The sequence below is a fragment of the Eschscholzia californica genome, unplaced genomic scaffold, assembly GCF_041429995.1.
Source record: "Eschscholzia californica isolate CP2 unplaced genomic scaffold, dmEscCali1.0.p SCAF_1, whole genome shotgun sequence".
Lineage (NCBI taxonomy): Eukaryota > Viridiplantae > Streptophyta > Magnoliopsida > Ranunculales > Papaveraceae > Eschscholzia > Eschscholzia californica.
In genome coordinates this window covers 20959335-21029530 of record NW_028238198.1, presented here as the reverse complement: position 1 = coordinate 21029530, position 70196 = coordinate 20959335, and the positions used below count along the sequence as shown (strand labels likewise).

The 70196-nt window shown below is 36.9% G+C and overlaps 8 protein-coding genes and 1 pseudogene across 10 annotated transcripts; 5 read left to right on the top strand and 4 right to left on the bottom strand.

The window, feature by feature from the left end:
* The first annotated feature begins 13416 nt into the window (after positions 1-13416).
* Positions 13417-14922, top strand: LOC147565065 (uncharacterized). Its single transcript, XM_086666427.1, has 3 exons — positions 13417-13621; positions 13848-13988; positions 14173-14922. The coding sequence occupies exons 1-3, from the start codon at positions 13424-13426 to the stop codon at positions 14761-14763; spliced, it is 930 nt and encodes a 309-aa protein (XP_086522553.1). The 5' UTR covers positions 13417-13423; the 3' UTR covers positions 14764-14922.
* A 13313-nt stretch (positions 14923-28235) lies between these two features.
* LOC147565064 (pentatricopeptide (PPR) repeat-containing protein) lies at positions 28236-31474 on the top strand. The gene has a single exon (XM_086651518.1). The coding sequence runs from the start codon at positions 28515-28517 to the stop codon at positions 30864-30866; it is 2352 nt and encodes a 783-aa protein (XP_086507644.1). The 5' UTR covers positions 28236-28514; the 3' UTR covers positions 30867-31474.
* A 124-nt stretch (positions 31475-31598) lies between these two features.
* On the bottom strand, positions 31599-33788 carry LOC147565063 (pentatricopeptide repeat-containing protein At4g18520, chloroplastic-like). Its single transcript, XM_086651519.1, has one exon. The coding sequence runs from the start codon at positions 33786-33788 to the stop codon at positions 31914-31916; it is 1875 nt and encodes a 624-aa protein (XP_086507645.1). The 3' UTR covers positions 31599-31913.
* A 493-nt stretch (positions 33789-34281) lies between these two features.
* LOC147565062 (short-chain dehydrogenase PC-15-like) lies at positions 34282-36086 on the top strand. Its single transcript, XM_086651520.1, has 3 exons — positions 34282-35035; positions 35132-35291; positions 35628-36086. The coding sequence occupies exons 1-3, from the start codon at positions 34693-34695 to the stop codon at positions 35974-35976; spliced, it is 852 nt and encodes a 283-aa protein (XP_086507646.1). The 5' UTR covers positions 34282-34692; the 3' UTR covers positions 35977-36086.
* Positions 36087-37877: 1791 nt separating this feature from the next.
* Positions 37878-39586, top strand: LOC147565061 (short-chain dehydrogenase PC-15-like; annotated as a pseudogene). The gene is made up of 3 exons (XR_015230103.1): positions 37878-38515; positions 38598-38757; positions 39054-39586. The product of XR_015230103.1 is annotated as a short-chain dehydrogenase PC-15-like (transcript).
* On the bottom strand, positions 39587-42138 carry LOC147565060 (uncharacterized). 2 transcript variants are annotated; one of them, XM_086651517.1, is made up of 7 exons: positions 41836-42138; positions 41498-41583; positions 41209-41355; positions 40992-41100; positions 40691-40814; positions 40100-40367; positions 39587-39964 (listed from the first exon to the last, which is right to left on the bottom strand). In XM_086651517.1, exons 1-7 carry the CDS (start codon positions 41957-41959, stop codon positions 39857-39859), a joined length of 966 nt encoding a protein of 321 aa, XP_086507643.1. In that variant the 5' UTR covers positions 41960-42138; the 3' UTR covers positions 39587-39856. The 2 variants fall into 2 exon arrangements, with proteins under 2 accessions (XP_086507643.1, XP_086507642.1); XM_086651516.1 differs by having other exon boundaries at positions 40100-40370; positions 41836-42094.
* A 2011-nt stretch (positions 42139-44149) lies between these two features.
* Positions 44150-48102, top strand: LOC147565059 (UBP1-associated protein 2B-like). The gene is made up of 2 exons (XM_086651514.1): positions 44150-45543; positions 47856-48102. The coding sequence occupies exons 1-2, from the start codon at positions 44300-44302 to the stop codon at positions 47857-47859; spliced, it is 1248 nt and encodes a 415-aa protein (XP_086507640.1). The 5' UTR covers positions 44150-44299; the 3' UTR covers positions 47860-48102.
* Positions 48103-48341: 239 nt separating this feature from the next.
* LOC147565058 (cytosolic sulfotransferase 14-like) lies at positions 48342-50272 on the bottom strand. The gene has a single exon (XM_086651515.1). It carries the CDS (start codon positions 50041-50043, stop codon positions 48967-48969), a length of 1077 nt encoding a protein of 358 aa, XP_086507641.1. The 5' UTR covers positions 50044-50272; the 3' UTR covers positions 48342-48966.
* A 7887-nt stretch (positions 50273-58159) lies between these two features.
* On the bottom strand, positions 58160-63558 carry LOC147565057 (putative inactive receptor kinase At5g10020). The gene is made up of 3 exons (XM_086651513.1): positions 61662-63558; positions 59766-61433; positions 58160-58939 (listed from the first exon to the last, which is right to left on the bottom strand). Exons 1-3 carry the CDS (start codon positions 62590-62592, stop codon positions 58362-58364), a joined length of 3177 nt encoding a protein of 1058 aa, XP_086507639.1. The 5' UTR covers positions 62593-63558; the 3' UTR covers positions 58160-58361.
* Between the last annotated feature and the right edge of the window lie 6638 nt (positions 63559-70196).

The following is a 70196-nucleotide window of genomic DNA, read 5'->3' as shown; positions in this document are numbered from 1 at the left end:
TAAATGGGTAAATTACTTTATGCTATCTGACCTTACTTTCATTGCATATATCCATGCATATTTGTTGTAGTCATCTAGAAACAAAATGTAGTATCTTACTCCATTGGGTGTTTGAATAGGAGCTGGTCCCCATACATCACAATGTATCATATATAATGGATGACTTGTTGTGCTAGAAGATGATGTGAAAGGTAAGCATTTGCTTTTTTCCAATTCACAAGATTTGCAAAAGGGTTTATCATTTATATTAGACACTATGATCTTATTTTCTTGATGTAATTGCTTGATAGCTCCACTATGTGAGTGCCCAAGTCTAGCATGCCATATATCATAACTTGTAGTTATCTTGGTGACATGTGCTGCTGTGATGTTTTATTGTGATCTCAGACACTACGCCTCTATAGGGTACAAGTTGTTTTTCATTGGACCTTCTGCTAAGGTTTGTTTAGACTAGATGTCCTTTATTTTGTAAGCCCAAGGCATAAACTCCACTGAGCATGAGTTATCTTTAGTAAACTTAGATATAGACAGCAGATTTCTTTTCAGATTTGGGACACATAAGACATTTCCCAAGTCAAAAACATGTGTGGATGTCAGAAGGGTGGATGTGCCTGTGCTGGCAATGGGTAGGAAATTACCACAGCCAACCATTACTGCTTCTGTCCCACTATATGGCTGAGGACCCTTCAAATTTTCTGCAGAATGTGTCATGTGGCTGCTAGCTCCAGTGTCTGCTAGCCATGATGAGTCTTTTCCTTGTATAGGACTGACAATTGCATGACATTCTTCATTATTTAGTTCTTGTTCCTTTTCTGTCATGATTGCAGTGTAGCATTCCTGAAAGTTGTCTTCATCACATTCATTTCTCTCATAAATTTCAGCATTATTGCATTCTAGTAATGGTTCTTCATCATAAAGATAAGTTCTAGTATTTGGATCTTCAACTACTTGATTCTCCTTTTGACTTTGTGATTCAGTGTGATATCCAGCAGGGTTCATGGGTCTGTTTGGTTTATACCTAAAGAAGCAAACTCCTGCTGAATGCCCCCATCTCTTGCATATACCACAAGGAACTGTGGTAAAGTCAAAATCTTCTGCCTTTTGATTCTTGGGTTGTGAATTGTTTACTGGCATATTGGAGTATGACCCTTATTTTTTGGGAAGGGCTTGAGTTCTATAGTACGTGGGTGATGGTCTTCCATTTCCTCTCTCATATAGCTTTTGAGTTGTTCTTCTTGTATAATATGCCTCTGCATCTTGTTCTTTGGTATGGAGCCACACTGCTCATGCTGAATTAGCCTAGACTTGAGTTGTGCTAATGTCAGCTGTTCATTGTTAGCACGAATTGCTATTATAAACTGATCAAAGTTTGAGTCCAGACCTTGTAAAGGCATCCTGACCAACTCTGAGTCACTGACTCTATCATTCACTGACATCAAGGAATCTGATGTCTGTTTCAACTCCCTCAGGTATTCTGCCACAGAATTGTTTCCTTTCTTGATATTTTGCAGTTTCTTTCTTAATTGATCTTTTCTTGATTCAAGACCCTCATTGTTGGTAATCTCAAGGTAATCCCAAATCTCTTTTGCAGTCTTTAATCCATATGTATCATAGTAAATGGATTTAGATAATGTGCTTTTGAGGTAAGACCTAACAAAACTCTCTTTTGATCTCCATGTTTGAAATTCTGGATTTACTTGTTCTACTCCTTGAATGAATTTCAATTGTGATGGTTCTTCAATAGAACCAGTAACAAAACCTAGTAACTCATAAGTACTTAACATATTCTCTATTTGGTCTCTCCACATGAGATAATTGGTGTCATCTAATTTCTCAGTGATGAAATTTGTGACTGAAGAGATGGGTGGAAGAGTACCTGAGTTTGTATTTGCGGAAGCCATGAATGATGATGATGATTGTTGGTGTTAAGTCTGAAAAAAAAAACAGTAAGTGTTCTTGTTCTTTTCCTTTTCTTGAATTATTCCTTTATAATCTTGATGATTCTTTCCTCAGATATTGATATGATCCTACTTTGTGTTAATCTTGATCTTCTTTGTTTGTATTTTTTATTTTGTGACATGTTGATGTTAATTTTGGAGGTTGCTTTTCAAGTTCCAAGAAGAGAAACCCTAATGATCTAACACAGGCTCTGGTACCATGTAAGATTTCTCAAATGAAACTTCAATTTTATTCAATCTTAATCTTGTCTTAGCAATACACTTTATTTATACTAAGTACAATTAGAGAGAAAGAGGAGAAACAGAAATTAGGTATAAGAGTAACCAACTAGTTCAACTAACTAATTTTGTTATTCATACAGGTACTGTTGGGAGGTGCCTATAGACACAAGTGCAGTGTACTCAACCTTGACTTATTCAATGTTTGACTCTCTGAAAACAATTAGTTGAAACCCTAATTGTTAGCTTTATTCCTCTTTCCTCTTTTGCTTCTTCTCTGCCGAGAAACCCTAGCCGAGTGTTGCTAACACATCCGTATTTGTGATCCAACTCCACAATGTGTACCTTCATCTCGTCCATGAATATCACCTAAGATCGTCTCCAATGCAAAATTAAGAAAAAAGTCTCTATTATTCATATGTAACAACTATCAAGTCTCAATTAAGATTCTCATTCGTAGTTCTCGTAAATAAAGATCTTGAACTTGTATCTTCAATTCAAATTTCTAAATTTAGTTTATTTACTTATGTGACATGGTTATTTTGAAACAAAAAAAGTGATTAATTATTTTAAAGATATATGAACACATGACTTTTATTCGTTGAAGTAATAACTAGAAATTTTAACTAAATTTAATACTCCCCTCAAAGGAGTAGAGCTTGGCTGATTTTTATTATAGAGGATAAATCTAAGGCCCAAAAAAGGAGCCCAAATACCAAATCCAACCCAATAGGGAATATTATCTAAAAAAAACCCAAAAAAGTGATTTTACCTCTCTATCCCTCCAAAAGAAATGCTTACCACTTATATCCCTCACTCATTTCCCGCCAACAACAGGCTTTCTCTTTCTCTCCCTGACTTTGATTAGACCCGACCCACATGCAGCCTCTCCTCTCTCTCGGCTTCCGCGCTCTCTCTCTCTCTCTCTCTGATTGAAAAACTCTCCACTATCTCCCTCCATCAAAACGATTCATCTCTATCTCTCTCTCTATTTCGATCAAACTCTCTCTCTTCATTCATACCGGTCCAACTCTATCTCTCTCTCTATCTTTTTTTCAAGCGAAACAACCACAACCATTAACGCCTCTTTCATCTGAAACGTTACCGGCGAATCTCTCTCAAGCAAACCTATTTAAGCAACCGGATCTACCCATTTCTCTCTCTATTTCGCTCTCTTTCAACATATCTGGTGCTTCTCTTTCGATTTCTCTCTCTTTCAAACACAGGTACGTCCCTGTTCTTCCTCTAACTCTTGATCGTCTCTCTGTTGTTGGTAAATTATTTGGATTGTTAGAAAAATTTTGGGGTTTGTTGTTTCAGATCTGTGTTTGTTGGTAATATTTTAGGGTTGTTGGTTCAGTTTTAGGGGTGTTCGAAAATTTGGGGGTGTTTTCAAAGAATTAGGATTTATTATTTCAAGTTCAGTAGTCTGATCTTGAGTTTGTGAGAAAATATTTTTGGTTGTTTTTCAAAAAAGTTATAGGGTTAAGTTGTTCTACAGTTTGTGATAAAACATTTTGGTATTTGTTTTTTTTTATTTCAGAAGCATTTGGGTGTTTATGGTTCTTCATCAAGCTTGTAGGTTAGGTTTGTTTTAACATTTAGGGTTGTGATCCGAAAGTTAGGTTTCTGTGGGGACATTTAGTACTTTGTCTTTGATTTTTGAGAATCTGTCTTTGTTGATGAAGTGAATGATTTGTTTTATCATTCTGGGTTGTGTTGAAGAAATGTTAGATTATGTTTATACATTTTGATAGTTGTTTGTAATTTCGGAAGCATGCATCCTCACAGAAAGGTCATTTGGGTGTTTATGAATCTTCATAAATTTTCAAGTTAGGGTTGTTTTAACATTTAGGATTCTGTGGTGACATTTATGGGTGTTTGTTTTAACATTCATGGTTGTGTAAAAGAAATTAGTGTAGGGATTTATACCCTTCTACTAGTGTTTATAGCGGAAATATGACATCTAATGTCTACACTAGTATTCCCAGGATCACATGCAAAACTAGTAATTAATCTAATGGAGATAGTAGATTACCTTAATCGCTTCTCCCTCGAACTAGTTGAATTGATTGAAGAAGACCAAGAGCTTCAAGTGTAGCTCCTCTACTTGGGACACGAGCAATCAATTTGATCTCCCACCTTGTTGTATAGCTAGCACACCAATGGTGGTTGGAAAAGAAGAACACCTTCTTTTTGACTAGATTGATAGTAATGGGAATTAGCTCACTTTCTCCTCTCTACTTGATGTGGTAGAGTAAGAAAGCTTAGAGAGAAATTCCACACCTTATTCTCTGCCCTAAGAGTGTTTATATAGAACCCTAATAAGAATCCACCTCCTTTTAGGTTTCCTAAAACACCCTTTAGAATAAGATTTAGGGAAATAGTCGAAAATAGCAACTATTGGTATTTTCTCAATTCCCTAAGGAGGAGGTGCCCAAACACCACGAAAATTGGCAGATATAATGTTTATTATATCAGCAACTAACCCTCCAAAATTCAGCCCAATCCGAGTCCTAGAAGTACCCGAACCGGTCTAGGCCCAAAAACCCTGTTTTTGGCCCTTTTGTACTATCTTTGCCTAATTCCTTTTTAGGCCTATGAGATATGTTTATGGGACACTCCCATGATTATATCTCACTCCCACTAGTCATATCCTAGATCAATTTGTCACTCTTATGTGTAACCCGTTGTAGGATCCGATCGAAGTTAGCCGCGAATTACTTCGTAATTCGACGATCGTAGTTGGTCTCTAGCTACAACTCTACGATCCCTAAATCAATCGGACTTGATGATCTTCCACATCAATTATCCTATCCGACAAATTGTTCGCATTGTCACCTTGGTCGAAGGACATCTCCTTCAACTCCTTCAGACTCCCACTTGGACTTAGAACAAGTGCAATGCCTCGATTCCCGTGTCAATTTAGTATCCCATCTGATACGTCACGTCATTCAGACTTTCTTGATATCCGAGTACAACTGTAAAAGACAAACGATTAACTTTGATCCGTTTGAGCGCGGCCACGCATTTTCAGTTGCTACTCATCAAGTGGCCTTGAGACACTTTGTACCTAATGTGATTAGGGTGACACAATCCATTCTTGCGCTCCCACTTAACTTCATGTCTATCCTGTCCTTCCCAGTATCCGTCTTTATAACCTCCTTTTACGGCGCGGCGTTTAACGGAACCAAAGTCGGGCATTCCTTACATAAGATGAGTGGAGCACTCATGTTTTGAGGAATCTTTCCAATTGTCTTTATGAGAAGTATTGACGTTCATCACGAGTGATGTACTTCTCATTTGAGGGTTATCCAGTGTATAAACCTTTTACACACCCACGTAGTCGAATAGAATATACTATTCATATAGCCCATGAAACTGCGCTATCCCATCGACTCCCGTGCTAGTCTTCGTGAGTCATTGTTGTCCATGCAATGACCTTGACCAGGGATTTTTGATAATAATTATTCCAAGTTCACTTAATAGGGTTTCATTCATCAGATCACGTATCTGACAAACCTATTCGGAACGTTTTATTATCGATGGACTGTCGTTTAAACACTAAACCAAGTTTAGACGACTGGTGAAATAATTCTTATTATTTCTGATAACGAGAGTTGTAAATCTGAGCCTCTTCCGTAAAACTCCTTTTACCCACTCAGTTTTACTTGTCGAGGTTTAAAATTATACCTCATGCCTTAGACTGTGTATGAATCTCATACTATGTCTAAGGTGACAGTTTAGTTTGACTACCGTGGTAGTCGGTTTTAAACTTTGCTTATTATCAATTAATTTGAAGATTACTATCTTCAACCTTGATAATATCTAGTAATCTTTACTAGAGTTAAGGCCTTTAATTCTTTGTGTAGTATTTGCAACAGTTCCCGGCTTAAAACACTTTTAGCCTACTTTCCTTCCATGTCTGGAAGTTTGCTACGATGACATGTTCAACTTTGTACTACTTCATCCTTTAGCCTTCTAGGATGTACTAAGTAGTGTTTCGGTTTTCCAATCCGAATTCGGATGTTTAAATGCTAATCATGTCCAACATGATTGACTTTATGTTTTCGAACATAAATGTCTCTCTCATGCGTGCTAGCTCATCGGTGTCTTTTAGACTCCGAGTTTTGCAACGCCCTCTGTCATGAGTTTTTGGGTCGAAATTCTTTTAGACTTTCCGAGTCTTAGATTTTCTGTTTCGGATCTCAAGCATCTCAGCGTACTGAGTCTCTCTAATCCTATCATCCTTTTGATCTATGCTTATAGATCTTCAGATGCCCAAAAATGGCATTTTATCCTTTTGTGTGTGGTCCTTTATTGAGTCAGTTCGTTACTGTTATACAACACCTTATGTCGTACTCAATCTTTTGTATGTACTCTGCATACGGACCCGGAAGGTTTGTTTACTCCCACTTACCTTCTTGAAACTCGTGATTCAAGATTTTCTTCATTCTCCAGGAATCAAATTTCTCTGATTGCCTTTTGAATCGAAGATTCTAACTCTTGCGTGCTTTTAATCCGTCGATAGATTTCTGAAGCATGCTTGTGGACATAACTTGATTGGAAGAATCTTTATTCTTCTTGTCTCGTTTCGGGAAACACGAATGTTTCCATCCTTCTCAGTTTTCTATTTTGGAAAACCAATTTAGGTCTTTTGTTGACTTAAATTATCAAGCTTCATGTCTTGACGAGATATGGATTCCACGATGATTTTGGCTTCTAGCCAAAATCTAGAGTCAGTTTCCGTTTCTGCGCAGGTCTTTTATCTCTTCAGAAATAACCTTTATTTTCTGTGTCTTTGAGATTTGACCTTTTAGGGCTTTTGAACAACAATTTGGAATTTTCTCAACTACTTTGAGATATTCCTTTAGAGATACTTTCACTTGTTTTGAGAGTTCTCCGGCGAATGACATTCGCTTTTGTGCGGTGGGTTTATAAGATCATATCTTTAACCTTTCCTTTTCCAAGGAGTCGCAGTTTGTTGCTCTTGGTCGATTTTAATCGACTTGTACAAGTTTCATGATTGTTCTTCATGACCCTCCATGATTTTTCTCATGATCGAATTAAATCGACTTGTACTTTTCTCCCACTTATTCTTTTAATAATTAGTGTTTTCTCCCAGACTACTAGGTGTGCTAATTATTAGAAGAATACTATCATGAGCAACAAACACTTTGTTCTCTTGATTAGTTATGGAAGAAGCCCAAATTTCTTTTTAAAAGAAATTGCGTCAGATATTAGCTAGTTTTGTAATGCTTTTACAAGCTTAGCTGTTAGACGGAATTTTGGTAGTTTTGTGAGAAGCTATGTCTAGACTAAATGGATTTTGGAGGATAGATTGATTCGTGTTCTTCATCTTAATCCTTTTGGACACTCCAAATATGGATAGGTTAGAAGTACGTTTGAAGATCAATCTCTGTTTTTGACTCAAGGCTTTCTTTCTTGTCAGTTTGATTCATGTTTTGGTTATAGTGGACTTGTTGTCCTCATCCCTTTCGATTGGGATGAACCTATCTTATAGGTTTTTGACCAAGTTTAGAATCTTTTGGTATAGTTTGTTAAACTTAGCACTTATTAACATCTCAATTTAGAAATAAAATTCTTTATTGATTCTCCATAATACTTAGTACAGAGATGATGTTAAAAAACTAGAAAACGATTAATCTAGAATAGTGCCTAAAGTAGACTTCGATCCCTTTCAGCATCCTTAGCAGTCGAGGCTTCTGCTCCCTCTTGGATCTTGTCTTCCTTAGCCAAATACTCAGTTCCCAGCTGCGCCTGTACATTCACAATGAAAGGGAAATTTTAGGTATCATATACCAAGGTTTGGGAATTTTCAGTATTTGATAAGTTAACTGTTTATACCTGAATTGGAAGCTACTGTTCCATTCTTTTTGTCCTCCAAGAACTTAGGGCAGTTTCTTTTCCAGTGGCCCTTGCCATCACAGTAAAAACATTTGGTGTCAGGAGGAGGACCTTTGTCTTTAGGTTTGGCAATTCGGTGTCAGGAGGAGGACCTTTTGACGGTGTCAGGAGGAGGACATTTGGTGTCGGTGTCAGGAGGAGGACCTTTTGACGCGGTTTTCTTCTTCTGTTTTCCACCTTTCTTGAACCCTTTGTCCTTTTGTACCATAAGAACGTCCTTCTTAGTCTCCACTATAGCGACGTCCTTTTCGGCTGTTAGAAGCATAGAATGAAGTTCCTCCAACGTTTTATCCCATCCATTCATGTTGTAGTTCATCTTAAACTGATTAAAACCACTATGGAGGGAGTGAAGGATAGTGTCGGTAGCCGTTTGTTGGCTATATGGGAAACCTAGTTTAGCCAGCTTGCCTATGAGCCTGATCATTTGGCGAACATGAGGCCCAACTGGTTTTCCCTTTTCAAGGCGCATGTCCATAATTGCTTTAGAGGTTTCAAACCTCTCCAATCTCGACTGTTTCTGGAACATTTCCCGAATTTGTCGCATCATGGAGTAAGCATCCATGTCTATGAACTGCTCTTGCAGAGTCGGTTCCATGGTTGCTAGCATTAAGCAAGTTACGGGCTCTGCCTTTTTCCGCACACTCCTTTCTTCATCTATCTCTTCTTTAGTCGAATTATCATCCAATACAGGAATTGGAGTTTCTAGTACATGTTGCTTTCCTTCCATCCTGAGAACTATTCCTAGGTTCCTTTCCCAGTCAAGGAAGTTGTGCTCATTCAGCTTCTCCTTGTCGAGAAGTGAGCGGAAGTTGAAAATATCTTTTGTCATCTTTGAACTACATAAAAGAAATGGCAAAGTTTTAAAACTCGTTATCGTTTTTGAAAAACATTAGTTTTCCCACATTATTCAATAAAAATCGTCCCCGATTGAATAAGTGATTCCAAGACCCCAGTTCTTCGAAGTAAAGCGGACGAAGGCCCTACCCTTTGACTCCGTCGTTTCGGGTGAGTGAACTACTTCACTGATCATACCTTATGACTCTTGGTTGATAGATTTCATTAATGAATGACTAATCTATCCTTTTGCCTCGAGTATCCAAGACTCTCTTGCTGATCTCGTTGAGTAGAACCATTTAGACGTGTAGGCCTCTTCTATAGGCCTACCCGCATTGTCCCAAGGTAAAGGAGGTACTCTGCGAAGGCCGACCCACCTTCCTCGAACAAGGGCGCAACGAGTGTCTTAATCTGGATAGGCGATTACTCAAGATTTCTTTTGGGGACTTTTACGCTAGTCTGGCGTTTGTTATAGTGAACTATTTAGCCTAACTAACATCCACGACATAAAGCGTAAATAAGTAAGTAAATGCGCGCGAGAAAGTAAATCAAGCAGACATGGATCCTAGTATGGCCCCTAACCTAGAAGATCTAATCTCCCTTGGTTTTCTTCTTGTTTCGCCTTTTGGTTCGTCTTGGATCGCCATCTTTGAACCTCCATTGATTTCTCCCACTCGCCTTTGGATTTCATCCTCGAGTTTCTTCAATGGACTCATAGACCCTAAACTCTAATTACAAGACTCTAACGATTCGCAGATCGTATAAACTTGAAATTAAAATTAATTACAAAGCATGCACCCATCCGTGCTTAAAACAAGAATAAGGAAATAAATCTATGGCCATACTAGTTTCCCGCATTCACATCACATGCAATCATATAATATATCAAGGCTAAGAATTATATATGCATGATTATCTTGGGAGATACTTTTGTTGACATCACATGTCACATTGCGGACCTTAAGTCTAAATTCGAAGAATTCAACTAATGGTGCTTTCCGGTTTTATGTTTTATGATTAAAATCATCTTTTAGAAAAACTCCGTTTTGGGCTCGAGAAAGCCCGGGTCAATTTCGGAAAAAATATTGGTTCGATTCTTAATGATTTCATAAATCAATTTAAAGAGAAATCCGTTTTGGGCTCTTGGATGGCCCGGATTGATTTTGGAATTATTTGGTTGGAATCGGAAAATAATTTTTGGCAAAAACTCCCACTCGAATGATGGTCCCTTTTCGTGGTCCGAAAAGCCTCGAAAAAGCCCGGGACAAGTCCTAGACAAGTCCCGGCCCAAGCCCAAAAAGGGCTCGGACAAGGTCCGGACATAGCACGGCCCATAGGGCCGGCATGTCCTGGCCGAGGCCTATCAAGGCCTGGTCTCGTCCTGGCCGGAGCCAGGACGCTAGTCCATGTACCAGACGCGTTCTAGACGTGTCTGGTACTGGACCGGACCAGCACTAGGTGTCTCGGACTAGTCCGAGACACCCAGAACCTCCCAGACGCGTCTTCAAGACGCGTCTGGTCGAGTGCTCTGGACGCGTCCTAGACGCGTCCAGGAAGCTCCTTCGCAGCTGCTGGTCGCGTCTTAGACGCGACCTGGACGCGTCTTCAAGACGCGTCCTTAGTAGCTGCTCTGGACGCGTCTTCAAGACGCGTCCAGAAGCTTCTGTCGCAGCTGCTGGTCGCGTCTTCAAGACGCGTCTCAGCAGCTGCTCTGGACGCGTCCAGAGGACGCATCCAGGAGCTTCTGGTCCGGCCAGGAAGCTTCCTGGCCGGACACTAGGGTTTTTCAAAACCCTAGTTTCCAAAAAAAAAAAATTTTCTTATGCAACTTTAAGTTGCTATTTTCCAATTTTAAAACTTTTCTTAAATTTTTGAAATTCCTTTTAGAACACTTCTAAAATTTTTCAAAACTTTTAGAAACTTTTTAAATTTTTCCAAATTTGTTTTGAGAGTTTCCCAAACTCAAAACTACTCTTTTTAGAACACTTCTAAAATTCCAAATCTTTGTTTTTCAAAAGTTTCCAAAATTTAAAAAACAACTCTTAATCAAACCAATTTTGGATCAAAATCTAGGTTTTTGAAATTTTTCAAAGAACAATTTTGAAATCAATTTGAAAAATCTTTGAATCCAATTCATAATTAAACAAATTTTATGTTTAAAACCTTTTTAAATATAACTATCAACATAATCAAGCATGGATTAGTTTGAAATTCAATGAAATTGAGTCTTTTAAAACACTTTTAATCATCAATTTGATTCTCAATTTGAAAATTTATTGAATCCTATCAAATTATGAGTTTAAAATACTTTTAAAAACATCTTTTAAAATACTTTTATAAACTCAATTTTCAAACTATTAAGCATATTAATTAGTTCGATTCTTAGCAAAAACTAGTTAATGGCAAGAGGCTCTGACGCCACTGTAGGGATTTATACCCTTCTACTAGTGTTTATAGCGGAAATATGACATCTAATGTCTACACTAGTATTCCCAGGATCACATGCAAAACTAGTAATTAATCTAATGGAGATAGTAGATTACCTTAATCGCTTCTCCCTCGAACTAGTTGAATTGATTGAAGAAGACCAAGAGCTTCAAGTGTAGCTCCTCTACTTGGGACACGAGCAATCAATTTGATCTCCCACCTTGTTGTATAGCTAGCACACCAATGGTGGTTGGAAAAGAAGAACACCTTCTTTTTTACTAGATTGATAGTAATGGGAATTAGCTCACTTTCTCCTCTCTACTTGATGTGGTAGAGTAAGAAAGCTTAGAGAGAAATTCCACACCTTATTCTCTGCCCTAGAGTGTTTATATAGAACCCTAATAAGAATCCACCTCCTTTTAGGTTTCCTAAAACACCCTTTAGAATAAGATTTAGGGAAATAGTCGAAAATAGCAACTATTGGTATTTTCTCAATTCCCTAAGGAGGAGGTGCCCAAACACCACGAAAATTTGCAGATATAATGTTTATTATATCAGAAACTAACCCTCCAAAATTCAGCCCAATCCGAGTCCTAGAAGTACCCGAACCGGTCTAGGCCCAAAAACCCTGTTTTTGGCCCTTTTGTACTATCTTTGCCTAATTCCTTTTTAGGCCTATGAGATATGTTTATGGGACACTCCCATGATTATATCTCACTCCCACTAGTCATATCCTAGATCAATTTGTCACTCTTATGTGTAACCCGTTGTAGGATCCGATCGAAGTTAGCCGCGAATTACTTCGTAATTCGACGATCGTAGTTGGTCTCTAGCTACAACTCTACGATCCCTAAATCAATCGGACTTGATGATCTTCCACATCAATTATCCTATCCGACAAATTGTTCGCATTGTCACCTTGGTCGAAGGGCATCTCCTTCAACTCCTTCAATTAGTATATGTTAAGACATTTTGGTTGTGTACATACATTCTGTGTTTGTTTGAAACATGTGGGTGTCTAATACAAAACATAACAAATTTTGCAGATTACAAAGATGGTGAAAACAAACACAAAGAAAGGAGATGGTCCTAAAAAAAGACAACAGACGCCAGTGAGGGCTAGCCCTAGGAAGAGGGCTGCTGAAGAGCCATCCTCTGCTGGGCCTAGCAAAAAAGGCAAAAAAGTTGCTAGTCCTCAACAAGCAAAGGTATGTTATTGTATACACATCTTTGACAATGTCCTGTAATTAATGTTTGTGCTCTGACATTCCATATAATGGTTTCGCATATTTGTTCGTGTGTTGTCATTCTGTAAAATGTTGCTTCAATTAGTGATCTTTCATTATTGTGTATACCATCATTGGCCTAGTCTTATTGTGTACACACATTCCAAAATGATCTGCCATTATTTATAGTGATGTAGCATTCAGTGTAGTGTTGGACATTTTGTTGAATGCCCTGACATATCTGTTACTGATTGTGTGTAGCATCGAGGGTATACTTCGAAGACGAGAGAGCCCAAGGTGGAGCCTCAACCAAAACCAACAGAGGCTAGGGAGCAGAAAAAGAAAGCTGCTTTTAATTACAAATGTAATTTAAAAGCAGTTTTTAAGGTGGCCCGGGAATCAATGATGGATATTAGGGACGAGCAATAGAAGATGTTGCTTGCTTCACCCTTCGGGGCCTTCTTTAAAGCAGTGACCAGTAATACTTTCCGAAAAGAGAATGTGATGGAGAAGCCTAACAAAGCCATCTATGATCTGCTCTACTGCTACGACAAACAGAGGCAAGCCTTCAACATCGGAGGGAAGATGATTGAGTTCACTCCCGGAGATGTTGCTTTGTTGTTGGGAGTCCCCATGGAAGGACAGGTTTACGAAGCATTCCCCACAAATGTCACCATAGATGTGGCTAAGGACCAGTTTCTTAGCAAGTATTTCAAAGATTGTATTGTAGAGGGGAAGTCTGCATCGTTTGGGGGCCCGAGCATCGAAAGGGCATTGAGTGTGGCTGCCAGAACAAAGGCTCCTGTCATTGAGTTCTTGAAACTCTGGATCATGTACATGGCAGCAACCTTCCTCTTTGCTTCAGCGGCCGGCTCCTCGGTGGTCGGGACTTTTTATCACAATCTCCAAACGGAGAGAATGATAAATAGAGTTTCATGGCCGAGAGCTATTCACTCCTACATGATGGAGAGAATCAACAAGCACTCGGAAGACCCGACCAAAGCTTTAGGCTGCCTGACTCTGCTGCCCGTAAGTTTTCCTGATCATGCACTTAAATGCTTCATAAATTCTTATAATGATAAAAGTCATAGTAGTTTGCTATGACATTCTCTAATATGTTTCATCATTAACTTGGGGTACTTATCTAATGCTGAAACATTTTGCAGAATGTTTGGGAATTTTATAAAATGTTATTCCATCCTAGTGATGATACAAAAAAACACTTCTGACTTAAGATTGTTTAATTTATTTGCAGTACTGGTATTGCATGCACACCAGGATCCATGAGGACCTGGTAGGAGAAGTAGGGGTAAGTCCTAGAATAGCTCGATGGATGATCGAGCCATTCTTCCTTAAGGGACTGGAAGAAGAGCTGAAAAGCATTTCAGAGGAGCAGGTAATTTGTTTTAACATTTCTTATAATGTCTCTGTGATTTGATGAAATGTTCCAACATAACTGAATTCTGAGTGACATTGTGTGAAATGTTGGAGCATTTTCATGCATTTTTACACATTTAATTAAATGTATGCATTTTTTTGGGAGGTGTTGAGATAATAACCATATGTATCCCTCCTTGTAGGTGAAGGTGGAGTTGGTGCCCGAGTCTGTTGAAGAGGAAGAGTTGTTAAAGTTCACTGAGAGGGTGGTGGTGGAGATGAATGATGAGGAAGTAGAAAAGTTGAAGGAGGAAGTTGAGAGGTTGAGAGAAGAGAATGTGTTGGTTAAGAGAGAGAATGAGATGGTTAAGAGAGAGAGAGAAGTATTAAGAGAGGAATTGGAGAGGATGAAGAGAGAGAGAGGAGAGAAGAATGATGTTTTGGAATTTGATTTTGGTGTCGGATGGGAGGTGGATGTTCGAGACGAGGTGATTGGTCGAGATGAGGTGATTGGTGGAGAGGAGGTGGAGGGTGGGGAGGTTAGACAAAAGGTGGAAAGTGGAGATGGTGGAGAGAAGATAGTGGAGCAGGAAGTAGCCCCAAAAAAACCGGAACAAGTAAACGTAGAAGCCCGCAACGAAAAAGAAAGTGATGTCGAAGCCCTAACTGGACAAGCAGAAATAGACAATAAGGGTAAGAAGGCAATTTCTGATGAGTTGGTAAAGGGTCAAACTTCAGGGGAGGGGCAAAACCAGGAGCAGACAGAGAGCCAAGTTGCTGGGTCAAGTGAGTAAATGCTCACGCTATTCTTTACTTCTGTTGACATTCTTGTCTTTGATTGAAGAGAAGTTCGAAATGTTGAAACAAATACCAGAATGCTTCAACATTTAACATTATGTTTTTAAATCAGGCTACATTTATAAAAGAAATGAATATTGCTTTTTTAGATTTAATTTGGTTTTATTTCTAGTTTATTTTATTTTTAACCAACGTATTAACTTGTGTGGAATCATTCTATCTTCTCTGAAATTCTTACTTACTTGTCAGATGATTGGTATGAACATAAATTGTTCCGCCATCGTTACAAGTTTTTTGATAAACGGTAAGTAAAAGAGTTCTATCGTACTCCCACGATGTCTTTTACTACGACAATTGAAGACTGTCTTTTACCACGAACGACAGTAGAGTGGTCGGCTAAGTAATAAATAAGAAACAAACAAGTAAGTGTTCTTCTCCGCATAAATACGTAAAATGTTAGAACATCCGTGATAACGTTTATATATATTGATCAAGAATTGGAGAATGATTTTTGTTAAGATTTGGTTTTCTATCGAATGTTGACTAGTTAAACGTGTGGTGGTGGGAACAGGTGAAAAGCAATTTGCAAGTTTTTTGAATGTAAGTGAAAAAGAGACGGAAGAACTTGACTTTCAGCTGACTTGGCCTTCAGCTTTCTTTTCAGAGGTTTGTGAGGTGGCCAAAGAATATGAAAACTACGAGATCGTGGAGAATGAAAGTTCTTCGGAAGACGATTTTGTAGATAAGCCAAAGGTTGAAATGGCTGAAGTTGTTGAAACGAAAGAGAAAAACAAACAAAACTCTTTGGTTAAGAGGGTTAAAACTCAGCCACGAACCCGAACTATGACCGAGAAAGCAAAGCAACTCGAGAAAAAAAAACAATTAATGTAGAAGACATTGTAGAGTTGGGAGCCGGAAGGTCGGAAGAGGAGAAAGGTGAGAAGCTTGGAAACTGGAGAAGAAGCCCAGTCTGGAAGAATGTGAAGGAACAAGAAAAGGGTCTGTTGGAAGAATTCCTCAGGAAAAGTGACAAAAGGTACGAGTAGGTTACTGTAATGTTCATGCAGTCACAATAATGTTTGAGCATTACTGTAGGTGTTGCATCATTTATATTCGCTTACTGTAATGCCATAGCATTCCATGAAATTTCCTAACATTAGATAAGGTGACATTGTTTATTCCAAATATTGCAGTACGAAGGTCTGGTTTAGTGACGGCATTAACGACATATGTGGGAAGCAGCTCGATATGTTGATGATGAATCTCGAATGCGATTCACAAATAATTAACTGGGCGAGTTCCTTCGTCACTAATCACAAGGAATTGAAAGAAAAGTGTGTGCTATGCCTCACATCCGAGATCTATGTAAGTTAAGTGATTAGAATGTTTTCCTATCGTCATCTTTTATATGAGTGAACATTTTGATAACTTTGTGTTTGTTCTACAGACAATGATAAAGTCCGAGGTCAACCAAGCTTCCATCGAACAAATGCTCAACCGTACGTTTAGTAATAATGTTGGGAAACCGGAAATATTATTTGTGTGTGCACCAATCTGCCAACCAACAACGGGAGACGCAGCAAGGGGGGGCACTGGACACTCTTGATATATAATGTATTTCTCCATCGGTGGACCCATTATGATTCGATGTCATTCGATAAGAAGATGGCCAAGGAGTGTTTCGAAAATGCCAGGGAGTACGCGGCATATCTGGAGGATGTAATGGAAGAGGTGGGATTCACAATGTTTGGAACCCAACAAAAATATGCAGATGTTCTTGGGGAGCTAGAATTCCCTACTCAGGGAGAAAAGTAAGTGTTTTCACTCTTTATTTGTTCAAACATTATGATGCATGGTTGGATTTGTTTGAAATTGTTCCAACATTCCGCGAAATGTTGGCGCAATAACTTTTTATGTAGTATCATTTAACATTATGTTTCAGTATTGTCTGCGACTGTGGAAACATTATTGGTTATGCTTTAACATTTCATTTGTGTCTTGAACAGCCCGGATTGCGGTATGTTCGTAATTCTGAAAATTGAAGAGCTCGTGGAAGACTGCATGACAAAAGGACCCAAACAGCGTACACAAAACCCAGATTGGGTTTCCCTGGCACAAAGGAAGAGGGCTAAGCTCACCCACAACATTTTGAAGGAGAATACGATATCTTGGAGGATGGCCCGAGCTTGAAAGTGTGGTTGCCCCGACATATGTTTTTTTTGTAAAGGATCTTTTAATCAAAAATGAAGTAGTTGTTCAGGTAACGGGTTATGTTCATATCACTAAACCCGAAACGACTTCATTCTTGATTATATTACAAACAAATATGGTTTGTAAATTATTTTGGGATGTTAACAACATACAATGATTTTGGATGGGATATTTATGTTAAAACAATATCAAGTAAATTTGAATATATTATTATTTTTCTTCAACAACATGTGTGACATGCATTGTCCCCTTAGAGTTTATTTCAGGGAAGAACATACACAGACATGTTAGAACATTCCTTTTATTGCTGGGACATATTGACAAATGTCTTGAGAAATATGTAATTATGTTCCTTCATTAATGAGAATGTATTCAAAAAACTTCATAATGTTGACACATTGTAAATAATAGCTAGACATGTAAGGATTCATTCACTGAACATTTTGTAGAATGTTATAACATATTCACAAGAGAAAAAAATATGTACTAAATACCAAAAGATTTTACTAAAACATTCAACACAATGTACAGACAGTCTGTTACATGTTGAGACATACCGTTGAATGTTAAAGCATTTAGAAAAATGAGAACTACAGTTGGGCTCGACATGTTGCACTGTTGTGATAAGCGGGTTGGTTGCACCTGCGACATATTCTTTTCCTCCTGGTAACATCTCCGGAACTCTGCAACTGTGTTGTACGTGGTCTCCCTGGTGCCCTTTTAACTAGTGGAGGAAGGGTCTTGGTTAATGGATCAAAAGTATAGGGTTCGTCAAAATTTGGAACGGGGTAAACACAATGTTGGTATGTGTTTCTGTAAGCCTCCACCGTCCAGACCGGATCGTAAAAACATGTACTATCACCTCGAGTCTTGTTGATGCATAACATTGCATGTTGACACGGAAGCGAATCTGCTTGCCAACGCCGACAAGAACATGTGAGAGTACCAAGATTTACGGAATGGCGTGGAGTCGAATATACTTCATAAATAAGTGGGGCTGCCTCGACGTATCTCCAAGTCTCCGCAACTTTGTATTTCGCTTGTTGCTCCAAGTTAATGGATGGGCAAAGAAATGTATTCCATCCAATAGCGGCGTCTCTATGCTTTCTCATCTTGTTCATAATCTTCTGTCTTATGGCATCCAACAATCCTGTAATAGAGAGAACGCGGGCTTTCTTTACCATGTTGTTGAAGCTCTCAGACAGTTGGGAACTGATGGCGCCATACCTGTAAGAAAACATTATAACGACTGTCACAACATTTTCAGTAATGCTTAAAATAAATCACGTGGTGTTAGAACAGTGCACTAAATGTTGTAACATGTCTTAGAATGCCGGAACACTAGAAAGAATGCCCTTCCATAACAGAAGATATGATTAAATGTGAAAAAATAACTGAAAAAGAGAAAACAAAATACCTGTCCCCTGGGAAAAAGGAATCTGCCCATGATTCGGGATTAAGGGATTGGAAAAACCTCTCCACATTGGTTCCACCCATCTCAACCATTTGTTCAATGGTTACGTGATACTCGCTCTCGGGTAATGCCTGTGCCGCCGTAAACATAAGACTCTGAAAATAACGAGACTGGCGCGCCCCGTTACGTATTCTCAAGTTCAGATTACATCGTAAGTGCCAAGCACAGAATGAGTGGTGAGCGGTGGGAAAAACATTCTTCACGCCTTTTAGAATTCCAGCATGTCTATCCGAAATAAAGGTGTAACGTTTTATCGGATCCACCACTAATTTCAAATTTTGCAGAAACCAATCCCAATTATGATCATTCTCAATGTCCACAACTGCGTAAGCAATGAGGAAAAGACCTAACAAGAAAAAAAAATAAATACAAAATTAGTTCTGTTGATTCATAAAGCAATATTGCATAAGCATTTGATGAAATGTCCGAACATACTTAAGAATGAGGAATGACATCAATAAATGACGCAGCAACTAACTGTATGCCGCGTCATTGTAGATCATGTTCTTAACATTTTGTCAGGTGTTAGCAAGAACATTAGAATGTTAACGTAAGATGTGAAAATGAAAACATACCGTCGTTTCCGTCCTTGGTAACCGCAGCTAAAATGCAGCCATTAAAACGAGTTTTGGCGAATGTTCCATCAATATAGATCACAGGGCGACAGTGTTGAAACCCAAGGATAGATGCGTGAAGGGCAATAAAAACTCGAACAAATCTGTTGGTAGTGGGTTCGATTTGCAAATCAATTATGCTATTGGGATTAGTAGTCGCCAAAGCATCTACGTACCACTTCAACTTTGCATAGGAATCACCTTCCTGCCCAAATACTTTGTCCATGGCTACCTTCTTACCACCGTAAGAAAAATAATAGCTCAATTCAACACCGTAATCGTCTTGAAACTTTTCTTTAACTTCAGCCGTACTCCAATTTGGGTGTTTTCTGATGTCTTCATCCATTAGGCTGCCAACAAGTTTAATAGACAACTTGGGATCCGCAGGTTTGAGAACAACATCGAGACAATCGTGTTTCGGTTCGTACTCTTTCAACACAAACACAGATTTACATCCCAATGGTGCAACCCCGTGGACTCTCCAATTACATCCGGGTTTGGAACAAACGGCAGTCACACGACCTGGTTCATTCTTGATATATTTGTAGTTGTTCTTGGTTGCAATGGTATATCGACCGAGAGCGTGTCGAAAAGCTTTGACACCACCGGGAAATATTTGCCCAATCTCCGTAAATACGTCGCCCAATGAGTCACATACTAACTTCTTGTCATTATTTTGAGATGTAGAAAGTGACCTTTCAGTTTCCATACTGCAAATTTGAATAAAATGTTATGAAAGTATCATCAAATGTCTTAACAGGTTAACAAATGTTACAAGCAAACTGGAAATGTTGTAGCATGTCGGTGAATGTTCACACATTCCTTTAAATGTCCCAAAAACTGGAATAATGTTTTACCTTGGTAAAAAATGTTTGCGTTTATGTTAAATTGCAAATTAACTGGGAAAATGGTGACATTTAAGAGAATTTATTAACAAATAATACCGACCTGTTAACATTTACCACAATGTTGTACAAATGTACACAATGTTAACACAAACTGTAAAGTTTTGTTACAAAAACAGGAAAGGTTTAGAGAAAATAACCAATAAACTATACGGACACATCAAGAAATGAACGTACAAACAAGAAATATGTGATAAAATCATATAGTCCACACTGCAATGCCTGATCATTTCATAAAATGATGATCACAGTAAACATTGTATAGCATTGCAACAAATTTGTTAACACATTATAAAGTTAGGTTAACATTTGACAAAATGTTTGCAAAAGCTGAACAATGAAAGTACAAAAACAGAAGTTGAGAGAAAAAACCCTAAACTGTACGGACAAATCATAAACATTGGGCACAAACCAGAAACTAATCATCAGAAAAGAAGGATGAACAAATAATAAAAAGTTACCTGGTTTTATAGAAGAAGAAGATGATGACTGAAGATTCTACAGAGAAGAAGATGATGACTGAAGCTGATGACTGAAGCTGATGACTGAACCACGAAAAGGTGAAAAAGGTTATCTCTCTCGGGAGGTTTTTCAGCCAGAAGAAGATGATGAATGAATGAAGGTGGAATAGATTAGAGATGATGAATGAAGGTGGAACTATTCACGTCTGGGCTTCGGCTTCTATAGTAAACAGAGAAGAAGATGATGAATGAAGGAGCAAAGTAAGGTCTACAGAGAAGAAGATGATGAATGAAGGTGGAATAGATTGAAGAGATGGCCGGTGAGGTTGGAGAGAGAAAAGAGAGAAGAGGGTTTGGTGTTGGGCGGTGAGGTAGAGAGAGAAAGATACCCAGATTATGGAGAAAGAGAGATATTTTGGAGAGATAAAATTTTGGTTTCTAAAAGGAGGGAGTTGTTGGATATATATAGGAGGGCAAAAGAGGGAATAGAAGAAACCATTAGGTCTTAGAGATACAAGTTGGGGAGAGATGGAGCATAGGGATGTGTATTTGGGTTTGATATGAGTTATTATTTGATTATTGGGTTTTGGGTGAGATAATAAACCTTGTTGGGTTTTTTTTTTTGTATTTGGGCCCAAAATTTGGACCTTTCATCAAAATTATCTTTTTATTAGTCTTTTACAACACCTTACTTAAAAAAAACTTGTTTTTGTCTCTTTGCAACTAGTATGTGTTGTAATCTCTTTCATTTTCCTTGTATCATCACTTTTTTCTTGTTCTTTCTTCTTCTACTTGTCTTTGTAAAAATGTTAGGTTCCGCATAACTCGCGCTGATTGACGACATGGCTGGAAAATGTTAGGCGAAATCTTATTTCACCTCTCATAGAGATCCCTCACCATGGCATTGTCAGAACCTGTAGAGAGATCATGAGTTTGAAAGGAAGGTTGCGAGACTGATACAGACCACATATATATAGAGGTCTAATAGAGCAGCGGACATATTAGCAAATTTCACTGAGGAATTTAGAAAAATATTGCAAGAAGATAACTAAGGAAGGAAAATCGTAGATCCGACCAATATATTATACTGATAATTAAACATAACTATTATAAACACATAAAACCACCTCATATTTGCAGTACAAAAATATTAGCAGTTAGATAAGTTAACATGTCGCGAATCATATTGTTAATCACACCACTACATTGATTAGTTTGAAAAATTGATTTAACTACTCACATTAAAAAAAGAAGTAATTATAACTATAAAATCCCAATTTTACAACAGGGTAGCTCGAAATATAAAAACTTTACAGACAAAACTAACAAACCCAAATATTTACTCTCTAAAAGATCCTAAATCAACTCTTAGAATTACTAAATTTCACCCTCAAACTTGCCTATCTAAAAAACTCTCAACACAAAATATCTAACATTACATCAATTTAATTTTTTGATTAGAAACCCTTCAAAATATGTTCATGATTTTGGTTAAGATTTGAGGAAGAAACTAAACTCGGATGAATTTTCTTCTTAGTCTTTTCCAGCATCTTACTTACAAAACTTGGTTTTCTTTCTTTGCAACTAACTTTTGTGGTAATCTCTTCTGTTTTCTTTTTATAATTACTTTTCCCCTCTTCTTTCATCTTAATCTTCTCTCTATACTGTTTTTGTAACATGTAAGGGTGGGCGTAACTAGCTCCGATCGATGTCATGGACGGAAAATAATCAAGGGAAAGAAAATGGTCAGAGGGTGTTGTATAAAAAGAAGAAGTTTTATAAGCTTGTGTATTGAGAATGAAAGCAGAGGAATTTATAGGTAAAATTGGTTGTCTTTGGGGCAAAGGGATGGCTTATCTTTTCTTTATTGACTTTACATAATGCTAAGTTGGGTTTTTTAATGATAAAAGAAAATATTTTTTTATTTTTATTAGTTTTCACTTTTCAGTACTTAGAATCTAGTGAAGATACTTCAACAAAAAAAAAAAAAAAAAAAAAGAATCTAGTGAAGATGAGAAAGATTTATAGTGGGGACATAAAATAAATATATTGCACATCCTTTATGTGGTTCTTATTGTATAAGAGAAAAAACCCTTATGCCATATTTGAATATAATTGTTAGACGGAAACTTAAAGATATTTGATTTGATCTAATGGTAGAGATCCATAGATATGTTAAATAATTATGGATTCAGATAGTTGGATCTTGGTCGACATGTGAAAATAGGACTTTTGCTAAACCGTGTGCTACTACTGTATTAGTTTCATGCGAGAAGTGGAAAAGTAGAATTTTTCCATAGTCCGCATCATCTCTTTGATTTCTCGTTAAACAAAAAAAAATCTCTTTGATTTCTCATATGACAATGTGAAACGTCACAACTATCTATCAATATCCATGTTGTATCATGCGAGAAGATTTTGAACATCAAATCAGCATGATTGGCAAAGTTATAGTCTTTCACGTGTCAGGGTGCACCTTGAAAACGTATGACACGATAATGTACATTGGTTCCTAGAAAATATATATCCAAATATGAAAAATGTGTAGTTCATATATTTTCATATCCGGGTGGTTCAATATGAGCCATGGGATCTTGAATTACAGGACAGTCCTAGAGATTGATACATCATAACTTTAGAATGATCATAAAATCCAAGGGTTATTCCTATGACACTTAATTGTGTATGTGTATAGATAAGTCTTGAACTTTAGGCCAACAACTTGGTGGTGGAGCCCTATTATATTGTAAAAGTGTAAAGATATTGTGAATGGGAGTGAGTTGGTTTACTTTTGGGATATGATAAAGTTGTTTAATCGTTCTTTATTAGATTTAGATTACAGTTATCCATACCCCATTTTGATCTAGTGGGTTGAAAAATTAGAATCTAATCGTGAAAGAGAGAATCCTTTGCCAAACAAGATCAAATCAATTTTGATGTGATGGCATTACTTTTATCAAAATTCAAAAGGGCTAATCCCCAAACATTGGACCAGTGTGTTGGTATCTTTTTTTTTTAGTTTAACTAATAAGTTTTTTAACCAGTTAATCTGGGGAGGACGATAAAATCACATTTTCATTTTATATATTTCCTGTTTCAAAAACAAGAAAACGAGACGAGTAAAAACCAAAGAGAATGCAGAGATGGGAGCTTTTTCTTCGCTCAATGAGCACAAGACTTCTAGCCCTCTCCCTCTTTTGTTCATGGCGGAGGAGAGGATCGTCTACCCTTGTTTGGAGAAGGAAAACGGACCAACCCTCACCTCACTTCCATATTTTCGTTGTTTCAGTTAGAATTTCAACTCATAGGAGGGACAATAGAGTATGAAATGGCAAAGTTAAAAACAGGAAAATATAAGTTAACAACTAACTAACAATACATTCAAAGTTTTGGTCAAATTTGACGCGCCATCTTGGAGTGGAATTAAATCAATTTAGAAATTGACACAGGAAAAAAATGGAATCCGCATAAAAGTATCTCAAATTCAGAAGCTAAAATAGCCCCTGATTTTGTGGAGACCAATTAATTTAGGAAAGGAAGGTTCCGAAACTTTGTCAAACTTATTTTCATGGGTGCAGGTATTTGGAGACTATCCCTGACTGCAGCAGTCAGGACTAGATTTTCTGAAATTTCCAAAAGGTTATAGTCATCGAGTAACAAATAGCTTAGTGGTAAAGTGCTTACCTCACAAACGTGTGGTCTTAACTTCAAGTCCCTGTTAAGTGCACTCATTCAGTCATTTGTTCTTTTGGGCTTATGCTTTTAATTTCAAGTTCTTCTAATTAATTTTTTGAGATTTTTTCCTTTAAACTTTCAAGTAGATCTATGTTTTCAGGTAAATTAAGAGTGTTGAGAGTTGTAGTTTAGTACTTCACAATTTGATTTGTATTCGGAGCTTCAATTCTCCTAAGATACGATTTTTCTTGTAAAACTTAAAACGCATAACTACTAGGAAGAAATAATTTAAAAAGAATAGGGAGATTTTAAAAGGCCTCCCCATTTTTGTTAAAAGGCCTCCCCATGGTTTCGTTGACTTAGTAAAAAACCTTTGACTTAGCTTGGTTAAAGGGCCCCCCTCTTTGAATGGGTGAAAAAAACCCCTTTAAAGGTGTATTTCACCCACATCATTTGACCACGCCACGTCATCACCTTCTCCGGCAAGGTCGCCGGCCGGCCAAATTTCCGGCCGGCGACCTTCAATCTAAAAAAAAAAAAATTTTTTTTTTTTTCTTTCTCTCCTCTCTCTCTCTCTCTCTAAGAACTCCGGCGAAGGAACCCTTCGCCGGAGTTCGTCTGTTCGTGAGAACAGATCTGTTCTCACGAACAGACCTCTGTTCGTGAGAACAGAGCTGTTCTCACGAACAGTCCTCTGTTCTCACGAACAGTCCTCTGTTCGTGAGAACAGAGCTGTTCTCACGAACAGACCTCTGTTCGTGAGAACAGATCTGTTCTCACGAACAGTCCTCTGTTCGTGAGAACAGATCTGTTCTCACGAACAGAGGAACTCCGGCGAAGGGTTCCTTCGCCGGAGTTCTTAGAGAGAGAGAGAGAGGAGAGAAAGAAAAAAAAAAAAAATTTGAAGGTCGCCGGCCGGAAGTTTGGCCGGCCGGCGACCTTGCCGGAGAAGATGATGATGTGGCGTGGTCAACATCACCGGTCTTGGGTTAAGTTTGACCTAACGGCGTTAACTTTGCTGTTAGGTCAAATATTGATGAAGGAGGTGCTCTTTTGTAGAGGGGGCCCTATAACCAAATGGGTCATAAAGAGAGGCGCTTTTAGCGGGGAGGCCTTTTAACAAAAACGGGGGGGCCTTTTAAAATTTCCCAAAAGAATAATACTAATCACTAGTATATATTTGCATTGTAATATTTATTAAGATCTATCAAGACTAATAAAAAATAGTACTAAATTTCATAGAGATACGTGCGGAGATCAATTTTGACAACTTCTAATTTTTTTATCATGGAGTTTGACTTTATTTGCTCCCGCTGCATTAGTTATTTTAAGCCCTAATTAAAACTATAGGCCGTTTATGAAATAAAACTGTAGTACATTTACCATGGATTCGTAAGAATGACAAAATTAAATTAGCGATAATCTTTGCAGTTTAAATCATTGTTAAGAAATCTATTATTCTTAAGGTTAATAAAAGTTCTAGCGTTCTAAATTATCGAGTGGCCTATGGCGAAAAATATTAGGATAGATGCTCGTTGATTAACTTAGTTAACAAATTGTAAAATATTAGGTTAATAAAACAGAAGGGAAAACGATGACTGGGACAAACATCCTTTTTTAATAAGGGATATTGTCTAGAAGCCCTTCTCAAAATTTAAAATATAGTCCTTCGTAGAAATAAAGTTACCTATTTAAAAAACAATAATCGTTTCCTTCTTAGAAATAAAATAACTAATTTAAGAAAAAAAAAAAAGAAACAAAATAAATTTCAAGGGTTAAAAATAGAAATTAAAATCTCTCTCTCAATAAAATAATAACTAATTAAAGAGAAAAGAAACAAAAAAGTAATACAAAAAAATAATAACTACGTAATAAAAATCTCTCTGTCTCAATAAAATATAACAATAAATTTCGTAACATTTGATTGATACAAGTGTCTGTGCCCTAGGGCACGGGATATACCCTAGTACTAAAAAATACGTCTTCCAAACAATAGTTCTACAAGATAAAATATTCTTTTCGACCGTTTGTTTTATTGCAATTTTAGGCTAGTCAGGTGTAATTTTAAATCCTAACTCCGCCCTGGCTTGTTTTTTTCCTTAATTTTAAGATGAAAAACTATAACTCCATCTAACTAGCTCCTTGGTGGTGGTCTCCATTTATAGTAGAAAAGAGAATACATTTGAATTGAAGAGAAAAAAATATTTATTGTTAAGCTTTAGTATGTCCTAGAAGTTAAACTATAGCGGTTCACCATCCTTAGGTGCATCGGTTGGACACCCCTCGTAAGCCCATGAGGTGGTGAGATCGAGTCTCGGTGGAAGCAGTTTGTCATGAAGATGTATCCCATTTAATTTAGGCAATATATAAAGCAAATAATGCTCATCACATCTTCATGATGTATCAATGTCTTGTAACGACTAACGTTGATCGTAGTCGATTTCTCAAAAAAAAAAAAATTTAATTAGAACGATAGACAAATAGAGGACCAAATTTTTTTTTTTATTATTATTTTTTTTAGATAAACCAGAACTTTCACTCATATGTAGGAATTAAATCCAATACATTACATAGTTTGTAAACTTTTGACTCCTTTAATTACAATATGGATTTACTATCGTAAATTACAACACGAAACTTACAAAAATAAAGACAACATGAAGGTAAAGGAGTACAATATTGCAAAAACAAAATAAAAAGACTCTAAAGGTTACAAAATAAAAAGATCTTAAAGATCACAAATGAGAGGACCCTAAGTAGGGGTTATTCGTTCAGAACTTTATTTAGATCTTCAAAGTTCTTAAGACCTTTGAAGTTTGGCGTTATTGGTTTCGACCTTTTTTTTAAGAGCTTCGAAGTTCCGTGATATTTGTTCAGACCTTTATTTAAGAACTTTTAAGTTTTGTGTTATTGGTTCAGATCCTTTTTTAAGAGCGTGTTATCAATTTTTTATGAGAAATTGAGAACTTTTAATCAAAGATCTGGCCTAGGAAAAGTGTGACCGAATTACAGTTTCATCAAAAACACCACCAAATTTCTCGGAGAAGGATTTATGAATGTCACTGGAGACATTGACATTTGATCCCTAAAGATGAAGGTTGAGTGATTTAATAACTTTATCTTCTTATTGTTAATGTCAGTGGCGTGGCTGAGATTTCGGGAGCCCGGTGCGAAATTGTGATCGGGGCCCTTTATATCGCGATATGAAAATAAAATAAAATCATACACCCTAAATAATTATCGAAACTAAATTTGTTGTAATTATTGTAAGTATTCAAAATAAATTTGTTGGAAAATTTTTTAAGTATTAAATCTCAAGAGCTTAAAATTTCATTAAAATTGTTGTAATGATCGGAAAATAATAGTATTCATACAACAAACTAAGTTGACTATTTTTGCTTAAATATCAATACAAAAACAAAATGATTTTTTTTTTTCAATTTGATAGAGAAAAATACCTAAACCCTATGGAGAAAAAGAAAAATTGAAACATCAAATATTTAGTTTTGATATTGGGAAATGATAGAGTGACTTAGAAATTGGTACTTAGAGGGTGACATATTTCCTCATTTAGAAATAAAAGCGGTCCCCACCGTAGTCAAACTTTGAAAAAACCTTGTCTTTTAGTGATTCCACATCAGCTGGGCACTAAAATGCCCAAAAAATTTGGGCTCTCTAGCATCTCCCTTTGATATTTTCGTTTGGGTTCGTCATTTGTGGGGCCTACAAAATAATATATTTGAGTCTTTAAACAATAGAGCCCAAGTCAGTCTTTATGGCCCCATAAAACAAAAAACGAAACTGAACGTCCTGCAGGGAAATCGAACCCGCGACTTTCATGTAAGTAGTCAAGGACCAAACCAGCCGACCTAACTTGATTGTTGTTTTGAAGTAGCTTTCTCACTCTATATACAATTTCTCACTGTATATATACTTTTATATAAAACAAATTCAGAAAAAGGGGCCCTAAGGGGAGGGGGGCCCGGTGCGATCGCACCGCTCGCACCCCCTCACCCACGCCCCTGGTTAATGTATAATCTTCCTTCCTCCGTGATAGAAACTTCTTATCATCTACCATTGTGTTATTTTTTTTCTATTTATTCCTTGATGTTTCTCCATTCAGAACTGAAAACGATTTCTTCCCTACTTCCAAAAAAAAAAAGACCAAACTTTATTGTTAGGACCCAAATTGGATTTTTTCCTTGGCCGGTATAGGATTGGGAGTGAATTGGGAATTTGGTCGTCCATATAGAAGCGCCCCATATATCTTGTGTAAACATGGGTTCCCGCCAAATTTGATTCTTCAAAAACCTAAATTCAATTTAGAATTATGACAATACTTCTAAACCCTAAGTGCTTAAGCAAAGTGCCTTGAAATGAGTTTTCTTCTCACATTCCCCTCCAAAAATGTCTCAAAACAATCATCTTTATTCTCCTTCAGATTTCTATGTATCTATCCTCCAAACAAGTCTAAAAACCAGAGACCCATTTTCTGGAAAATCAATTCATGCTCAAATAATCAAATCTGGGTTACACTTCGGTGTGTTTTTGATGAACAATCTCATGAACTTTTACGCAAAATCCGGATTAATTTCTGATGCTAATAAACTGTTTGATGAAATGCCTCTGAGAAATAACTTTTCTTGGAACACAATTCTATCTGCTTATGCCAAACAAGGAAGTTTTGATAAAGCACGAGCTGTGTTTGAAGAAATGCCTGAAAGAGATTCTGTTTCTTGGACTGCCATGATTGTTGGTTATAATCAAATGGGTAAGTTTGAGAATGCAATTTCGATGTTTTTAGATATGGTTTCGGCGGGAATTCCACCTACCCAATTTACATTTACTAATATTCTTGCATCTTGTGCTTCTCTTGAAACTTTAAATATAGGGACGAAAGTTCACTCCTTTATTGTTAAACTAGGATTGAGTAGTTATATTCCAGTAGCGAATTCGTTGCTTAATATGTACTCTAAATCTGGTGATCCGAGAACGGCAAAAGCTGTTTTTGATAGGATGACGTTGAGGAGTACGTCGAGTTGGAACGCCATGATCTCATTGTATTCACAATCTGGAAGGCTAGATCTTGCTCTTGCCCAGTTCGATCAAATGTCGGAAAGAGATATTGTTTCGTGGAATTCTATGATTGCTGGCTATAATCAATGTGGGTTCGATCAAGAAGCATTGATTTTCTTCTCAAAAATGCTAAGAGACTCGAGCATAAAACCCGATAAGTTCACCTTAGCTAGCGTTCTATCAGCCTGTGCCAATCTTGAAATGTTGAAACCAGGAAAAGAAATTCATACTCACATTATTAGAACAATAGTTCATACTTGTGAGCCAGTCACGAATGCTTTGATCTCAATGTATTCTAGATCTGGTGGGGTCGAAATTGCTCGAAAAATTGTTGACAGAAGTATGGCTAGAAATCTAAATGTGATATCATTTACAGCTTTGCTTGATGGGTATGTTAAGATTGGAGATATAAGTCCTGCTAGAGAGATCTTCGATTCACTTAAAGAGCGCGATGTGGTTGCTTGGACAGCCATGATCGTGGGTTATGTTCAAAACGGATTAAATAACGAAGCAATAGAGCTTTTCAGGTCTCTGGTTAATGAAGGTCCAAAACCGAATAACTACACATTAGCTGCAATGTTAAGTGCTTGCTCTAGCTTAGCTTCGCTTGAACATGGAAAGCAGATTCACTCGACTGCATTAAGATTAGGGGAAGATTCATCAGTTTCTGTGACAAATGCGTTAATTAATATGTATTCTAAAGCTGGAAGTATCGAAAATGCGAGAAGGGTTTTCCATCTGGTTAGCTGGAAGAGAGATAATGTGTCATGGACCTCCATGATTATAGCTTTAGCTCAACATGGACTAGGACTAGAAGCTATTGAACTATTCGAAAAGATGCTAGCTTTAGAAGTTAGACCTGATCATATAACTTATGTCGGAGTCTTATCTGCATGTACCCATGCAGGATTGGTAGAACAAGGTCGGAGTTATTTCGATTTATTGCAGAATGTACATAAAATCGAACCAACTCTGAGTCATTATGCGTGCATGATCGATCTGTTTGGACGGGCTGGGTTATTGGAAGAAGCTCTTGATTTCATAGAGAAAATGCCGATAAAACCAGACGTTATAGCTTGGGGTTCACTTTTAAGCTCATGTAAGGTTCATAAAAACGCCGACTTAGCAGCAATTGCAGCAGAAAAGTTGTTAGTTATCGATCCAGAGAATAGTGGTGCTTATTCAGCTCTCGCTAATGTATATTCTGCAACTGGAAGATGGGAAGATGCAGCAAAAACAAGAAAGTTAATGAAAGATAGGGGAGTGAAGAAAGATAGAGGAGTTAGTTGGGTTCAAATCAAGAACAAAAATCATGTTTTCGGAGTTGAAGACGGATTACATCCAGAGAAAGACAAGATTTATAAGAAAATTGCAGAGCTTTGGAAGGAAATCAAGAAAATGGGATTTGTTCCAGACACCCAAGCAGTTTTACATGATCTAGATGAAGAGTTGAAGGAGGAGATACTAAGTCATCACAGTGAGAAGCTAGCAATAGCATTTGGGTTGATAAGTACACCAGAGAAAACAACATTGAGGATCATGAAAAACCTTAGAGTCTGCAATGACTGTCATTCGGCTATTAAGTTCATATCGAAGGTTGTCGCGAGAGAAATAGTTGTGAGAGATGTTACTCGTTTTCATCATTTCAAGAATGGGGTGTGTTCGTGCGGGGATTATTGGTAGGAAAGAGGTGTTACTACAGTTAGTGGTGAGTACGCGTTGAGAAAACGCATTAATGTGCTTATATGCCATGGGAAGGCGACAACTCTGAAGACGACGATACTCGTCAATGAACTTCTAGTATATGGAAATATTTATACTTCTTTCCACATACGAAAATATGAAATTCAGACTCATGTGACAGTGACAATCCTATGGTTGTTCAAGGACGCATTAAGGTATTATGTTGTATTTCCGATATCAAGGAAAATCCATTCCAGCGTCAAAGGAAGTACCTTCTGATGAATTTATGGAAAATATCACCTTGTAAAGTTATGGGACGTCAATTTTCGTTGTGGTCTCATAGCATCAATGACGTATTTATCTGTATTAATGGAGGGAAGGTAGCAAGAATTGAACCCACATCCTCATCTTGGAAGGCTAGTGGTTTTCATGGCTTTAGTGATTCCATGAAAGGCAATGTGGCCTTACTGACTTCATGATTCGTCTGCAAGCTACAAAAATCAGAGTGAGTGAAGGAATCTTTCAAGCTATCTACTACTGTAACAATTCTTCCAACTACTGTGTAATTCATATTTATACGAGTAATAACCAGAATTTATTTTAAGGTAGATGCCTTTGGTTTCGTGTTATAAATGCGACTAACAAACTTAAGAGAAGTAAATGTGTGTATTCAATGGATAACTGATCAGATCATATATGTCCTTATTTAATGCAAACTAGCTTCAAACGGTAGAACTCAACTATAAATAAATTCATTGGTTAAGAGAATCTTAATTCGATAATTTAGTTAAAGGAAGATCCTGTATATGTACATAACTTGATATCAACAACAATTTTAGCTCATTAACCTACAGTTAATTTAATAAAGGAAGCGAAGAATAGCTACCCACAATGTCCAGATACCTAATACGGTTGGGCTTGTTTCAGATCCTCCTGGCCTGTCACGTTTCGCATGAGCAGAAAACTCGAGGTTGGATGAAGAAGAATAAGCCATTAAAGAGTATACAAAAGTTTCAAGAACTTGCAGTTTTACCACTTAGAGTTTTTTTAGCTTAAACCAGATATTGAATTTGATTGAAAGCAAGACTCCACTAAAATATCGGAATCCAATTTAACATCCCCACAAGCACCAAGAACTGACGTTTTAATATAATCATCGACCTCAAAACCTTCTGCTTTCATTCGATACATAAGTTGCAAAGCCTCTTGACAAAGCCCATTTCTAGCATACCCTATAATCATCGACTTCCAAGAAACCAGATTTCTTTCGGGCATACTATTAAAAACTTGTATCGCTTCTGAAACATACCCACACTTCGAGTACATATCAATAAGAGCACTACCCACGAAAACGTTAGGCAAAGTTTGGGTTTTGTTAACAGAAGAATGAATCCATTTTCCTTGTAAAACAGATTCTAGCTTAGCACAAGCTTTTAAAGCAGAAGAATAAGTAAATGGGTTAGGCTCGATACCTTCAAATAACATCTCATTCAAGAACCCTAAAGCTTCGACACCATGGCCAAGATTAACACAGCCAGAGATAATTGCCGTCCAAGAAATAACATCTCTATAAGGCATTGATTGAAGAACTTTGGCAGCATAATTATATTCCCCACATTTGCAGTAAAACCACACGAGTGTGCTTCCTATGAAGATATTGCTTTGGATCGAGTTCTTGAAGATTTGGGCATGGACTTCTTTCCCTGTCGGTAATGCCCGAATGGAGCCACAAGCTTGGAGGATACTAACGACAGTCAAGTTACTAACAAATACATGACGTCTTTTCATTACACGAAACAACTTCATGGCCTCTTCACCAAGACCATTTTGTGTGTACCCTGAAATCATGGAAGTCCAAGTAACCGTGTTTCGCCTTCTCATTCCATTAAAGACATTCCTAGCATCTATTACTTCCTCACACTTAACATACATACCCACCAAACAACTCCCTATAAAAACGTCGTCTTTGATAAGTTTCTTCACTATAGCTCCATGTAGTTGTCTCCCAAATTTTAGAGCTTTTTCCTCTCCACAAGCCTTTAGAACACTACAAACCGTAAACTCGTTAGGAGAATAAGCTTCGGAGAACATCCGAGCGAACAAAGAAAAAGCTTTCTTTCCCTCTCCATGTTGTGCACAAGCTGTGATCATCGTCGTCCAACAAATAACATCTCGCTCGGGCATTCTATCAAATGATCGAAAAGCCGCAGATAGAGCACCAAATTGTGCATAAAAATAAACAATTGCACTATCTACAATTATGTTACTCCAATTTCCTTTCACAATACAAGCATGAATTTGTTTACCTAACTCAAAATCATATGTTCTACTACACAAATTTAATATACACAGAAATGTCTGACTATTACCTTGACCTCCATTTTCAACAAACTCATCAAATAATCTTATAACTTCACCATCTAACCCAAATTTTGAATACCCATTAAGAATAGCAGTCCAAGAAACAACATTTCTCTCAGGCATTTGATCAAACACTTTCCGAGCTTCCAATAACTTCCCCAATTTCACATACATACTAATCAAATTATTATCTAAGAATATCACAGAATCACCAAAGCATTTAATAATAACAGAATGAATTCTTCTAAGTTCCTTGACAGTATAACAAGACTGAACCCAAGAAGCAATACTAGTAGGATCAATGAATTGATCATCAACCGAAGGAGAATCAGAGAAATTAGTATCTGGGTTTTGTTTAGAAAATGGAAAAATTTCTGGGTTATTTGATTGGATTGAATCTGAGTGATCTTTGGAGTAAAAACAAGGAGAAATTGTGAGATTTGTGCATCTATTTTTGTTCAAATTCGATTTCTTTTTATTTTTGAATGATTGAGATGGTTTAAATTGGGGGAAACAAAATGGGGGAAATTGAAGAACGTTGATAATGGCGGGTAAAAGCATGACCGTCAACGGCTAATTATTTCGCGGGAAAGTGATTTGAACGAAGTGAGTTGAAAGGTTTAGAGTAATTAAATAGCCGTTAGTTCTCTCCTGTACCAGAGTTGTAGTGGGATACAAGAAGATAAATTTAGGGAGTACAAGTAAAAGTGTTGGCCAAATATTTTGAGTAGAGGGGGAGGAGGAGAGAGAAAAAAATGGGGCCATATGAGTATTTTTACTAATCTAGGGGACTAGGCAGGAAGCTGGTCACAAAATTGGGAGCCATTTGAAAAATAACCCTAAAAGAAAATATATGAGTATTTTTACTAATCTAGGGGACTAGGCAGGAAGCTGGTCACAAAATTGGGAGCCATTTGAAAAATAACCCTAAAAGAAAATAATAGGATTGTTTTTCTTTCGATCGCACTGTTGTAAAATAACACCGCGCATGAGTGATGAACTACGATGCTTCCTAATGAAGGTTTATATGCTACACTTTCTTCGTGACGAAATTGACCACAGCCGAAGGGTCGAAACCCTATTAACACGAACGCGGCCCCAATAAAACTTCCCAACTTCTTCACCACCTAGGGTTCTTTTGTCCACCTGAGAAATTTAATGGAGTGGTTTGTATTACCATGCCATATTCTTTGAATCGAATAAGATAGTTTGGAGTTTATGGAAGGAATCAAATCATAGCAGATGTGGATCCACCAATAAGGTTAGATGGAGGTTACTATTTCATTATCTTTCTTATTAGTTTACTAATTAGTATTGTCATGACATCAACCAATTGATTAGTTTATGGGATTGGTTAGAAACCCAACAAAACTTATTAAGTACTAAAACCTTATAGAACAAGTTAAAGAAATTTAGAGGAAGAAAAATCTTAAAAACTCATTTCTCATTTGAAAGATTGAAATCAATGGATTTATCAAATGAACAAGTGGTATTGATAACTGGATGCACAGAAGGAGGAATTGGAAATTGTCTAGCTAGAGCTTTTGCTTCTGAAAAATGTCTTGTTGTTGCAACTAGTAGATCTTTATCTTCCATGAGAAATCTTCAAAGTGAAGATCAAAATAGGTTTTATCTTCAAGAATTAGATGTTTTATCTGAAGAAAGTGTCAATGGAGTTGTGAATAATGTTATTGAGAAGTTTGGTAAGATTGATATACTTGTTAACAATGCTGGAATTCATTGTGTTGGTCCTCTTGCTGAAATCCCTCTCTCTGATGTTCAAAATGCTTTCAATACCAATGTTTATGGTACTACCTCTTTCGCTCTTTCGCTCTCATTAGAACTCTCTCTTTCTCTCTCTCCCTCTCTTGATTTATCTCTAACATTTGTTATTATGTGGGTAGGTCCTTTGAGATTGATTCAAGCTGTGGTACCTCATATGGTGGGAAGGAGAAAGGGGAAAATAGTAAATGTTGGCAGTATTGCACCTATGTTATCTGGACCTTGGGCTGGTGCTTATGCTGCAACAAAAGCTGCTTTACATGCCCTCTCTGACACTTTGAGGTAGGTAAAGTTTGTTCGCCGGTGTAGGTATCAGAAAAAGTGGTGATTTGAATTGACTCGAGCTAAATTTTAAAACATTTGTTTTCTTCAAATGACTCCTGGTACGGTCTGAATCATCCGTTTGGGTTGGTATTAGGTTCAATTGAGTCCAACATAAAATGAGTTTGAATTAAGAGTCTATTGTCTGAAATAACTTGAGATTATTATTATGCCCTTGTCCATATAACAAGTCAAACTCAGAAGACTCGCATTTAGACAAATCAAACTCACGCAATTCAATTTAAACCGTGAAAATACACACCCACTTTTTACACAAGTATTAAATTTTTTTTGCAGACTAGAAGTCGCAATGTTTGGGATCGACGTAATAACAGTGGCTCCAGGGGGAATAAGATCAAACATCGGAACTGCTTCCATAGCTAGTTTAACTCGAATGCCGGAGTGGAAATTTTATAACTCATTTGAGGGTTCGATTCGAGCAAGAGCAAGGTTTTCACAAAGTCCACATTCAACTCTAGGGGAAGAATTTGCAAACAAGACAGTAGCTGCAGTTTTGAAGAAGAATCCACCAGCTTGGTTTTCCTATGGTTATTGTTCTAAAATAGCAGCAATTATGTATCATCTCCCATTTTGGCTTAGAGATTTCTTATTCACAAGGCCAGTTAAAGCTTCTAATCTACTCTAAAGTTGTAGTTTTCCTATCGAATTTTCGATTTATTTGTGTGGCTTGAGAAACATTTTTTTTGCTATCCCAGAGTGGATGCCATTTGTTTAGATCCAAATTTTCGAAAGCAATTCCACATGTGAGGGGCACCTCCCTATACACTTAGTAGATCAATCTACTACCATTAACACAGATCATGCAACTAATTGAATCTGGTAGATATTTGATTCATATAATACTAAATGATATAATATTTGCAAGAATATTGTTGTCTCCATTATAGTTCCATTTCCTTGTAATCTTTGACCTTTGTAAACCTTCTTTGTAATGAGTGTAATCATCTACAAATTAAAGAAATTATATTGACCATAGTCGAAGAGTGGGGTCGTCACAAATAGGCGCGGATAAAACTTACCAAATTCTTCACCACCTTGTTCTTTGGGCCACCTCAGAAATTTAGTGGGGTGGTTTGTATTACCATGACACATGAATAAGACAGATTTGGAGTCTGCAACAAAAACAAAAAATTGGTGTTGCGGCAACAACCCTACGTTGGTGGTGAGACGGAGTGTGGTGCTCCTCTTAAGAGGTTAAACACTCTTCCCTAGTGAAGCTTTTTAAAACCGTGAGACTCAGGTGTGTCAAAACAGACAGTATCACTAGCAGTCCAGAAGACTGATACGCACCATTCTGTAACACGTCATTAGTACGATTTGTTGTAGTGTGATGTGGGCTTGGGAGTTTGTGTTGTGACAACAATCTTACATTGGTGGTGAGACGGAATGTGGTGTTCCTCTTAAGATGTTAAGGATTCTTCCCTAGTGAGACATTTTAAAACGATGAGGCCCAGATGTGCCAGCGGACAATAGCAAGACTGGTCCGCACCATCCAATAACAATTTGGAGTTTAGGAAAGGAATCAAATCATAATAGATGTGAATCCACCAATAATGTTAGATCTAGGTTACTATTCTATTCTCTTTCTTATTAGTTTACTAATTAGTATTATAATGACATTAAACCCATTTATTATTTTATGGGATTGGTTAGAAAACCAACAAAACCCTAAAATCACAGAAAAACAAGATAAAGAGATATATCTTTATCAAAAAAAAAGATAGAGAGATTTAGAAGAAGAAAAATCTTAAAAACCCATTTCTCATTTGAAAGATTAAAAATCAATGGATTTATCAAATGAACAAGTGGTATTGATAACTGGATGCACAGATGGAGGAATTGGAAATTGTCTAGCTAGAGCTTTTGCTTCTGAAAAATGTCTTGTTATTGCAACTAGTAGATCTTTATCTTCCATCAGAAATCTTCAAAGTGAAGATCAAAATAGGTTTTATCTTCAAGAATTAGATGTTTTATCTGAAGAAAGTGTCAATGGAGCTTTTCTGCCTAGCCCCATACTTTATCAAAAATACCAGATGACCCCCTTTTTCAGTTACCGTTATAACTCCGTTAACTAGTCATCACTTCTCTCTCCTCCATCTCATCTCCTCTCTCTGCCACCTCCTCTTATCGCCACCTCATTGTCTTCACCGACGAATTTTTTGGTCGGCGACCTTCAAACATAAAAAAGAGAAATTCCTCTCTCCCCTGTCTCTCTAATTTTTTTTTTTAAATCTTTCTCTAGATCTGGAGAGAGAGAGCGAAGAGATGTTTTTTTTTGGAGAGAGAGGATAAAGGAAATTAAATTTTTTTTTTATGTTTATAGGTCGCCGGTTAAGACGATGAGGTGGCAGAGAGAGGAGATGAGATGGAGGTGAGGTAATTGATGATTAGTTAACGGAGTTATAAAGATAACTGAAAAAGAGAGTCATCTGAATATTTTTGATAAAGTAAGGGGCTTGGCAGGAAGCTGGTCACAAAATTAGGGTTATTCACTTATTTGAATCAACTAATATTGACCAATTTTTTGGAAAGTGTTTGTAGCCGAGCAAATCTTCTTATTTTTCCAAAGAACTGGCTATGGAGTAAGATAGATTTGGAGTTTAGGGAAGGAATCAAATCATAGCAGTTGTGGATCCACCAATAAAGTTAGATTTAGGTTACTATTTTATTCTCTTTCTTATTAGTTTACTACAGTAATTAGTATTATTATATGGGATTGGTTAGAAAACCAACAAAACCCTAAAACCATACAACAAGATAAAGAGATTTAGAAGAAGAAAAATCTTACAAACCCATTTCTCATTTGAAAGATTAAAACTCAATGGATGTTTCAATTGAACAAGTGGTATTGATAACTGGATGCACAGATGGAGGAATTGGAAATTGTTTAGCTAGAGCTTTTGCTTCTGAAAAATGTCTTGTTGTTGCAACTAGTAGATCTTTATCTTCCATGAGAGATCTTCAAAGTGAAGATCAAAATAGGTTTTATCTTCAAGAATTAGATGTTTTATCTGAAGAAAGTATCAATGGAGTTGTGAATAATGTTATTGAGAAGTTTGGTAAGATTGATATCCTTGTTAATAATGCTGGAATTCATTGTGTTGGTCCTCTTGCTGAAATCCCTTTCTCTGCTGTTCAAAATGCTTTCAATACCAATGTTTATGGTACGTTTCTCTCTCTCTCTCTCTCTAGATCTTTCTCTAGATCTATATGTTTCTCTCTCTAACATTTGTTATGTGTGGGTAGGTCCTTTGAGATTGATTCAAGCTGTGGTACCTCATATGGTGGGAAGGAGAAAGGGGAAGATAGTAAATGTTGGTAGTATTGCACCTATGATATCTGGACCTTGGGCTGGTGGTTATGCTGCAAGTAAAGCTGCTTTACATGCCCTTTCAGACACTTTGAGGTCGGTTAAGTTTGTTGTTGTAGCCTTGTAGGTATAGAAAATTTGAGATCTGAATGGACTCGAGTACGATTTCAAAATGTTTATTTCTTTTAATAACTTGGGCGTGTTACTCGTCTTAATCCCTGGTTTGGGTTTGGTTGGGTCCGTTTAAGTCGAACATAAAATGAATTGGCATTAAGATTTATTTTCCGATATAACTTGAAATGACTATTTTGCCCCTAACCAGAACTTAGACTAAGAGGACTCGCCTTCAGACAAGTCAGACATCAATTCTTTTTTCCTTTTCTTTTTTGCAGACTAGAGGTTGCTGTTTTTGGGATTGACGTTATAACAGTAGTTCCAGGAGGAATAAGATCAAACATCGGAACTGCTTCCCTAGGTATTTATAATCGAATGCCAGAGTGGAAGTTTTATAAACCATTTGAGAACTCGATTCGAGCAAGAGCAGCCATAAACAAGGTCCAAAGTCAACACCAGGTGAAGAATTTGCAAACAAAACTGTAGCTGCAGTTTTGAAGAAGAATCCACCACCTTGGTTTTCCTATGGTTATCGTTCTACAATAGCAGCAATTATGTATTATCTCCCACTTCGGCTTAGAGATTTCTTATTCACAAGGCCAGTTAAAGCTTCTATTTTACCCTAAAATAGTAGTTTTCCTGTCGAATTTCCGATTTATTTGTGTGGCTTGTGATAAGTAAAGTTGATTACGTGTTCTCTCTGTGGAGATTTCTTAGAAGTATTATGCAGATAAGAATGTTTATTTCCGTTCGACTGAACTTGTATTTTTTTTCAAAGTCATGAAACAACAAGAGACGATTCCAGATTCAATTTCGTTCTGATAAATACTATCTGCTATCATCATTTTCAAGTAGACTTTCTTGAGCAAACTAGTTCTTACAGCGAAATTATAGACCGACATAACATGGACAGTTTGAAACTGAGCTTCGTGACCTGGCATGTGTAGGAGGTGTTGTTGGACTTGGATACAACAACCTAAAGTACATGGAAGCTCATCCTACCTCATAACTTAGAATCCGTCTACTCACTTTTGTTTCGTCTAAATTGTTTACGATTCTTAAGAATCAAAGCTATTTAAATTTACATGAGACCAAGTGCCTTCAACTGGAGAACATGTTCGGGTGGAAGAGTTGGAGGCGACCAATTAGCATCTACCATTTGTCCTTCCACGTCCTCTACTACATACTCCTAAGAACAAATACACAAATATGAATCACATTCAGATCTTAGAAGTTAAATATATATATATATATATATATATATATATATATATATATATATATATATATATATGTTGAAGTCCAGGAAACAATTATAACTCACTTTTGTTAGCATTCTCTTTGAAAGTATGTGATAATGTCTTTGCCAGATTCGTTGGCCGACCATAGTAGCTACAAGCACGCTGTAGAAAATTCCAATCACGGTAAATAGTCCGAGTATGATCAAACCCATTATAAAGAGTAACGGAAGCCCCGCTTCTCCACTTCCCTCTAAGCAATTACAATCTCCTGTGCCTGCACAACCGTCACAGCATGTGGTACAGTCCACCCAGATACACATAGGGCCTGGTACATGGCAGCCCGGGCACATTCTGCTTCAAGAGAGAGAGAGAGAGAGAGAGAGAACTGCATCAACTCAAAGTAAATTGTAAGGCCAGTAATTGTAACTTAAAATACTACTTGGGCCGATAAGGAGCCTGCCTTGGTTGATGGCGCCTCGAGGGCCTAGTCAGCCCCCTATGATTTCGCTGGCGAAAGTTATAACATATAGGGGGCGGATGTTCTTGCAGAGAGTTTAGCGGTTTCTTTAGTCTGTATCGGGCCAAATAATATTTTCGCAGAAGTTCATGAGATGTCCTAGACATCATATTGTGAGATTTCCATTTTAACGGTAGAAATGCGAAAGAAACTTTACCCCGGGTGACAGCAACATTGACATAATTCACGACATGGCTGAGCTAAATCATTACGCAATCTTGTATCGAAACAAGTTATGAAGCACCCAGATAGTCCGAGGAATGCAAAGAACAACAATGCTCCTAACAATCAATAACAATCAACATTTCAAGTAGCATATATAGTATGAAGTTTGGAGAGCCAAGCTGCTCCGAAATCAGATTTGAGGGCAAAAAGACTAAGTCAAAAATTGTCAAAATCATAAAGAATTGTGGTGCAAAAGAATGAAGCAAGACTTTATATCAGATGCTCTGACTTACCGAAAATGTAGTAGAAACTAAGTCCAGGACCAAAATGCCATGCTAGACGAAGCCAAAATTGGTGGTGAGAATCAATCAAATACACCAAATACGCAAATGAAGCAATTACCTAACAACAAATGGGAAAGAAAGAAACAGGTTCGACAATCAATCGTTTATCACAGTTCATGTACGAAAATAAGGTATGAATGTAAAAAATTTGAGATTAATGACCTACAAGTTGAACGATGATGAAAATGAAAAGTATGTCTCTAGTGACAAAGAAACGAAACTTTAATGTATGCCATTTCTTGTCTGCAACGACAAGAGCCCTCAAGTGGTAAGGGGCCTTACAAGTTGTGCAATGAGCAAATGCAAACCCTTCCTGCAGAAATTGTGATAAGATTATCAAATTAAGACATATTAGAGCTAGATAATCAACATTTATTTTACCTAAAACGAGGAAGCGCTAAAACTACTAGATTAGATGCATAAGAAGTTAATATAATGTTCTTACGAATTTATACCCTTACTGATCGCCAATGATCCAAACATTCACGGTGGACATATTTCGAGCTTCCTTTGCACTTACATGGAGCTATAAAATCCGTACCTAACCAAAGCAAATTATACAAAAAAAAAAAGAAGTTAGGAAGATTGTATTAACAAGTAACGGTTAAACTGCCTTGACTAGTTTATCTGATTCTAATATTTTTGACTTGCAAAATTAAGAATTTATGTTTTAGCATGAGTGAGGGGCGAACACATGTAAATTAATTGGGATTCGTATAGGAATCAGTACAATCAGTCGACAAAATTGGACAAAATTCAGATTTAAACTCAGGATAAAGAGAGAGAAAGATACCATCAATTTCAAGACAAATTCTGCACTCAATTTGTTCACTAGGTCCAGCTTCAAGATCAATTTCATCTGATTGGGTGATTGGAGAAGGAGCAAGCAAAGGAGAAGAACTTGTATGATCTGCCATGATTTTTAAGAGAGAGAAAATCAACAAAATTCCTTAAACATAATCTACTCTCTCTCTTATTTCTACCAATTTTCTTATTGATGAACATTCAACCAGTAATTAAATAAGATAATTTTTTTATAATAAATTCAATTCTTGAACTTGTTTGAGAAATTTTATTTGTGTTTTGACTTTACTCCAAATGACTAATATAACACTGTTTCTCTTGTACGGATTGGTGATGAGTGAAGGGTATTACTGTCCATGTTTCATACTTGGACTCGGTGGGTGGGAGTAGTTGGAGCTTTGTGATCAGTAATCTTGACTGACTCGGGCTTTGACCGTTGACATTTAAATGTTTTGGTTTGGAGTTGGGGATGGAGTGCAGTTTCGGCCTTTTGGGGCGGTTTTTTGGGCACAAAAAAAGTCTCCGAGCCATAAAGACTTTGGTCAATAAGATTTAATTTAGGGACATTTTCATTCTTAAAAATTGTTTTTTTTTTTGATATTTTGCCCTCTGATCTTCTCTCTTCTTCCTCGTCCTTCTCTCTTTCCTATTACTTTCTCTCTCTTCAAAGATGTCTAACACCCAAATGGCTTTTTAAGCAGCTTTGTTAAAAATCTTGCTAAAGATTTATTAGATCTTCTTCTTGGGGCCTCAATTGATTGTTGTGCCCACATTCCTTCTTCTGTTGTTCACAATGCGGAGATGTAGAAGAGCATAGCACATGCGACAAATCATCTTGTCCTGGTCATACTTTCTGGTTGAAGCCTTCAAACCTGGTTCAATAATTCCACCATGAAGTCTCCAAACAAGATGAAGAGTTTATTCTTTTTTAATGTTGTAGTCAGCAATAAGACAGCCATCTTCGAATTATTTACCGATAAAGATTAAGGGGTACAAAAAAAAAAACTAATCTTTAGACTCAAATGGAGATGTCCCCTAGGTCAAATCTTGTTGACCATAAAGTCTTTATGCCTCAAAGGTTTTTTATTTATGTCCCAAAGTCGCGACCTTTAATTTAAATGCCACATTTTATTTAGACCCTTATTTAAAAGGTTTAAAATTTTAATTAGAATGATCTCTAGTCCAGATCTACAAAACGTAGTCGACTTTAAGGCGTCGAATTCACTTTTGCAGACCTTTCTGTCCTGTTTTTTCTGGTCAAAGCGGGACTCACGGGTAGAATTTATTGTGATCCACCTTGATGCTTGCTTTTATAATACTATAAAAGAGCCCAAGGTGGCGAGGAGACTCGTACTGAAGTCCTTTCAATCTCTCTTGTTAAAGTAAGGTTTAGATGGTAAACCTCATTAAGATCCACGTATTTGCTAACTCTATTAAGGTTTTGTTCCTTTGTGAGTGTAGGTAAAACAGACACGTGTCGCTCAGGTCAACTCGTTTGTCGGTTCGATTTACACCATTTTCAAAACAGGAAATTGGGCTGGAGACCCAATTTTTTGTTTTTTTTTTGTCAAAAAGACAAGTTATCTTTTTTTCCTTCTAGGCACCATGAAAAGTTTGGAAATAGGCTTGAAGGACAATTCTAAAAATCCCTTAATTTTGTATACCTGAATTGACCTTTGTATAAAGGAAAATTTTAGAAACACCCTCAGATTTTCCAAAAACCCTCACATTTTATATAATCTTACTTCTTAGTTACTTATTTTGTTAGGGTTTGATTTTGCGAAGCTTTGCAAACTAGTTTGCAAACTGATTTGCAAACTGGTTTGCACTACTTTGCAAATTGGTTTGCAATCTGGTTTGCCTTGCAGAGCTTTGCAAACTGATTTGCAAACTGGTTTGCAATCTGGTTTGCCTTGCAAAGCTTTGCAAACTGATTTGCAAACTGGTTTGCAATCTGGTTTGCCTTGCAAACTAGTTTGCACTGCTTTGCAAATTGGTTTGCAAACTGGTTTGCAAACTAGTTGCAATAAGGTCAGTTTTGTCTTTTCCCTATATTAGATAATTTACAAAAATGCCACAGGGAGCTGAAGCCCATAAAAAATTGTCCAATCCTTTTTAACCAAAGGCCAAAGTTTTTAGGGAGTTTTGGCCAAATTTCCCTATTCAAAAATATAAGCCGAAGCCAAACCAAATAGGAATCGGTTAGTTGTTTTGCAGCCCGAGTGAAACATTGTTCGGTTTGGTCCAAAAACCATTATGTTCCGCCGACCGATCTCACCCATGACCCATGTAGACCCCTACTTGGGCAAATTACAAATAGGACGGAGAAGGTCAAAATGGGTTAATGAAGTTCCCCGTGGGTCAACCAGAAGGGAACCCTAGTCCGTATTTCTTCTGCTCCCTTCGCGGTTTTGTTAGAAAGTCCCAAAATCCCTAATTCTTCCCCATCCGCCATGGCCAACAACAAGAGAAAGCAAACGCAAAACCCTAGAAACATCAAAAGGATAAAACTTTCAAAAGAAATCCTTGAAAAGAATTCCAATCTGCGTAAAACCCCCTTAAATTTTACTACCAAAAAGGAAGCAGAGCAAGAGAGAATTCAAAAACTACTCGAACCCTACTCGAAAGATCAATTGATTGAGTTTCTCTGTGATGCGGCTATAGAAGATTCAATTCTCTTTAATAAAATCCAGAATACCGCTGATAAAGACGTTTCTCATCGGAAAATCTTCGTTCATGGTCTCTCTTGGGATACAACTCGTGAAACCCTAGTTTCTGCGTTTAATTCGTTTGGTGCAATTGAAGAATGTAAATTAGTTGTTGATCGAAATACAGGTAAAACTAAAGGGTATGGATTTGTTATATTCAAATCCAGAATTGGAGCTGAAAAAGCCCTAAAAAAACCACAGAAGAAGATCAATAATCGATTAACTTCGTGTCAGTTAGCTTCAATTGGTCCTGTCGCACCAGTACAACAGAACCAGAATCAGAACCAGAAGCAGAAACAGAACCAGAAACAGAAACAGAATCATCAGGATATTTCTCTTCGAAAGATTTTCGTTAGTAATGTTAATTTTGATGCTGAACCAGAAAAGCTTCGAAATTTCTTTGGGGGATTTGGGGAACTTGAAACAGGGCCATTAGGGTTTGATACAGTAACTGGGAAATCTAGGGGTTTTGCTCTTTTTGTGTACAAATCAGAAGATGGAGCTAACAATGCACTCAAAGAGCCCTACAAAATTTTTGAAGGGCATCAATTACATTGCCAGAAAGCTAGTGATTATAAAAATAATCCTTCTTCTTCTTCATCAATTCAGCAGCTTCCAGTTCATCAACCAGCTCTTTCTTCTGTTGCTTCTGCCCAGAATTTGGCTATCTTTAATCAGCATACTAGTTTAAATCCAATTTATAGTGGGTTAGTTGCTAACCCAAATCCTGGGTTTTTTCCAGGTTCTGTTAATCCATTAATGGCAGCAAGTTTGAACCCTAATTTACTTCAATTACCTCAATTGGGGTTAGGAGGATATAATGGGTTTTTTGGTGGTAACCCTTTGATTTTAGGGATGCATGCTTCTTCAATGCATCATGTTTTTCATGGGTTGCAAACTTATCCAAATTCACAGCTTGGGCATCAGCCATCTTCTTCAAGGATTCATGAAGTTACTGGTTCTTTGACTGGGTACCCAACTTACTTGGGGTAAGATTTATCTCAGTCTTAGACTTATTAATGTTTTTGATTTAGTAGTTCCTTAGTTCTTATTTTGAATTGATATTGTACCTTTTTATTTTATCATTTTTGTTGATTTTCTTCATTTATTTTTCTTGAATTTAGGCAACTAACTTTTAGTGGTAAACCAAGTTTTTAGTTTGAATTTATCTTATCTTGATTTTACTTTGTGTGACTTTTATTAGTCTTTCCAATTTTTAGTTCCGCTTTTCTTTCCTACTTTTTGTTTTTCTCTTTTCTTGATATTTCTATTTGATTGTTATTTGGCTTTCTTTTATTAACTTATTTATTTTTATGGTTACATAAGTTTTTTTGGTTGGAAATTGAAAGGATAGATAGTTTATTAAACTATGGAACGATTTCTTTTTGTTAACATACTAAACCTGTACAAGTTCTTGTTGAATCACTGAGATGACGTTTGTCAATCTTTGTTGTATTTGATTTCACTTTTTCCTACTTGAAATTTATGTCATTTTAGATGACTCGTGTTTTTCGCTCTCCTGGATTGAGGTTATCCATTTTGAGCTAATATTTTTAATCCAAGCTCAGAAGTACAACTAGTTTTTAAAAGTTCAAAATGAAGTATACTGTTCACTTTCATACTTTAGCTATCCTAGTATATCTTTTACTCAATACTATTACTAAGTTGAAAGAATTGTGGTAACGACCAATGTTTTAGAAGAGTTTCTTGCAGTTTGCTCCAAAAAGGTGTTTGTCGATTTCTTGTTTGTCGATTTCGAAACAAGAAAGAATTGTGGTAATGACCAATGTTTTAAAATAATGTAATTTCTCAAGTGTCGGATAGACATTAGACAAAACTTGTCGATGTTTGTTGTGTTTCATAACGCTTCTATGTTTTTTTGAACTTCTATGTTTTCCTTGTACGTTTTTCTTCTTCCTGTTTTAATGTTTTAATTATTTGCTTAATTTTATCTGAAAAGAATCTTGCTTCAATTTTAAGAAAATTATTTGCTACGATAGCCATTTTTTTATTCACTATCGTGTCTTAATATGTGAGCCACACGCCTCAAGGTAAGCTTCCTCAAGAAAATCGTCTCACAACCGAATTGCAGACACAATGTTTGAGACTTCAAGCACATAGTGCTCTAAGGCCAAAAAAACCAATAGGACCGCCTCAAGGATCTGATTTCTTAAACGTTGGCGATGGCTAACATGGGTTTAGTATATTCTCAGAGTTTCATGTTATAATCTCTAGGCTTCTATCAGAGTCTAAAAGGTTAGCCACTTTCTAGGACGTTAGGAACAATAGTAATGTCATAGAGGGTTGTTAACTAGTGTAGCACGTGTGATTGTAACTCATGCTTCCTTTGAGGATTATAGCAGAGCAATATTCTGATGATATGCAAGTAACATTATCAAGTATTACCACGATAATATGCATTGACCTTAAAATACTCTCTCATTTTGTCAATCGTTCACTTGTACAGAAGTTCAAATAGACACCAACACAAGGTAATGGATTCTCAGTTTCGTGATTCTTGAACTGCAAGATGGATTATTGTTTAATCATATTTATACATTACCTTGCTTTAAAATGTTTTCTATAGGCCTGAATAAACAAGTTCACCTTTTTGTGATTTATGTTACTCAGCTAGTGATTTCGTAAATAAATAGTTCAAATCTGAGCTTTAGGAAGATTACTCTAATCAATTATTAGCTGTTCTCTCGTGGTATTTGTTTAATGTTTGATTTATACACGAAATAGTACGGCTTCATCAGAAAATTGTATCTTAGCTACCTTATATATAGACGTTGACAAGAGCCCATTTGGTTCTTATTTCTTAATTCAATAGCCAGCAGACACTACCGCATAATGTGCCTATCAGAATCGTTGTATCTTGAAGCAACACTATATTACTATACTAGAAAAAAATTGGCATCAGGTGTAAGAAGTTCTTCAAATTATTATTTTCCTAACTATTTCTTACAATGCCAACTTAAAATCAGAAATATCGAAATGAGCACCATGAAATTGCAATGTTTGAAAGAACGCCAGTTTCTGTATTTGTCTGTTTTATTTCTATAAGTGAAGTTGTGTTTCCTGTTTTATACACGATCATCTGACATAGATCTGAATCAGACTAGTATAGTTATTAAGTAGTCAAACTTGTTGCAGATATGAGAACTGCCGCTATCTTTGTTCAGGTTCCCCTCGAGAAAGAATATCTCGAAACTGTTATGTTTATTGATTTTCTGCATGAATTTGAAAGATCGGTCGTCAATTTTTTTTTCTTTGACATAATCGGTCTTCTTATTTGCAGATGAGCAGGAGATAGCTAAGAAGAGCAGGAGAAAGAAGCGACAACTTTGTTTCTCTTTGTTGGTAACTTTGAAAAAACTTCCATCTTCTTTCTCTTAATAGGTGTTATTTTCTCTCTCATAAGGGTAGTGCCCTTGTTGCTGTAGATGTACAAATTGAAATATGCTAGTTTCTCTTTTTATTTTTTGCTTTGATATTTTTGTTCTACTTACAGCTATATACATTATTTATCATGATTTTTTGGCGTACCAAGTGTTTGATAGAAGTAATTTTTATGAACTCATTGGCAGAAGTTTTAACGGTCGTTCACATATAATAGTCTAGCAGACGGAGAGAAAGTAGAAATGTGTATATGAAGTTATGAACCCCCTAAGTTTGCTCATATCCACTCCCTATTGCCTTTGACTTGGGGCTGGGTGGTGTAGCAATCAAATGAGGTTGGTGTACGCTTCACTAGGTCCAAAGTAACGAATTAAGGAGCTTCAACTTCGAACAAGCAATGCATTCTTAAATGGTTGAGGTGATCAAACAAAGATTACATAATGAAATACTTGGGAGCAAGCTGATCCACAAGAGTTAAACAGTAGATACAAACTAATGATGGAGTTTTGATAATATAAATGAAGGAATACTTGAAATAGCTGGGCAAGATCTGGCTCAAGTCTGACGTGGCTGAAGTCCCATGTGGATCGCCAAATTTTGCCTGACAAGCCAAAATCTGTTGTCCATGTCAGATTTCGGCCCATGTCATCGGAAGTCCTTTATGACCTTGAAAAACAAGCTTAAGAAAAGATCAAAAGAATAGATCATTTTATTGTTTTTTTTTGTTTGTTCTTCTGGGTGATAAGCACGATAAATGTCGAATTGAAATCTTTATATAGAGTTTGAAAGTCCAACCAAACTATTGCCTAAAAGACTGTCTAGCTATTTTATTTATACCCAAATCAGTTGAATAAACGGTGGATTTGCAATTCCTTGTGATCGAACCTGGGACTTTGGAACTCGGAGTAGATGCACTACCAACTGGGCAACCTGTGCAGGACCCATCTTATTATAATATCAAAGATGATAAAGAGAACCCAATGTAATTCATCCTCGTACTGGAAGTCAATTCAATTGAGATGATCTTGGAACACCAAACCACTCCCTCCGAACTTCTCTTTAAAAAGGAGATCTAACTTCTCAGCCATTTGAGGGGTCAAGTAATTCTTCCAATCCCCAACTTCACCCTTCCTAAAGAAAACTTTGCTTTCAACATTTAACTTGGTAGTTCCAAACTTGTTGACATTCAAAACTCTCAAGTGATCAAAACTACATAAACTTATAATCTCATCTATAACCCCTTCACTCTCTTCCACAAGAGAGAAAGGGTAGCCCAAGAACTCAGCCAGTTTCTTTACCTGGGACTGGGAATCCATTATCATATCTTCATACTTTAAAAACAATACTTTTTCAGGCCTATCTAAGCTCTCTTTCCAATACCCAAGTATATGATCAGTTACAGGACCATACTCAAGAACCCCATTGCAGTACAAATCAAAAGCTTTCTCAATTGGAACATGGTGGATGTCTTCGTCTACTGTTGCAACTGTTTTGTATGCTGTCGATGCTAATAATTTGTTTTCGAAATGCCATCGAGAAACAAAAGTATCTTTCGGGTTTCTACACATATAAACAAGCTTACAATGAGAGTTTTTGATTGAGTCGGGAAGAGAAGAGTAAGGGACATGGGTAGATAAGAGTCTAGGAGATTGAAACTTAGAGAAATCAGGAAAAGGATTAGACCCATAGAAGTGCTTGAAGTCAAGAAAGGGAACAAGATCATGAGGTGAAGTTGTTAGTAAAGGATGATTTTCATGTTGTTTAGAAGAAAAAGAAAAGCGAGAACGATTGACGATGGCGAAAGACAAGGATTTCAACCAAAGGGTGCCTGATCTTGGAGATGTTGTTAAGATAAGATCAGTATCAATGGCTTTGAAGTCTTGTTGAAATGCCATTACAGATTTTACTCCATCAGCTGTCAACCAGAAGCCCTGATATTGGTATAGGACACCAATTCCCCAATCATGACCACCTTTGGGAAGAAGAGAGAAAAACTTCTGTAGGTCATCTTCATCAGACTCATCAGGGTTGTCCTTACTTCTCTTATTAGGGATTTCTTCTTTAAATTCGACAGAGAGGGTATCCATGGTCACTGGTGAAGCTCTTTTCTTTGTCTAGTTGACACTACTAGTTATTATCTTACTAGTAGTACGTGAAAATACCATGGAGGTTTGTGTATATAAATATATGTAGGTATATATGTATAAGAATCTACTCTTTGCTTTTTCATGATGAAGGAAACAACATAGAAAAACCAAATTTAAGGAAAACAAAATGTCAACCTATGAATCTATGATACTAGATAGAGTAACATGCATGCATAAAGTGATCTAAGAAAGTTGACTTGTATATATAAGAGAGAAGCGCGCATAGGTTGCTTCCACTTGTGACCTTCTTCCACTACAAACAAAAACAAGATAACCCTTCTTTTCCCTGGAACAATGAAATTAAGCAAAGAGAAGCATCTGTTGCTTCCACTTTTTACCTTCTTCGACAGATTGACAAGGACAAGATAACCCTTCGCTTTCGTGGAACAATGAAAATAGAGTGAGAATATTCGGTTGCTTCCACTTGTGGCCTTCTTCGACCGACAGACAAGGACAAGGTAATCCTTCCCTTCAGCGGAACAATGAAAATAGAGAGAGAATCATCGGTTGCTTCTACTTGTGGCCTTCTTCGACCGACAGACAAAGACAAGATAACCCTTCCTTCTCGGGAACAATGAAACTAGAGATAGAAGCATGGATTGCTTCCACTTGTGGCCTTCTTCGACCGATTGACCAGAAAAAGATAACCATTCCCTTCCGTGGAACAATGAAAATAGAGAGATGCATTGGTTGCATCCACATGTGGCTTTCGAAGACCGATAAACAAGGAACCTTCCCTCTTCTTCTCTTTATGTATAGGTACTAATATATGTGTAATTATACACTATGTTACTTAGTGGTCCTAAAATATATTCTATCAACTTATATTTAATGTAGCATAGAATCTATGTTAGTTGTAAGTGTGAAGATGAGGAGGGTAGTAAGTGGTTATTTTTTTTGTTATGGGGTAGTAAGTGGTTATGGTAGGAGATAAAATATTTCCCCAGAACTTTAAATTGCACTCATAAAACTGTTTCTTCACACTCATATGGTCGAACTCTTACCTCTAATTTTGACAACCATTTAATTAAGATTTCTTTCATTTCAATTTCAACATATGGATGAAAATTTCATCATAACAATTACCAACAAGGTGACTGTGGGAAGAAAAATAGAAGTCCTAAAGGTAAGGTGAAAAAACTAAAACCTCATTGCCAAGAGATTTTATCACCTGCACTTCTTGTAGTTAAGAGTGCAATGAAGGTACAAAATTTGCAAAATTAATTAGATCTCATGCACCCATATCCAAGTGCTCGTAAATTTAGCACATGTTCCGCAGTGTAGAAGGTATCATTAACCGCTATGAGTATATTTGTTGGGTCTAAGTTACCATGAGGAAGTCCTGGGTCATGTTAAATCTTGTAGCAACATCAACTGCAACTTTTAGTCTTTGCCACCATGAAAACCAAAGAGAACTTTTTCATTTTTGAAATATACTTTTCAATCACATTAGTGTTCCAATCTCTAGCAAATTTAGAGGGGCTCTAAGTTATCATTATTTCATTTTTAGTTTTCTCCATCACCTCAATTAACAACTAAAAAAAATGTAACAAAAACTAATGAAGTCTCCTTTTCTATGGGCAATAAAAAGATAAAACAAAAAATTAGACATACATGTAGTTGGTGTTTGACACATTCTTATAGCATTACAAATTTTGTGATTTTGAAACAAACTACAAACATGTAGGTCGGATGATCTAACCCTTGGTATTAATTTCTAGACCCACTTAAAGTATCCTGATTCCATTACTTTCTCCAGAGTTCTAGACCAAAAAATTGCAACACTTCTTAAACATAGATCACATTTTAGGTCCAGTGGAAAGTATAACTTAAGAGACAGAATATTCCTGAAATATTCCTTAAAAGAGTTCAAAGTGCAACACTAAGAGCATCTCCAATGCAAAACTCAAAAAACTCTCTATTTAGAGCATCTCCAATGCAAAACTCAAAAAACTCTCTATTAGAGCATCTCCAATGCAAAACTCAAAAAAATCTTTATTCATCCTATTTGTCAAGTTCCAATTGAGATTCTCACTCTTAGGTGTCGAAAATAGAGATCCTCAATTCTCGTATGTCTCCAATGCAACACTCTAAACTCTTTTATTTTACTTACGTGTCATGGTTATTTTTGTAAAAAAATAATTAGTTATTTTGGAAATATACGAAGACTTGATTTCTATTGGTTGAAATTTAAATACTGATGATTTGGACAATTATAGATATCTCAAGAAGACACTCTGAAAATAGAGTGTCCTCTTGAGATATCTCTATTCCACTCTCGACACATCATCTTTGAGATCTTAGTTGAGTTTTGCATTGGAGATGATTTTTTAAGAAAAACTCAGAAAATCCTATGTGGCACTCCGAGTTTCTAAGATTGAGTTTTGCATTGGAGATGCTCTTAGTCCTATTTGTCGAGTTCCAATTGAGATTCCCACTCTTAGAGCATCTGCAATGCAAAACTTAAAAAAAGCTCTATTTGGCTTATGTGTTGAGTCTCAATTGAGATTCTCTTTCCTATGTGGCTAACTTGAGTGTCTCTAATTCTAGTCCTTCTCCAATGCAACACTCTAAAAAACTCTAGTAGATACACATGTCATACATACATTTAATAGGAAAAAGTGGTTGAGAAAGAAAAGCTTTCTATTGGTTCAAAAATTAAAGTTGATGACTAGGACACTTAAGACTCTCAAAAGAGATCTTAAAAATAGAGTTTCTAGTTGAGACATCTTAAAACTTAATGCTTCCACATCAACTTAAGATCTCAATTGAGTTTTGCATTGGAGAGGTTTTTTCTCAAAAAAAACTCTAAAGTTCTAGGTGGCACTTAAGACTTTAAGATTGAGTCTTGCATTGGAGATGCTCTTAGAGCATCTCCAATGGAAAACTCAATCTTAAAAATTCGGAGTGCCACATAGGATTTTCTGAGTTTTTCTTAAAAAAATCATCTCCAATGCAAAACTCAACTAAGATCTCAAAGATGATGTGTCGAGAGTGGAATAGAGATATCTCAAGAGGACACTCTATTTTCAGAGTGTCCTCTTGAGATATCTCTAATTGTCCAACTCATCAATATTTAAATTTCAACCAATAGAAACCAAGTCTTCGTATATTTCCAAAATAACTAATTATATTTTTACAAAAATAATCATGACACGTAAGTAAAATAAAAGAATTTAGAGTGTTGCATTGGAGTCATATAAGAATTGAGGATCTCTATTTTCGACACCTAGGAGTGAGAATCTCAATTGGAACTTGACAAATATGACGAATGGAGATTTTTTTTGAGTTTTGCATTGGAGATGCTCTTAGGTGGCGAAAATAGAGATCCTCAATTCTTGTATGTCTCCAATGCAAAATTCTAAACTTTTTTATTTTATTTATGTGGCATGGTTATTTTTGTAAAAAAATAATTAGTTATTTTGGAAATATACGAAGGCTTGAAATCTATTGGTTGAAATTTTAATATTTATGAGATGGACAATTAGAGATATCTCAAGAGGACACTCTATTTCTGGAGTGTCCTCTTGAGATATCTCTATTCCACCCTTGACACATCATCTTTGAGTTCTTAGTTGAGCTTGGCATAGGAGATGGTTTGTTAAGAAAAACTCTGAAAATCCTATGTGGCACTCCAAATTTCTAAAATTGAGTTTTGCATTGGAGATGCTCTAAAAAAAAAAGGAAGTCCATATAATACGTCAATTATTGAAAAGGGAGTCCAAACAAAAAAATTTCAGTACAATGACAGTACTAAATTATAAGCTCCACAAAATGAAATTATTCTGTCTAGTGTCTACTCATAACAAAAATGTTATGGTTTCTCAAAAAGTAGCAACCAATATAGTGTTTTGTTAGAGACTTGTAATCTAATAGTTAATCATGTGTTGAAGAGGCACTGAGTTCCCCAACTCTTACTCAACGCCATTTAGAATATTGATAAAACAAGAAACTGAAGAACTGTAAATACAAATGAAAAATTTGACCCAGTGAATAATTTGAGGTTGGCTTGCCTCAAAGCCCCGGAACACCCTATTATTTCATCAAGTCAAATGCTCCACCAAATTGCTATAGATAGTGCTTAAGAGTGGAAAATAGGAAGTGAACTTGACTTGTCAACCTCCAATCCTCACAACACTGAAAGAGAGATGTGTGATTGGGATGAAAATACGAATAGAAAGTAGATCCATAGTCATATATGGTCAATTTCTACCGTCGGCACTAACTTTATTGCCGACCTTTTGTATTTTAGCTAGTCGGTAAGAGACGCCGGCAGTAACCTTTTTTAGTAGTGTGGGCAGTAACTGTTGGGAAATTATTTATCATGTAAATAATTTTTTATCTGAGTGAAATTATATCAAATAGGTGCTTGTGAAAAGCCACAAGTCATGGGTAGTCACAACCCATATGGAGAGGCATCTTGTGAATTTGTAGAGTCAGAAGTAACTCTATAAATACTCAATTTCAATTCTCTTTTAGATATAAGGTTTTGGACAGCTTTTAGTAGAGTATTTTGAAGACAAAAATTGAGTCGTCTAGAGTCGTGTATGAGAGCATAGTAACTCAAAGTTCGTTGGAGCGTACAGAATTGTAGTGCTTCTTTCTATACGACGCGATCGTTGTATCTTGGGAGACAAGTGCCCGTAGAACCGTTAGCACCATTGCGGGGACATGATTGTCTCAAGGAAAGAGTGACCACTCGCCTCGATCGTCAAATAAGATATATTAATTTTTCATTTCATATTTATATAATAATGTCATATGATTAGTTGTCAAGAACCAACTCCGTAAACCCCTATACCAACAATAACTACTTGAGGTAGTTTCCATTTATTTGGAGCAAAGCCTAAACGAGAGAACTGACGTGTGATTCCCCAACTCTATTTTTAAAATTTGGAAACTGCATACTATTTAGAAGATCTGTCCAATTCTTAAGATAAGTATTCTAATCTACCATATCTACAAACAATGGATTATGATAAATTCCATTTTCTATTTCATCTCTTTTATTCATTTAACAGATCTTGGGAATTTCATTAGTTATATATTTTTTTCTTACATAAGCACCAAAAATTCAACCAGATGAGAAAAAGTTTCACTATTTCTCAAAACAACTTATTTATTATTTAATTTGGTCGCGACTTTGGGGAATAAAGAATAATTTCTGGGAAATTAAATCTCTAGGGAATACATGTTTTTTTGTTCATTCTCGGAGACATATTTTATTTTAGCCCAATACTTCACTTGATCAGACATTACCCCTAATCTTCATCTTCTTTATCACCTTCACCATCACAACTTCCCATTACCACCATTCCGACCACCATTGCCATATCTTCTCCTCTCTAACTCACAGGTATCCTCTCTTTATTGTTGCTTTCATTCTCTCCCTATCTCCCTCCATCTCTCTCTCTCACGCTCACTCTAGATCTCTCCCTCTCTCTCTCCCTCTCTCTCTCCGGATCTCTCTTTCTCTCTCTCTCTCTCCCTCTCTCTATCTCTCTCTAGTAATTTATGAAATTATGTATACTCCCTTTTCCTTGTTCTCAAATTGCTTTCTATAAAAATTCTTCTCTTTCACCTATTGAAATAAGGGTTTCGATTGTATTCAGATGAGATTTGTTGACAAAGATTTCAAAAATTTTCCATTTAATCTTTGAGTTTCTTACGAAGTCCATTAACGACTGATGTTCTTGTTCGATCTGACGAACTACCTTGTCCACAACCTGAAATACTTTGATTTGCAAAGTTTGATCGATTTAATGCTTCTGATCGAACTTTAATAAGTTTAACTTCATGTGAATTTTGTAGATTCGAATGTAATTTTCTTTTTTTCAATTCTTCTTTAACACTTTCAACATCCTAGAAGAATGATTGACGTTTGTAGGTCAAGGAAGTAATCTAGAGAGAGAAAGTGGTGAGGAAGCAGGTAATGAATTTCCTTTATGGACTATAGTAGAGAGAGAGAAGATGAAGAGAAAGAAAGAAAGAGTGAAGACGAAGAAAGAGAGAGAAGATGAAGATTAGGGAGCAATGTTTGATCAAGTTAATTTTTGGACTAAAACATAAATATGCCTTTAATTTCATCTCGGGATAAAATAGTTTCCAAAGGTTTTAAATTACAGTTACAAAACTGTTTCTTCACACTCATATAGACAAGCTCTAATCTCAAATTTGACCACCATTTTATCAGCTGCACTTCTTCTAGTTAAGAGTTCCATTGGTATCACCCCAAATGAATAAATGCGCAGTGCATAAGGTATCATTAACCAATGGAAGGGTAATTTGTTAGTCGAGCAGTAAGCTTTATGCCGGTTAGAATTATACTTGCTGGGTCTAAGTTACCACGAGGAAGTCCTCGATCACGGAGGTAAGACAATCTCGTAGCAACATCAAGTGCGACTTTTAGTCTTTGCCTCAATGATAACCTAACAAAAGAACTTTTTCATTCTTCAAATGTACTTTTCAATGACATTAGTGTCCCAATGTCTAGCTATAAAGTCTCTTAACAAATTAGAGGGGCTCTAAATTATCATTATTTCATTTTTAGTTTTCTCCATCACCTCAATTAACAACTAAAAAAAAATTTAACAAAAACTAACCAAGACTCCTTTTCTATAGGCAATTACAGCCATGCTTATAGTTGGAGTTGGACACATTCTTATAGTAATACAAATTTTGTCATTTTCAAACAAACTATAAACATGCAGGTCGGATGATCTAAACCCTTGGTAGACATTTCTAGACCCACTTAAAGTATCTTGATTCCATTACGTTCTTTAAAGTTCTAGACCAAAAAATTGCAACACCTTAAACGTCGATCACACTTTAAGCTCAACAAAAAAGAATTGGAATGAGGTGTCAATGATAGCACTAAATTATAAGCTCGACAAAATAGAGCCATTCAGACTACTCATAACAAAAATGTTATGCTTTCTCAGAAAGTAGCAACTAATATAGTGTTTTGTTAGAAACTCGTAATCTAATTATTAAAAGTGTGTTGAAGATGCACTGAGTTTCCCAACTCGTATTGAACGCCATTTAGAATACTGATAAAACAAGAAAGCGAAGAACTGTAAATAGAAATGAAAATTTTGACCCAGTGAATAAATTGAGGTTGGCTTGCCTCCAGGCCTCGGGACACCCTATTATTTCACTCAAGTCAAATGCTCCACCAAATTGTGTGCTAAAGAGTCGAAAGCACGAAGTGAACTTGACTTGTCAACCTCCAATCCTCACAACACTGAAAGAGATACGTGTGATTGGGATGAAAATCCAAGTAGAAAGTAGAGAAGTCCATAGATATTTAGCCGTTAAAGAGTAGACTAAAATATGCTTCGTCGGTCCCTCTGTCCTCTTACATAAACAATACATGTTTACCGACATGAACTGACGCATCATCAAGTAATCTATCATAGGAATTTTATGGAGTAACACGGACCAAATAAAACAAAAGAAACCTTGGTTGAAATCTTTATTTTGTGGAGTTAGTCTCAGCAATTTAACCACGTAAATCTCTCGTATTCTGTGTGGTTATTTATTTCTCGATTATATTTTTCTTGGTTACTTGTTCTTCGTTATAACACTCCAGTTGTCTCTAGGCACTTCGAATGGGTAAGAGTTATGTGGGGGACTAGAGACTTATACGGAAGGCGAGGGGGCTTGACCACTCAAGGGTAACGTGAAGTGGAGAGTAGTACAGAAGGGTGAAAGTTGATTTAATGATTTGCTTTGAATATGATGGTTTGGAAAATTGAGGTACTCTTTGTTTATAGTGGTTCTGAGTAAAAAATGAACAGGTGCCGCGTTTTGGGCGTTCGATCTTTTGTACCACATATCATGTAATCTTTGTACCAAGTGAAATCAATCGAACTTGTCAGATCAATGCAATAACTAGAGAGCAAAAAAAGATCAATCTACCTTAAGGTAATATATTTCTCAAGACTCTCACCTTGTTGTCGATCTTGATATCCAAGACCCATCTTATTACAAGATCACATATGATAAATAGAAGCTATATCGATGAAAATTTCATTATAACAACAAACAAAAACAGTTTACCCTTAAATTCAAAAATATTATATCAATTAATCAATAGAATCAATCATCCCTTTACAAAAAAACAAAGTAAAAACTAGCCCAAGTTATAGAAGGCTTAACAAAAACCAACTATCTAGGTAAGGGTGACAAGAAAAAAGAAATCATAAACATAAGGTGAAAAAACTAAAAACTAATTCCACCACACATTTACAACAATTTCAAACAGATATAGAACACAAATCTTCAAATATTGCTCTCATACTCGGCCTCTCATCTACAGAGAGAATACATTTAAGTGATGTAGAAAGTAAATCTGTTAAGGGTTTCAAAAATTCTTCAACACCTGCTAGATCTCTATCTATACAATCCATTTCTCTTCCTTCTCGAGCACATAATCGAACCCAGTCTACGAGATCAACGGCTCCTGATTGCCCGGAAATTATATCACCTGCACTTCTTCTTGTTAACAGTTCCATTAGTATCACCCCAAATGCATAAACATCTGCCATTAATGAAGGTACAGATTTTCCAGAATTAGTTAACTCTGGTGCACCATACCCATGTGCTCGCAAATTTAGCACCTGTTCTGCAGTACCCGAAGATGTCATTAACCGATGGAGGGCGTAATCTGTGATTCGAGCAGTAAGATCTGTGCCAGTTAGAAGTATATTTGTTGGTTTTAGGTTACCATGAGAAAATCCACGATCATGGAGGTAACACAAACTCGTAGCAACATCTACTGCAACTTTTAATCTTTGCCTCAATGATAATGGAGAGTTTCTTCGAGGAGTACCTTCTGCAAATTATAACATCACTTCATTAGATCCTACATATCAACTTGTTGTGAACAGAAGAGAAGACTCGAAAATATATTTCATTCTTATAATCTATCATCATTATGAGGTGCAGTTTTCTACAGGTAACTGTAGAACAATGGAAATATATGAATTAGAGAAAGCAGTTTCCTGAATAAACAAATTATCAAGAACCTTAACTAATCCATAATAATCAGACAACAAGGTCAAAGTAATGTATCACTTTATCATGATTAAATAAACGAACACTTTTGCTTTGTAATAAATATGTTTTGATCTTTCAGGTTATAGTGTTCTTGTTCATGCCCAACTATTTAGGATCCCGAGACAACTACATCACCAAGTGTCTGGGTTATGTTAACAATCCCACTAAATCTAGCCTTTTTCTGTGATATTGCTGTGTAGACAAACCAACTTCTGCATAACCTAAGAACTAAACCCCCAAACAAATTTTTTCAATAGAAAATGCTCAGACAAAGTTAAAGCTAAGTGTTTCATCAGGTGAAGCAAGATAAATTCGCAGGGCTAAAATACCAAATAATCCGAATTAAGGTTTTCTTTTCATCATTCGAACAAGGCCATGAAGCTTGTTAAGTTTTGAGTATATGCAAGACAAAAGATGCATTAAAAAAACTATTTTGTTAAATTAATAAGAGCAACAAAAGTTCAATTTTCATGTAAACATAGGTACCTAGCAAATCGCCCAAAGAGAAGGAAATAAAAAAGTTTTACTTGAACTAATATTAGTAAGAAGCGATATAATTTACATGATTAACATTCGAAGATCAAGAGTCAAGGAACACTTACCATAAAGATGTAGTGCCAAATTATCTCCATGAACATAATCTGCTAGAATCAACCGTTCTTGATCTCTAGGCCCCCAATAATATGCCCTTAGAGAAACAATATTTTGGTGTCTAAATGATCCAATTTTATTGATTTCTTTAGCAAATTCTTTCTTATGCTTTACCAAACCTACCCTCAACCACTTAACTGACAACATATGACCACTATCTAGGGAAGCCTTGTACAGAGTCCCGTGGATGCTTCTCCCAAGAACCTCTGCCGGGGCACGAGACAGTTCCTCAGCTGTAAATAGAATTGAACTGTCAAGAAAAAACAATTCCCCGGCTAATCGATCTGGTGAACAAACATTTAACATCACAGGTTGCTCATATGAGTCAATAAAATGTGGAGAAGAGGGTAAAGGCGACGCTAGAGAGGATCCTTGTCCAGAGATTGGTGGATCAGGTGCATCCTCCGTTGCTACTACTCTTCCGTCAGATAAACTAGGGTCTAGGGTTTCAGTTATCACTTCTTTCTGACCCGACAATGATCTTGAATTTGATCTTAGTAAGTGATCATTTGAGAAACTCAATGAAGATGATGGTGGTGGGGGTTCTGATGTCTTATAGAACTTGAAAAAGGATCGACGAGTAAGCCTCCCCAACTTAACATTTTTTCCTCTATTTTCACTATTAAATCCATTTCTTCCTTGAACTTTATGGAAGCGGACGTGATTATAAGCCAGAAAAACAAATGCAATCATCATAGCTGCACCCACTGAGGCAATGATAATTGCTGTTCTGTTAATAGACTTCGAACTGCGGCGTTTGCTTCTGTCATGAAAACCTCCAGATTCTGCAGATAAAATGTCCGTCGTTGGCATGCCTTTAGGGAGATTAGAGAAATGATTTCCAGGCTGAAATGAAGTGATAGGGAAGGTCTCCAAGTTTTCAGGAATACGACCTGACAGATCATTAGCGGACACATTGAATACCTTGAGACCCGATGAAAGCCCGTCGGGGATTTTACCAATGAAATTGTTGATAGATAAATCCAGGTACTCTAAACCAGTAAGTTTGCTCATTTCACTTGGTATTGGACCAGAGAGTTGGTTATTCCCAAGATTTAGCAATTTAAGTCTCTCCAAGATACCTACTTCTGGAGATAAAGAACCTGATAATGAGTTCCTAGAGAGATCGAGAGACTCTAGTGGTGGAGAAGTAGATCGTACTAATAATTCTGACGCACGTAAACCTTGAAAAGGAATTGCTCCCGTAAAACGATTTCCAGAAAGATTTAGATTCGTCAAGGACATTGAAGTGAAGAAGCTTGTCGGAATAGACCCAGTAAGTTGATTAGAGCCAAGGTCGACTGAAAACAACTTTGGTGAATTCCCTAGTGCAAGGGGCAAGCTACCCACTAGAGTATTATTGCTTATATTGATCGAAACTAGTGTTGAAAATTGTGAAGTCACGTTTGGAAAGCTTCCCTCTAATGTATTTGAACTCAAATCAAGAACCTCTAATGTGTTGCTCCAATTCTGCATAACAGATATGACTCCGGAAATCATATTTCGGCTCAAATCAAGAGTCATACAACTTCCTACATTAGATGGTAATGACCCTGATAAGAAGTTGGATGAAAGATTCAAAGATTTCAAAGTCGTTGAGTTGATCCCGGGAATTAAACCTACATATGAATCACAAAGTTGGAAATTTCAGACGTAATTCTTATGACAATTCACAAAGTAAGAGCAACTCGTAATACTTAAGAAAGCATATTGGACCATGGCAATGGCAAACGAGAAATGTAAGTGATGTTACATTCTTGTAGAACCGTTAAGTTTAGACCATCATAAACTCAACGCCAATGGCAACGAAAAAAATGAAAATGCTTATTGCAAGTGGAAGTAGCTACCTGAGAATCCATTGCCACTGAGGTCAAGTTCTTCCAACGGAATCATAGTCTCAAACAACTCTTTTGGTATAGGTCCCTGTAACTGATTACTTCCAGCCCGAAAAATCTGAAGATTAGGTACCAAACCAAATGAAGGAAGCTTACCGAAAATTTGATTATCACCCAAATCCAAAACATTCAAGTTCTTAAACAACTTAATGGAATCATCTGAAAAGAACTCCCCATTCAGTCTATTGTGACTTAAATTCATATACTGAACAGTGTTACTCAAGCTCGATAACTTCGTAGCATCCGAAGAAAGACCACCATAAAACAAATTATAGCTTAGATCTACATGTTCTACATTTCGTAGCTCCGAAAACAAATCACTAATATCACCCCAAACCCTATTCAAATGCAAATCAAAAACCTTTAGTTGCTGCAAATTCTTGATTCCACTTGGAAACCCACCAGTGAAATTATTGGATGAGAGATCTAAGTAGTTTAAACCCCAAAGGTTGTTAATTTTAGCAGGTATTGGTCCATAAAATTGGTTTCTTGATAGATCTAAACGTTGTAAAGAAGTAATTAATCCAATGCTAGGAACAAGTCGACCAGTTAATGAATTCCCAGAAAGACTGAGATTTTGTAGCATTTTCAGACCAATTAAAGTAGAAAACTTCAAATCCCCAACTAACCCTAACTCATCAAGAACAATACCAGTAACAAATTTACCTGTATCGTCGCAATGAATCCCGTGCCAGTTATTAGGGCAACCATCAGATGATGATTGAATCCATGAATTTGTAACATGACCAAGTGGATCTTCTTCTATCCCTTTCTTGAACTCTAAAAGAGATCGAATTTCATCTTCTGAAGAATCTACTAAACAAACTGAAATCCATAACCAAGAGTAGAAGAACAGAAAACGAAGATTCAGATTAAGATACATTCTCTCTATCTGTCTCTGTCTCTATTGCTTGTACATATAAACCCTAAAAATCTTCATTTATGGGGAACAGATGCAGCTGAAACCCTAGAAGTAGAAGAAATCGTCTTCTATTCTCTCTTAGAAACAACAAAGAATGAAAAGGTTAGGGTTTTTATGATTAGAGACTAGAGAGAGAGTGAGTGAGACTGTAGAGAGCGGGCGATAGATAAGGAATACCCTTTTGTTTAAAGCGGATGGTATTTACAGAGCTAATTAAACTATTTAGAGAGCTCTAGTGAGTAACTTTTTAGTACATCTTTAGATAAGAATTGGTATCTGGAGAGAATTAAACAATCTAAAAAGTAACTTTTATGGAGGTCAAAGTATAATCTAAAAAGTAACTTTTATAGAGGTCAAAGTATAAGAGTCTAACAAACACTCTAAAAGTGTAGTTGTCAAGTGTTAATATACCTCTAAACTCTCTGTACTTAATACACATGTCACTCTTAAATTGAATACGGAATAAGTAGTTGAAAAGAAAAAGTTTCTATTAGTTTAAATTTTAAAGTGACACTTAAAAAGTCTAAAGAGACACTCTAATTTTAATGTCTCTACATCATCATGGAGGTTAAACAGAGCATGGGAGGGATTTTGGCCCGACAACCCGGAACCCGCCCACGACCGGCCGAGTCCGAAGGGTTCGTGACCTTCCGATGCCCGAATCGGTCCGTACTCGACCAAAAGAGCTTAAGCGGGCCGGGGTAGGTCCTTACTTACCCGGTGATCCGACCGAGTCCGCCCGTTTATATAGTCTGCCCGCCTATATGATTGATTTTAAGCCTTTAGACTTGTAAGGTTAGCTACAACCGTTAGATTTCAAGAGTAAAAATATGTAACCTAGAAATTACTTTTCTTAATCTTGTCTTTGTGATGCAGGCGCATAACGGGACAGACCCGCGATCCTGCGCGCCCGAGGCCTAGTCCGCCAATCTAGTTAGTTTAAGAAGTTTTAATTTAAGAAGGATTCATAATGAATCTAGGTTTAGGAAGTTTTAGGTATTTCTATTATTTAGGAATCCTAGTTTATGTCTATCTAGGAAAGTTTAGTAATCTATAAAAGGAGGTCCAGTCTTGTTTATTATGCATATTGAAGAGAAAAACCATTGAAGTTAATAAAGTTTTAGTTTATTTATCGTTTTCATTACCGTTCTTCGTTTATTTTCTTGTTCTACTTTAAATTCCGCTGCGATTACATCAAGTGGTATTCAGAGCCATCAAAATTCTAGATTTTTTTTAGTATTATTATCGTGATGGTTAGTTCTTATATCAATGGATTTTTCATCTTATGGTGATGAAAGTTTGTTTGAAGAAAGATTAAATTACAAGGAAGATGATTTATCTTACAAAAATATTTGTTTCAATGATCGACAAGAAGATAATTTATCTTACAAAAATATTTGTTTCAATGATCGACAAGAAGATAATTTTTCACACTATGAGGAAGAAACCTTTGATGAGTCGAGTACGGATGATTTTGAATATGAATGGGACTATTCAAAACACAACTACGAAAACAAAATAAAGATAGAAGAAAATCATCATAACCCAAAAAAGCATTCGACATGTTCATATATTTGGGAACCCGGAAACAGACCATGTAAGTCTTCTTATTCGTATTATCCTTCTTCATCTTCTCATATCGAACAACCACCACCACCTCTGTACTCTCATCCGCCAATCACACACCAAACCACCTTACACACTCAATCTGGTTTACCCGTTCAAAGTTCTCCCTTCGATACAAACACAACACCACTTTTCGGGCATACCATCACAAACCCTTGCCCCGTAACACCACAACCATCATACACGGGACGAACACAACCATACACCACCACTCCATATTCAGCGACTTCCCCGTTCATCCTAGAAACATCAGCCACCTCCCACATCAAACAGCGACCCTACTCGGTCCTCACCGAACCTCGATTCCCACCCCTATGGACCAACGAACCCACACATCCAACTTTCGATATCCACACCAGAACCTAACCTACTGATTACACACGTCCCATGGAACCTACCCACACCCCATCCATGCACGCCAGCCTCCCATTCACCTACCAGGACAACCGTTCCCACCACCCAACTTACCATACCCGACCAACCGAAAGCACCAACACAACCTATACCCGCTTACCCGATTTCACTGCTACCCAACTACAATCCCAAACAGAAACTATACCCTATTACCCACACACCACAACCCGTCAATCAACACCCACACGAGAACACATCGAAACCCACAACCGTCCACTAGAAACCCAATCCTTCACACGTACCCGACAAACAGAACCCAACATTTCAACCTACCACCTCCCACTCGAGCATACCACTGTTCCACGTTACCGTGAACCCGACCATAACCTGGCTCGTTTAGCCAACCACCAACCAGAAACCTTTGTCCACCCAAACACCCGTCCATTAGAAAACCAACCCTCCACAAGACAACGTGAAAACGAACACATCACCACAACCCACCGTCAACCGATATACACCTCATCTTTTACCCACGTCCCTTATGAAGCCCTACTTTCCCCTACCACCATTACCTACTCGGCTGAACCCATCAACTACATCACAAGCACACCTTGTGCCTCTCTAAACCGCCAACCCACGAAACAACATCCTTACCGTGACTCTAATCAACTCCTTGACCATGAAACAACCCCAAACCGAATCCACCTAAATCACCCACATGAACCGGTTACTCCAACCCTTGAATTGAACTTCCCATCACCACATTCATATCACCATAATATCTCAATAACCAACCCACAATAAGACCTAGAGTCATACCTTACCACCACAACCGAGACCATCCACCAACCACCTTCCACAAAAGAGTATGACAACAACAAAATAGAGGAAAGTCATAATCTGGATTTAACAAAGGAAGATGAGGAAGAAATATTTGTTACAAAATCACCATGGATACGAGATGTCTCTACAAGTTATGGGATTTCAAATGGATTTATCTCTTCTTATATTAGTGGTGTACGTAACTTTGTTGATTATGCTACCCGATTATTTTCTTGTGTCGATTATCAAGGTAACTACATTTGGAAGCCGGGAGAATTGGGTATTTGTTTTCTAGAAGTTTTACAATATTTTTCAATCAACACTCCTCTAAGTAAAGGGAGCTCTCGACAATTCACTGTTGCACAGAAGGATATTTGGAGCCCAGGAGATTTATTCTTTTATGTTGATTTTGTTGTTCGACTACTTTCTTCTGATGATTATCAAAGTAACTACATCTGGAAACCAGGAAATATATTATTTCATATTCTGAAACTTTTAAGAGTTGTGCTTCAATCATCTACATTTGTTGATCCTTACCTCTTACAAAACAAAGTACGAGACCCAGTGCTGCATTATTTACCCGACATGTCTTCAAGAAAAGAGAAATCCCGACGATTACATTTTGCATCTCTCGGGATTTTCACTTTATTCCTGACACACCCTTCTATGTTCTTTATTGTGATTCCTATGTACAACTCGAGGGAGGCCTCTTTTGCTCAAACCAAGCTTGTCACATTGTTGCCTATTGAGGATGGTTCGGAAGAATTGGACACCCTCCAAAATCGGTTCGAGACGAACCTTCTGGGGAATGGGGAGCTGATGCAGACGCATAACGGGACGGACCAGCGATCCCGCGCGCCCGAGGCCTAGTCCGCCAATCTAGTTAGTTTAGGAAGTTTTAATTTAAGAAGGATTCATAATGAATCTAGGTTTAGGAAGTTTTAGGTATTTCTATTATTTAGGAATCCTAGTTTATCTATCTAGGAAAGTTTAGTAATCTATAAAAGGAGGTCCAGTCTTGTTTATTATGCATATTGAAGAGAAAAACCATTGAAGTTAATAAAGTTTTAATTTATTTATCGTTTTCTTTACTGTTATTCGTTTATTTTCTTGTTCTTCTTTAAATTCCGCTGCGACTACATCACTTTGCCTCTCTAGTTTCTCTCTCCTCCAAAATCTCCATATCTCACCAGTAACCCAAGAATCCAGAATGCACCGATCGTAATCCATGAGAAGAAGAACAAAATCGATCTTAATCCATGAGAAATCTTAATGATTATCTTTTAATTTTGTATTCATTTACTTTTTGAAATTGTAAAGTGAGAGTTTAGAAAGTTGTCTTTAACGACTACACAGTTTTAATTTCGAATAAAAATTTCTTTATTTGTTCATTAGTGACCGACCGATCGATACTCGATTTGCATGTCTATCAATACAGGCGCGGGCATGCACTTTGTTGGAAAAAAATCCAAAATATCCGCACGTTTTGTCCGTACGTCTCAATTAGGACTTCTGCCCGTTTCGCCTTGGACCGGTTGAGTTAGTGTCCATTTCCGTCTGTCAGGACCGATTGACACCCCTAAAATAGAGTGTTCCATTGGAGAAGGTATTTTTAACAAAATCTCTAAAAATCCCAAGTGGCACTCTGTAACGCTGCAACTGCCAAGGCTTGGGGCGTTACACACTCTAAGTGTTAGAATTTGAGTGTCCCATTGGTGATGCTCCAATGGGGCACTCAAACTCTAAAACTTAGAGTGCCACTTAGGATCTTTAGAGATTTGTTTAAAACCCTTCTCAATGGGACGCTCTATTTGACACTCCATGATGATGCGGAGGCATTTAATATAGAGACTCTAAAATTAGAGTGTCATCTTGAGACTCTCTAATTAAGTGTCACTCTAAAATTTCAACCATTTTTTAACTACTTTTTTCTATTGAATTCAAGAGTGACATGTATACTGTTTTGGAGATCTTCATTGGAGACAAAAAAAGATTTAGAGTGTCTCTATCTTGACACTTGGGAAAGAAAATCTTAACTCGCACTTGACAACTTGGATTTTAGAGTTTTTCTTCTCCATTGGAGATTCTCTTAGATGGGTGGTTTCCAAAGCGATGGCCGACTAAAGGCACTCTTTGACCTCCATAGTGTTCTCTATAAATATTCTTATTCTCTTTGTATACTGATTTGTATTTTTATCTCTTCTTTACTTGTGTACTTTGAATTTTCTCGGTTCACATATATTATAAAGATGATTATTAAGAGGAAATAGTATATCGTTCTATTCTCAATTTCGGTATTTTCTCTTAAACTCTGTTGATTAAATTGTAAAAGATGAGAAACATTAAACTCACGAAGAAAATAATAAAAAATTTACATTTAAGAGAAAAATTGTTTTTTTGATGAAAGTGCTACCAAAATATCTATTTCCTCTCTTCCAAAATCAGTTTTATGTTCTCATTTCTCTCACAATTTTCCCATCCACCTCTTATTCCCCTCTCATATCCCTTCCTAGGAAGTGTCTTCTCCTCTCAGCACTCTCGACGAACGATAAAACCCCTTCAAATGAATTGGATGAAGGGAAAACCCCTCTACCTAAACCAAACAAAGAGATGGGGAGAGAGAGAAAGAGGACTACGACTACTGTAGAAGATAGTTGATTTTTTCTTTTTTGTTAAGAAGAGAAGATAAGTTGATGATGGTGACTGAAAAAGAGATATGTTTGATTTACTATTTCATTAATATAATATAATGAGGCCCTTATCTATCAATAATAGTCTGTATAAAAGAATCTATGTAAATACTATCAAAAGGAGGCTTCTAAACAAGTAGCTCCCTACTTAAAAGAGCTTTATAAATACTAGTAACCTTGTCTAAACACAAGATCTTGACATTTACCCACTTTCATGTCTATATTTGCACTAAACTCCCCTCTATTTTAGAAACATCTAATATAGACCCCATTTGGACCGAAAAGGTTAAAACTCAATCAAGTTTCCTCGCCAAAAGCTACGCCCTTTCCAGTGACAGCTGATCATCAAACTGTTTAGAAGCTAACCATTGTTGGAAAACTAGGGTAGATCAATGGAACTGTCGGATAGAAAACAACTTATTCACTGTGTCGTGGTATGGAGGCCACTGCCTTGAAAGTGATTTCGGAGTAACCGGGGTGCTAATTACTTGATTCCGATCACTCCCCAAGGATTGACCACAGCTTACTTCCTCTGTCTGCACTAACAGAGATAGTAATGGAGATAACAGAACTCGAAAGCTTTAACAATCAGAAAGAGGAAGATAGCCGAAATTGAGTTGTGTATTTTCTCTCTTGAGTTCGGCCGGTATATATAGCCTCTGAGAAAACCCTAACCGCCTAGGAAACGTGGTAGAGAAGTTAAGGGAGTGGGAGATAAACTCGGAAACTGATTAACCCTACGAAATCAGTTAGAGATATACTCAAATACTGATTAGGTTAATCCCACCGACTTAGTCAACATCCGAGTTTGAGTAAAACTACTCTTCGTGGCAAAAGAGTCTTTTCACTATAAGCTCCCAAGCACCCGAGCACCCGAGCACCCGGGCACCCGGGCACACGGGCTCACGGGCCACGGCCCAAAGGGCCAAAGGGCCAAAGGCCCATAAGCCCAAATAGCCCAAACAACCCAAGTGGCCCAAATAGCCCAAATAACCAAAGTGGCCCAAATAACCAAAGTGGCCCAAATAGCCCAAATAACCAAAGTGGTCCAAATAGCCCAAATAGCCAAAGAGACCAAATTGGTTAAAAGGCCCAAATGCCTCACATGTGTGCGCGCGCGTGTGGGAGCCTTCTCTACTCCACCATGTGCTTTACAATGAGTTGTCAAGCAACTTATTATAAGGCACATTTAGTTTCACTAGTTGAGAGATGTGGGACATTAATTGTCTAGAGAAAGAGAGCTTTGAATGCCATCTTACATCTAGAGGTAGACCCCACCCATGTGCTAACTAGAAGACAAATTGTCTTGACTAGTAGTGAGTGGGTGAGGCTCACTTCTCAATTAATTATTAGATGGTAATGGGCCCAACCATGGAATCACCCAAATGGGCCCAACTATTGTCTAAACCCAACAACCATTACTTGCCAATATGCTATGACATTCTTACCATTCTTCAATTCCCTATAGGAATACAAGCCCATAGAAATAATACTAGTTTCGATAGCTAAAGTGTATCTTCTGCACGTTCGAAGGTGCTATGGTTCGTGGGCTTTCACTAGCCCGAAAGAAACATAAGTTAGTTCTCCCGTTTATGTTGTTAGCGTCTCATCTTTCTAGGAGATCAAAGTAGATACATGGAGGCCATATCCCGAATTTAACCCATGACATTTGTTGCTGATTTTGATATTCTACACCCATCTTGCAAAAGATGATCCTGAATAACCACACCAAAATCTCAGACTTCTTTCTCAAAATGGAGATCCATCTCCTCACCTATTTAAAATGTCAAAAAACATTCTAATTGTCAGCTTATCAATGGAGTTAAAATACCAAAAAGAAAAACTAAGAGTACAGAAGTAAAAATAAGGATTAATTATGTTTTAGTCTGCAATGACCAACTGGTCGATTTGTCCCCTATACGTATCCGATGATCAGCCTCAACTTTTGTCAAACTTTCCGTTTCAACCGTTGTGACATTTTTATAATAATTATTATTATTTTCAGTCACAATTCTTAAATTAAATATGGATAAAATCAACATTTATGTCACGTCTAGTCATATCGTCAACCCC

Bases quoted from the DNA above. Each gene is read 5' to 3' on its own strand.
- LOC147565065 (XM_086666427.1), top strand. From the start codon at position 13,424: ATGTACATGGCAGCAACCTTCCTCTTTGCTTCAGCGGCCGGCTCCTCG. The intron at 13,622-13,847 runs GTAAGTTTTCCT...ATTTATTTGCAG, and splicing joins GCTGCCTGACTCTGCTGCCC to TACTGGTATTGCATGCACAC. The intron at 13,989-14,172 runs GTAATTTGTTTT...CCCTCCTTGTAG, and splicing joins AAAGCATTTCAGAGGAGCAG to GTGAAGGTGGAGTTGGTGCC.
- LOC147565064 (XM_086651518.1), top strand. From the start codon at position 28,515: ATGTCTCAAAACAATCATCTTTATTCTCCTTCAGATTTCTATGTATCT.
- LOC147565063 (XM_086651519.1), bottom strand. From the start codon at position 33,788: ATGCTTTTACCCGCCATTATCAACGTTCTTCAATTTCCCCCATTTTGT.
- LOC147565062 (XM_086651520.1), top strand. From the start codon at position 34,693: ATGGATTTATCAAATGAACAAGTGGTATTGATAACTGGATGCACAGAA. The intron at 35,036-35,131 runs GTACTACCTCTT...TTATGTGGGTAG, and splicing joins TTTCAATACCAATGTTTATG to GTCCTTTGAGATTGATTCAA. The intron at 35,292-35,627 runs GTAGGTAAAGTT...TTTTTTTTGCAG, and splicing joins GCCCTCTCTGACACTTTGAG to ACTAGAAGTCGCAATGTTTG.
- LOC147565060 (XM_086651516.1), bottom strand. From the start codon at position 41,959: ATGGCAGATCATACAAGTTCTTCTCCTTTGCTTGCTCCTTCTCCAATC. The intron at 40,371-40,690 runs GTAAAGTTTCTT...TCTCTCTTGAAG, and splicing joins CAATGTTGCTGTCACCCGGG to CAGAATGTGCCCGGGCTGCC. The intron at 39,965-40,099 runs GTGAGTTATAAT...ATTTGTTCTTAG, and splicing joins CAAAGAGAATGCTAACAAAA to GAGTATGTAGTAGAGGACGT.
- LOC147565059 (XM_086651514.1), top strand. From the start codon at position 44,300: ATGGCCAACAACAAGAGAAAGCAAACGCAAAACCCTAGAAACATCAAA.
- LOC147565058 (XM_086651515.1), bottom strand. From the start codon at position 50,043: ATGGATACCCTCTCTGTCGAATTTAAAGAAGAAATCCCTAATAAGAGA.
- LOC147565057 (XM_086651513.1), bottom strand. From the start codon at position 62,592: ATGTATCTTAATCTGAATCTTCGTTTTCTGTTCTTCTACTCTTGGTTA. The intron at 61,434-61,661 runs GTAGCTACTTCC...ATTCATATGTAG, and splicing joins CAGTGGCAATGGATTCTCAG to GTTTAATTCCCGGGATCAAC. The intron at 58,940-59,765 runs GTAAGTGTTCCT...TATAATTTGCAG, and splicing joins TTTGGCACTACATCTTTATG to AAGGTACTCCTCGAAGAAAC.